This window comes from Cannabis sativa, chromosome 3, assembly GCF_029168945.1.
Source record: "Cannabis sativa cultivar Pink pepper isolate KNU-18-1 chromosome 3, ASM2916894v1, whole genome shotgun sequence".
NCBI lineage: Eukaryota > Viridiplantae > Streptophyta > Magnoliopsida > Rosales > Cannabaceae > Cannabis > Cannabis sativa.
In genome coordinates, this window is record NC_083603.1 from 78,150,984 (window position 1) to 78,223,072 (window position 72,089).

The following is a 72,089-nucleotide window of genomic DNA, read 5'->3' on the forward strand; positions in this document are numbered from 1 at the left end:
ATAACTAATGACGTATCTATATCGTGGAACATATAGATCGTTCTATATACTGAGAGTGCAATTCTAAGTTCTATGCGTGGATTCAACGAAGAATTAATAAGTCAGTGAATTTAAGATATAAATTCTTAATCTGCTTATTGGAAGCTCGGATATATAGACCCATGGTCCCCATACTAGTTGAGACCAGTTAATTGATTTTGATTAATCAATTATAATTCTAAAGTTAGACTATGTCTACTTTATGAATTTTCACTAAGCAAGGGCAAAATTGTAAAGAAAAGAGATTCTATGTTTATTTATTAATTAAGAGACTTTATATGTCTAATTAATAAATATATTAAATGACAATATTATTTAATAATTAATTTTTAGTTATTAAATAATTAGGATTGGTATTTAAATGGTTGAATTTGAAAATTGGCGTTTTTGAGAAAATGAGATGCAGAAATGATAAAACAGCAAAATTGCATAAGTGAGGCCCATTATCCAAGCCCATGGCCAGCCAAACTTTATGGGTTTTATCATTTATTTTTTCATTATTTTAATGCCAAATAATTCTAACTTAAACCTAACCTATAAATAGATAGTGATGGCTCTCATTCACACTTAACTTTGTCAGATGAAAAACTGAGCCTCTATCTATTCTCTATACCCGAAACCTCTTCTTCTCTTTTCTTCTTCAATAATTTCGAAATCCTTGAGTGAATGAGTGAGTGCCCACACACATCAAGTGGTATCTCAATCATAGTGTGTAAGACTGTGGAAAAACAACCAACAAGAAGGAGATTCAGCATCAAAGGAAGGAGAGAAAGAGATCCAGGTTTAGATCTTGGTGATACTCTGCTACAGAAAGGAATCAAGGGCTAGAGATCTGAACGGAAGGAGTCATTATATTCCGCTGCACCCAATGTAAGGTTTCCTAAACTTTATATGTGTTTTTCATTGTTTTAGAATTCATATTAGGATGTTAATGAAACATACTTGTTAGTAAATCTAGATCCTGGTAAAATATATCCAACAAGAACACCTGTGAAAACAGCATACACTTAACAAAAAGGTAATCAAGCTAGTCCTACCCTGACTCCCTAATTCAGCCCTACCAAAGTCCCGAATCTTAACACTGGCTACATCATCCCCTAGATAGCTGTCCGAGGGACGGAGCCAGCTAGAAGATAGATAGGCTGAAGAGTCCAAGGGAACGGGCACTGGAGGTCCAAAACCCATCTGGGACCAACCTAAATAATCGCCTAAGTGGGAGAAATAATACTCTTTGGCATGATTCCCCCACCGAGTGGAAGGCATCCTAAACCTATGGAGACGTTCATCGAACCCTATAGGCCTAAGGCTAGCATACTCGCGGACGGAAGGGACATAATGTATCATTAAAGGAGACTTACCAGAACCCGAAGTGCTGGCATCAGGAGCCCCCGTATTCGGTACCGGGACCACGGGCTTTGGTCTGGGGGTCCTCTGCTCCACCGGAGCCCCAATGCAAAGGGCCCTTCCGGCGGTCACCTGGGCCTTATTATAAGCCCGCTCCTGTTCCCTCTTGAAGAGGTACTTCTGGTACTTATCCTCTGCCGTGGCAATGATGTCATCCCGGAATACCTTCTCTGCGGCTGGAGCCCTCACATTAGGATAGACGACTTTAGAAAGGTTGGAGTCATCCACCGACTGATGCCCCAAGATCAGCTTGGCCTTCCGACAGTGCTCTGTCGTGACCAACTCCCCGACATCAAGGGCCTTCTTGTCATATGTGGCGAAGGTCTTGGCCCGTTGGAGGAAAAGCTGAGTAGGTTCAGTCCGCGCATAAGAAGGGATTCTAACCCACTACGTGAGAAGCTCTGGATGCTCCACAGCCTAGAACCCGGAGGAGAAGAAGAAGCGGTGACGGTATTCCTTGACATGCTTCTGATAATTAAAAGGGACCGGGCCCTCATTCAAAGGATGGGCCCGGAGACCGTAAAAACCGTCCTTAAACTTATCTCCCTTTTTGGGGATGGAAACGAGTTCGTAAAAATACAAAATCTCTGCCAGACTGGGAGAGCCCCGGCTCTGGGCAGAGTAAAAAATAAACAAGCCTGAAAGCAGGTAGTAAGCTTGAGGAATGAGTTGGTATGGCGCAAGGCCGACAAATACAAGAAAATTAATAAAGTAACCTTGAAGGGGAAGCATGGCCCCGGCCATCAAGTGCGTTTGGCTCCAGGCTCCGAAGCCCCCGTAGTTGTGGTTGGGCGTCTCCGCATCCCGGGGCGGCCGGTGATAGGTCCCGGAGGTCGTAGGCTTTATACCTGCCACCACCACGATATGTTCAAGCTGGGGAGGGCAAGTTAAAGTGGAGTGAAGCTCAGCCGCTTCCCACCCGTTGGCGCGGGATCTGTGCCCTTCTTGGGCCACTGGACCCTTCATAACTTCTTCCAGGGTGGCCAGACGCTTCCCCCCTTTCTTTGAAGATTTGGAACCGGATGCAGATATTTTGGTTCTGAAAAAGATTGAAAAAATCCAGCAGTCAGGCCCCAAACCAAACCCTAATTCAGAAAAGGGAATGGGGGTCCCCTAACCGCTGGAAAGAGGCCCCCTTCGGACACTTGTCAAAAAGAAAGCCCCAGAATGTTTTCCTTGACAAGAGTAGGGTGCAAGAATCCCACAGATGGTGACATTACGAATAAGTAAAAGAAAAGGGATAAAAACCGAGAAGACAAAGTCTACTCTAAACCATTGAATGTCATTACGTGAGAAAAAGATGGGTCCTCGACTAAAAATACAAAGAAAAGAAGTAACTCGAAACCCACGAAGGAGGAATATAACGCGTTACACAAAAGCTCAAAACAGAAATTCCCAGAAACTCAAACATCAAACCCAGAAAAAGCAGATGAACAGTAAAGCATGCGATGTACACAAACCAAACCCTATGCAGACATTTTGGTCTTGAAAAAGATTTTAAATTCCAGCAGTCAGGCCCCAAACCAAACCCTACGTCAAAAAAGGGAATGGGGGTCCCCTAACCGCTGGAAAGAGGCCCCCTCCGGACGGTTGTCAACCAGAAAGCCTTAGAAGGTTTTCTTTGACAAAAGTCGGGTGCAAGAATCCCACAGATGGCGACATTACGAATAAGCAAAGAAAAGGAAAAAAGGGTAAAAATCGAGAAAGACAAAGTCTTCTCTGAACCCTTGAAGGCCATTACGTGAGAAAAAGATGGGTCCTCGACTAAAAATACAAAGAAAAGAAGTAACTCGAAACCCACGAAGGAGGAATATAACGTGTTACACAAAAGCTTAAAACAGAAATTCCCAGAAACTCAAACATCAAACTCAGAAAAAGCAGATGAACAGTAAAGCATGCGATGTACACAAACCAAACCCTATGCAGACATTTTGGTCTTGAAAGATTTTAAATTCCAGTAGTCAGGCCCCAAACCAAACCCTACGTCAAAAAAGAGAATGGGGGTCCCCTAACCGCTTGAAAGAGGCCCCCTCCGGACGGTTGTCAACCAGAAAGCCTTAGAAGGTTTTCTTTGACAAAAGTCGGGTGCAAGAATCCCACAGATGGCGACATTACGAATAAGCAAAGAAAAGGAAAAAAGGGTAAAAATCGAGAAAGACAAAGTCTTCTCTGAACCCTTGAAGGCCATTTCGTAAAGAAAGGATAGGTCTTTTAAAAAAATATACGTAGAATAAAAGCAACTCAAACACCAGAAAAGAGGAATCTAACGTATTACACAGAAACTCAAGACGGAAATTCCCAGAAAGTTCAAACATCAAACCCAGAAAAAGCAAATGAACAGTAAAGCATGCAATGAGCACAAACAATAAAGTACGAGATACTAAGAACTTACATAAAGCTTTAGAACTGGGCGTTGTTGTTGATCGACGGTAAAAAGTTGACTAAAATGGCGAAGGAAGGTCAGTAAGAAATCTATGGTGTTTTGAGGGTTTTCTGGTTCGAGGGTTACTTTCTCTCTGGAAAACTTGAAGAAATTTGGTTAAAGTCTGAAAGTAACCAAATGAAGTGAGAAGGGTGGCTTTTATAGGCCAAAGCGCATGTGGAACAGGCGCGATCACCTACCAATCATGCGGTTGGGAAGGCACACGATTCGAATTCCCAAGATCCAAAGACTGAATTGGTTTGTCATTGAGGTGGTGGAAACGCTTGAGTATCCGTCTGACACCCATTAAGGCCCCGTAATCAATTAATGGACAAGAAACGAATCGACGCCTGCAAAAAGTGAATCGCTGCAGTAATGGTGATCATTAAATACACCTTCACACGCCCAAAGCACGTGCCAGGAAACTGAGGAGCCAACCGGAGGCATCTGAGAAAGCCTTGTTCATTTCACAATTAAACAAGGCTTGGGGGTAAATGTTGCCCCTGATTTTTCCCAATGTACGTGGACCAACCAGACAAGAACACGTGGACACAAGGGTTTTAGCACTCAAATTAATAGCTAAGTCTTTGTAAAGAAAGGCATTATCCTGGATATGGCTCCGGGAGAAGTCAGGCTTCCTCTGAGCAGTCATCTCGCATTGAATGCCGCATGGGAGGAGGCGTGTTGGAACTGCCACACGCAATAAAGTCTGACGACACAACCCCCGATCTGCACCTACAAGACTATGACCACTTAAGTCTAATGACGGCTACTCTGTGAAGAATCACATCAGTCAAAAGAGAATAAGGACAACCCACATAAAATCCCTACAACACCTAGGGATTTGACCATGCATTACCCATGGTATATTCATTGGGAATACACAACTTTACTGATAGTTACAAAAATACATGTACTATAATTCTGGGGATCACCCCACAAAAACACTATAAATACCCCCTCAAAGCTCATTAATAGGGGTCGAGAATTCTTGATGGCATAAGTGCAAGAAGAGTAAATACTCACCAAGAACATTCTCTGTATTGAATACACTCATAAATATACAGACTCGTGGACTAAGGCACATTAACGTCCCAACCACGTAAAAATCTCTCTTCTAATTTCTTACAGCTCTATAAACTCTTATTATTTTATTGGTTGCCGAATACCTCGGTCAACATTTTGGTGCTTTCATTGAGAGATGAAGAAAGCTTCTGTAAACACACAATACATTACAACAATGGTGGAGACTCGAAGCACTCGTCAACCTCGCCCTTTTGAAGATGCTCTAGACCCTAATGAGGAAGACGTGGCCTCAAAGGCAGCAGAGGGTTTCGAGGATGAAGAAGGAATTCCTGATGATGATTACGAGGAAAACCTCGATGAATACGCCTATGATGAAGGTAGCTACTCGAAATTGGTGCTCTTAAGACAAAAGGCCGTCGATCATGAAGCTAAGATCGCAGCCCAAAAAGCACAAAACCAAAAGATGCAAGAGGTAATGCTGGCCATGCAAAAAGCAATGGAGGCAGCTGGAATCCACGTGCATCCCAAAGCCATGTCTGCTGGACTTGGAAAGGAACCAGAGGAATCCTCGCCAAGTACCCAAAGGCAAAAATCTAGGGCACCAAGCCCTATAAGGTATCCCGCTGAAGGGAACCAAAAGAAAAACCCTACTTCTACCCCCGGGAAAAAAAAAGGTGCAGGATCCGCGAAAGGTTCGCTCAGATTTCCCGAAAGGGAAAGGTTCGCAGAGGGGCAAACTACAAAAAGGGAGTCTTGGCCCAAAGAATCGAGAGGACCGAAAAAGCGTTTCCGTGCACCAGGAGCCCGTAGGAAGAGGAAGAAGAGGATAGAAATGTCCTCCCGTTGATTTGAGGAATCAAATCAATGGGAATCAAGGTGACCTCCGGGATCACCTTGACCAAAAGAAATACGGGCCCGCGGTCTCCACGGGGACGTTAAACGAAGGAATCATGGCAGAACTTGCCATACTCCGAAAAGATATCGCCCGAGTCTCCCAGGCACAGAAAGGCGACGACTCCGACTCAAACTGTGAGGACCGGGAGCAATGTGCCATGCACATCCTGGAAGCAGAGCTCTCCAAGAACTTTAAGATGCCCGAAATGGCACCTTATACCGGGAACTCTGATCCAAGCGACCATCTATCACGGTTCAACCGGGTCATGATGGTCATGAGAGTCAGCAATGACGCTAAATATCTGTGCTTCCCGCTTACTGTAAGTGGGTCCGCGGAGGAGTGGTTCAAGAAACTGGAGCCAGGATCCGTGGGCTGCTGGAATAAGTTGCAGACCAACTTCCAAAGACAGTTTGTCGCCGCAAGAAAGGTCAATCTGGAGGTCAGTGCCTTGACTAACATCAAGCAGCTGCCTACGGAGACCCTAAAGGATTATATAAAGAGGTTCCGGGAGGAAGCCTCGAAGACCAAGAAAGTTGATGACGGACAACAGCTTGCCCTTCTCTAGGCAGGCATCCGTATAGGGACTCCATTCTGGAACGAACTACAACAGGAAGGAGCTGCAAACCTTCAAGATTTCCAAAAGAGAGTCCAAAAATACATCAATCTTGAAGAGGCCCAAATAGTGGCCTATGGAGGATATTATCCCACCGGGATAGCAGGGTATGTGCCCGGAGCCCAGCCGTTGGGCACTATGCCGACAGCAGCTCCACCGATGAGCGGCATACAATTCTCTGCTACTCCCGGATATAGCCAAGGCCAGGCCTTGGCCCTTGCATCGTCCCATTTTGGAAATCCCTCGGGGATAAATGGACAAGCCCCCTCGCACTCCGCTCCAACTGCCAGCCTGGCCGGTCCTTCCCAGGGCTCGAGAAGTAAAAGGTCCTCCAAAGGCAGCACCCGGACGGAGGAAAAGCGACAAAAAGGGGGTACACTCCCCAATATACCCAGTACACGGAGTTGACGGACTCCTAAGAACGTGTGTACTTTGCTACTAGGCAAAATACACACTACCGGAGACCACCTCCTCTGTACAAGGATAGTTCCTAGAGGGACCCCAACAAGAGATGCGAGTACCATAACGACATTGGGCACAACACCAATGAATGCAAAAATCTCAAAGACGAGATCAAAAACTTAATCCGATTGGGACACCTCTACGAGTGGATCAAGAATCGGTGGCCTCATCTCAACCCGGGTCAGGCAGCTGGAGCTTTGCCACAGGGAACACCAGGGGGTGCGACAGGAGTATTGGCTCCAGTTGTTCTCCCCGGAGATGCCCAGCATATCCCCGGTCTGCCACCCAAACCTAACGGGAGAGTGGCCATGATCTCGGGAGGACCCCATATCGGAGGAACTACCCGCAAAGAACTGAAGCGGTATGCAGGGGCCGTGAAACACAATGAGGTTTGGGAAGTTACCCAACTCCCAACTCAAAGGCCCCGGCTGATGGATCAACCCATCGCATTCACGGAAGAAGACGCTAAGACGGTGTGTTTTCCCCACCATGACCCGTTGGTCATAGAGACCCCCATCGCCAATAAAGTGGTGGACAGAGTCCTGATCGACAACGGGAGTTCCGTGAATTTGCTTTTCAAAGAGGCCTTTACTGCAATAGGCCTGATGGACCGAGACCTCTCACCAAGTGGTTCCCAACTCACAGGGTTTAATGGAACAACACTTATCCCAATGGGGAAGGTGAGACTTCCAGTCACCTTGTGCCCGGACACCCCCAGAGCACGTTCGAGTACTGTACTTTCGTAGTGGTGGACTGGCCGACAACATACAATGCAATCCTCGGCAAACCGGCCTTGGTAGACTTTGGCGCAGTCACATCAATACGACACTTGTGCCTGAAGTTCCCAACCCAGGAAGCTGGGATAGGGACGGTGAGAGGAAATCAAGGGGAGGCAAGGTAATGCTACAACGTTGCCACCCACCTACCCGTGCTGATGGTCTGGGAAACTATTGAGCCAGAAATGGCTGAAGAAGACGAGTTGGATCCCCGCGTGGGGTCCGAAAAATCGTAGAACCAATGGAGGACGTCGAGGAGGTATCAGTGTGTGACCTCGACTCCACCAAGGTACTCCGGCTAGGAAAGATCCTAGACCCGGAGGAAAAGGAAAAATAATAAAGACACTGAAGGGCGCCATTGACGTTTTTGCATGGTGCCAAGAGGACATGACTGGCATAAGTCCCCACGTCATCACCCATGTCCTCAACGTCAACCCGGACATGCCGCCAGTCCAACAAAGCGACGACCCCTCGACTCAGTGAAGGCCGAGGCCTTAGAGAAAGAGGTGGATAAGCTTTTAACAAACGGCATGATCCGCGACGTTTACTACCCGGAATGGCTAGCCAATCCGGTCCTGGTGCCGAAGCCTAACGGAACCTGGCGAGTTTGTATAGACTTCACTGATCTAAACAAGGCTTGTCCAAAGGACTGTTTCCCTCTGCCCAGGATCGACCAGATGGTAGACGCCACCTCCAGATTCAAACTACTGTCCTTCATGGACGCGTACGCCGGTTACAACCAAATAAAGATGCACACAGCAGATCAAGAGTGCACTAGCTTCAGGACCGATAAGGGGGTATACTGCTACCTAGTCATGCCTTTCGGGTTGAAGAACGCTGGTGCAACCTATCAAAGAATGGTCAACCGGATGTTCAAAGGCCTCCTGGGGCGAAACATGGAGGTGTACGTAGACGACATGTTAGTCAAGTCTAAAGCGTGCAATAGCCACGCAGACGACTTAGAAGAATGTTTCGAGGTAGTCCAGAGATACGGAATACCCAAAGAAATGCACCTTTGGGGTCAAATCAGGAAAGTTCCTGGGCTTCATCGTCAGCCAGAGAGGGATTGAGGCAAACCCGTAGAAAATTCAAGCTCTCCTGAGCATGCCATCCCCCAAGAAGCATAAAGACGTGCAGAGCCTAACCGGAATGGTTGAATGGTCTGACGAGTGTGAGGAGGCATTCAAAAAATTGAAAGAGCACATGGCCAAGCCTCCAATCCTATCAAAACCCGTTCTCAGAGAGGACCTGTTCCTGTACTTGGCCGTCTCCGAGCACGCGGTCAGCGCGGCCTTAGTCCGGGAAGAAGAGAAAACTCAACATCCCGTGTACTACGTTAGCAAGCGCATGATAGGGGCGGAGACGCGGTACCCCGTCATCGAAAAACTAGTTTTCTGCCTCCTAATGGCCTCAAGAAAATTGACGCCTTATTTCCAAGCGCACCCAATCAAGGTGTTGACCAATCACCCACTCCGGCAAGTCCTGCAAAAGCCAGAGGCATCCAGAAGGCTCCTCAAATGGGCGATGGAGTTAAGTCAATTCGACTTGCACTACATAGCCCGTATCTCCATAAAGGGACAAGCGTTGGCAAACTTCATCACCGAATGTAATGAAGCCGAGGCAACCGCGAACGCGCCGGTACTGTCGGTCCCCACATGGAAAGTATTTGTGGACGGAGCCTCCAACGAAAATGGATGCGGAGCAGGGGTTGCAATGATATCCCCGAGCGGACTTCGACTCCAGGCAGCCCTACGGTTCAACTTTTCAGCTTCAAACAACGAAGCCGAGTATGAAGCCTTGATAGCAGGGCTGAGATTAGCAAAGGCTGTGGGGGCCAAAAGAGTAGAGGTCTACAGCGACTCCCAACTGGTCGTGAACCAGATATCGGGAGAGTATCAAACGCGCGGCGAAAGAATGGCCGCATATGTAACGATAGTCCGGGAACTGCTCCACGAGTTCACGGACTATAAAGTAGAAAGAATCCCCAGGGAAAAGAACGCTCATGCGGACTGCTGGCTAAGTTTGCTTCGGACAGTGAAATTGAAGGACTGGGGGTAGTACCCGTGGAACGCTTGGCAGAGCCAAGCATCAAAATAAAAGAGGCCATAGCAACGGTTGGGCAAGAACCCAACTGGATGGTCCCCATCATAGAATACATAACAAAAGGTGAGTTGCCGCAAGAAAGGGCACTGTCCAGAAAGATTCAGTATCAGGCTCATCATTATGTAATGATGGATAAAATTCTCTACCGAAGAGGACTCAGCATGCCTTATTTAAGGTGTGTATTGGACCCTGAAGCTAGGCAAATTATGCTAGAGGTCCATGAAGGGTTCTGTGGAGATCATACAGGAGGACCAAGTCTCTCAAAGAAAATATTGAGACAAGGATACTTCTGGCCAACAATGAAAAAAGATTGCATAGACTACGTCCAAAAATGTGATTCGTGCCAAAGGTTCGCGAACATACCGAGAGCTCCTCCCAATGAGATTACCCTGATGACTAACCCCTAGCCCTTTCGCGGTCTGGGGGATAAATCTTATTGGGTCCCTGCCAACAGAAAAGGGAGGAGTAAAGTATGCAATAGTAGCAGTAGACTACTTCACCCAATGGACGGAGGCTGAGCCAATGAAGACTATAACTGCTAAAAAAGCACTAGACTTTGTTATTAAAAACATAGTGTGTCGATATGGCTTGCCTCACAAAATAGTCTCTGACAATGGAAAGCAATTTGATTGCGAAGAATTCACTGACTTCTACAACCAACACAGAGTCGTAAAAAGCTTCTCCGCGGTGGCAAGGCCGCAAACAAACGGACAAGCAGAAGCAGTCAACAAAATTCTAAAGGTCACCATGAAGAAAAAGCTGCTGGCCTGCAAAAACAATTGGCCCGAAGAATTGCCAAGAGTGTTATGGGCCTACCGGACGACCCCCAGAACCACAACCAGCCACTCGCCTTTCTCAATGGCGTACGGTTGTGAAGCAATGGTTTCAGTAGAAACGTTATTCCCGTCCCACAAGAGAACAACTTACGATCCAGCTACAAACCAAGCTTTATTACACGAAGCGCTGGATCAAGTTAAAGAACTCTGGGACGAGTCACAAATACGAATGGCAGCTTATCAAAAGAAGGTGACCAAATATTTTAACTCCAAAGTTAAAAACAGAAAATTCACTATTGGTGATATGGTCTTAAGAAGAGTCTTCCCAGCCACCCAATAACCCGGAGTGGGGGTACTTGGGCCGAATTGGGAAGGGCCATATGAAATCGAGGACAAAATCGGCTTCGGAACTTATAAGCTAAAAAGGATGGATGGAACCATTGTGCCAAGGGCCTGGAACGCCGATCACCTCTGAAAATATTACCAATAGTCCAAATGTGTAGCTTAGGCTTTGTTTAAAGGATTTGTGCCGTCTAAGTGTATGCAACCTCTGTATTTTAAATAAAACTGAGTGCCTTAAAAACAAAGTTTTCATGCCACTTAGGGGGGTACTAAAGCATACCACACGGACAGATGAAAAACAAGCCGAAAGTAAAATATCCTCACCCAAAGGGCAGGTCCAAAAAGAAAAAATTATGCATCAAAAATGATCATATGCATAAATATCCTGACCCAAAGTGCAGGTCCGAAAGAAAGAATATGCATCGATAAAAAAAAATCATGTATATAAAAATCCTGGCCCTAAGGACAGGTCGAAAAAAAATATACATACAAAGGGCCCGGGGACAGGCCTTAATTGTTGTCTCCCCTTAGAAAATAAGGCAGCTATTAAGATAAAGATTGTCTTCAACAAAAGAAAAATAGCTGTAAATAAAAAAATAATAAAAAAAAAGAGATAAGAAAAAGCTTGGTGAAGTGAGCTGGATTCAAACGGCCTAATCAATGCGAGGAGGAAGGCGAGGACCAATACGCGCCTCAAGCATGGCGTCAAGTTTCTTCTTCTTCTCCCGAAATTTGGCAATCATCTCCTCAGGTTTGGGGTAGAAGTCAAGCTTGATGCTCTGGCCATTTACCGACCAGGCCATTAGACGCCATCATCAAAGCGCTTGATACAACGCTTGCAGGAAACAAAGGAGAGGAGCTCATCTGTCTTAGCCTTCTTTAAGGCTTGATCTCTAAAGTCCTTGAGCTCCTTCATCTCCAAGGCTAAGTTAGCCCTGGACTCCAAGTCCGCCTGGTGCAATTCCTCTAAGGACCTCACCTTGGCGGCCATCTCGTCTAGGGCCTCCCTGGCCTCCCGAAGCTCGCGTTTTGCCTTGGCAGTAGCCTCGCCCTCCGCCCTCAGCGCCTCCCGGTGCCTCGCCTCCAGCCTATCCCTCCGAAGGACCTCCTCTCGGAGCATCACCTCCGCCTGGGCTTCCCTTTGTTTAGCCTCCTCCTCGAGCTTCGCCTTAGCAAGAGCCTCCTTTCGCTCAGCCTCCTCCAGGAACGCCCGCCTTTCAGCAGACAGGTCCTGCAGGATCTTCAGGACCTCGTCTATGCCCCCAAATCCGGACAAGACGAAGCCATGATTACCTATGGTCTTGGAAAGGCGGCTGGTCTCCGCAGTAATCTGGAAAGGGAAGTAAGAGTGAGAATGAAAGCCTTAAGTAAAATATTGAGGAAAGAAATAAATCACAAAGTACTTACCACAGCCAGGGCATGGCTGATGTCCTGAACCTGGTAGACAAGTTCAAGGATGCACAAGCAGCATACCGTTTAGGCGGGAATCGAGTCAGATGGGAGACGTACTCACTGGTCATCTCAGAGGCAAAAGGGGCCAAGGTGGGCCCGAGGAAACGGTTGAACCATTCCGTTAGGGGGTCCATGTTCAGATCCCACAGATTCTGGAAGTTCTCCTCGTTAAGAGAGTTTTGCAACTCCTCTCGTAAAACCCTCCTCAAGGCCTCCACCTCTGCGTGCCCCCGAGTGTACTCGTCAAGGGCATAATTATATTTGGCTAACCGAAGCTCCTGCCTCTCCTCATCTTCGGGGACCGGAGTCAGCACAATGCCATGAGGCACTGTATACTCCTCCGCCTCGGGGGGGATCCCGGAGTCATGACTCGGGGCCGGAGTGTCCACCCTCCGCGGGCGTTTAGAAGACTCCTCAGCTACCATCTTGCCTTTACGCTTGCGCACAAGAACAACCTCTTGCTCTTCTTCACCTTCTTCAACTTCCTCAGGAAGTATCCCTTGCTCTTCTTCACCTTCTTCAGCTTCCTCAATAAGTACCTCCTCCTCGTCCACTAAGTCAATAGTGTTCGGAGGGGCGCTGGAAGAAGCTTTCCCGGGGATGACCAACTGGGAAGAAGTAGGGGGAGGGGAAACATCAGGACTGTGGGCTCCAGCAAGGGTGGCCAAGATCGCATCCATGGGATCGGCTGGTGCAACAAGAGAAAAGAGTCAAGTGTTAAAATATTTGCGAAAGCAGTGTACACTTAAAAAGCAATCAAGCTAGCCCTACCCTGACTCTCTAATTCGGCCCTAGCAAAGTCCCGAATCTTAACACTGGCTGCATCATCCCCGAGATAGCTGTCCGAGGGACGAAACCAGCTAGAAGACAGATAGGCTGAAGGATCCAAGGGAACGGGCACCGGAGGTCCAGAACCCATCCGAGACCGCCCTAAATAATCGCCTAAGTTAGAGAAGTAATACTCCTTTGCATGATCCCCCCACCGAGTGGAGGGCATCCTAAACCTATGGAGACGTTCATCGAACCCTATAGGCCTAAGGCTAGCGTATTCACGAACATGGAGGGACGTAATGTATCGTTAAAGGGGACTTACCAGAACTAGAAGTGCTGGCATCGGGAGCCCCGGTATTCGGAACCTGGACCGCAGGCCTTGATCTGGAGGTCCTTCTCTCCACCGGGCTCCCGATACGAAGGGGCCTTCCGGCGGCCGCCTGGGCCTTAGTGTAAGCCTGCTCCTGGGCCTTTTGGAAGAGGTACTTCTGGTACTTATCTTCCGCCGTGGCGATGATGTCCTCCCGGAGTACCTTATCCACGGCCGGAACCCGTACGTTCGAGCAGATGACCTTGGAAAGGTTGAAGTCATCCACCGACTGATGCCCCAGGATCAGCTTGGCCTTCCGACAGTTCTCCGTCGTGACCAACCCCCCGACGTCAAGGGCCTTCTTGTCATATGTGGCAAAGGTCTTGGCCCGTTGAAGGAAGAGCTGAGTAGGTTCAGTCCGCGCATAAGGAGGGATCCTAACCCACTCTGTGAGAAGCTCCGGATGTTCCACAGCCTGGAACCCGGACGAGAAGAAGAAGCGGTGACAATACTCCTTGACGTGTTTTTGCTGGTTGAAGGGGATCGAGCCCTCATTCAAAGGATGGGCCCGGAAACCGTAAAAGTCGTCCTAAAGTTTGTCCCCCTTCTTAGGGACGGAAACAAGTTCATAAAAATACAAAATCTCTGCCGGACTGGGAGAGCCCCAACCCCGGGCAGAGTAAAAAATAAATAAGCCTGAAAGCAGACGGTAAGCTTGAGGAATGAGTTGGTATGGCACAAGGCCGACAAATACAAGAAAATTAATAAAGTAATCCTGAAGGGGAAGCATGGCTCCGGTCATCAAGTGCGTTTGGCTCCAAGCTCCGAAGCCTCCGTAATTGTGATTGGGCGTCTCCGCGTCCCGGGGCGGCCAGTGGTAAGTCCTGGAAGTCACGGGCTTGATGCCTGCCACCACCACAATGTGCTCCAGCTGGTGGGGGCAAGTAAGGGTAGAGTGAAGCTCAGCCGCTTCCCACCCCGTGGCACGAGGCTTATACCCTTCCTGGGCCACGGGACCCTTCATCACCTCCTCTAGGGTGGCCAGGCGTTTTCCTCCTTTCTGTGAAGACTTGGAACCGGATGCAGACATTTTGGTTCTGAAAAAGATTTAAAATTCCAGCAGTCAAGCCTCAAACCAAACCCTAAGTCAAAAAAGGGAATGGGGGTCCCCTAACCGTTGGAAAGAGGCCCCCTCCGGACGGTTGTCAACCAGAAAGCCTTAGAAGGTTTTCTTTGACAAAAGTCGGGTGCAAGAATCCCACAGATGGCGACATTACAAATAAGCAAAGAAAAGGAAAAAAGGGTAAAAATCGAGAAAGACAAAATCTTCTCTGAACCCTTGAAGGCCATTACGTAAAGAAAGGATGGGTTTTTTAAAAAAAATATACGTAGAATAAAAGCAACTCGAACACCAGAAAAGAGGAATCTAACGTATTACACAGAAACTCAAGACGAAAATTCTTAGAAAATTCAAACATCAAACCCAGAAAAAGCAGATGAACAGTAAAGCATGCAATGAGCACAAACAATAAAGTACGAGATACTAAGAACTTACATAAAGCTTTAGAACTGGGCGTTGTTGTTGATCGACGGTAAAAAGTTGACTGACAATGGCGAAGGAAGGTTAGTAAGAAATCTATGGTGTTTGAGGGTTTTCTGGTTCGAGGGTTACTTTCTCTCTAGAAAACTTGAAGAAATTTGGTGAAAGTCTGAAAGTAACAAAATGAAGTGAGAAGGGTGGCTTTTATAGGCCAAAGCGCATGTGAAACAGGCGCGATCACCTACCAATCATGGGGTTGGGAAGGCACACGATTCGAATTCCCAAGATCCAACGACTAAATTGGTTTGTCATCGAGGTGGTGGAAACGCTTGAGTATTCGTCTGACACCCATTAAGGCGCCGTAATCAATTAATGGACAAGAAACGAATCGACGCCTGCAAAAAGTGAATCGCTGCAGTAATGGTGATCATTAAATACACCTTCACGCGCCCGAAGCACGTGCCAGGAAACCGAGGAGCCAACCGGAGGCATCTGGGCAAGCCTTGTTCATTTCACAATTAAACAAGGCTTGGGGGGTAAATGTTGCCCCTGATTTTGCCCAATGTACGTGGACCAACCAGACAAGAACACGTGGACACAAGGGTTTTAGCACTCAAATTAATAGCTAAGTCTTTGCAAAGAAAGGCATTATCCTTGATATGCCTCCCGGAGAAGGCATGCAAGGTTTTCTATGCTCTTGGAGATCAAGGTGGCATCAAAGCATCTCCGGGAGATGTCAGGCTTCCTCTGAGCAGTCATCTCGCATTTAATGCCGCATGGGAGGAGGCGTGTTGGAACTGCCATTCGCAATAAAGTCTGACGACACAACCCCCGATCTGCACCTACAAGACTATGACCACTTAAGTCTTATGACGGCTACTCTGTGAAGAATCACATCAGTCAAAAGAGAATAAGGACAACCCACATAAAATCCCTACAGTACCTAGGGATTTGACCATGCATTACCCATGGTATATTCATTGGGAATACACAACTTTACTGATAGTTACAGAAATACATGTACTATAATTCTGAGGATCACCCCACAAAAACAATATAAATACCCCCTCAAAGCTCATTAATGGGGGTTGAGAATTCTGGGTGGCATAAGTGCAAGAAGAGTAAATACTCACCAAGAACATTCTCTGTATTGAATACACTCATAAATATACAGACTCGTGGACTAAGGCTCATTAACGCCCCAACCACGGAAAAATCTCTCTTCTAATTTCTTACAGCTCTATAAACTCTTATTATTTTATTGGTTGCCGAAAATTTCGGTCAACAACGTGGACCAACCGGACAGTGACACGTGGATGGAAAGGGTTTACCGTTTGAATTAAATAGCTAAGTCTTTATCAAGCAAAGTATTATTTTGGATATGCCTCCCGGAGAAGGCATGAAAGGTCTCATATTCTCCCGGAGAGCAAGATGGCATCAAAGCATCTCCGGGTGGTGTCAGGCTTCCTCTGAGCAGTCATCTCGCATTTAATGCCGCATGGGAGGAGGCGTATTGGAACTGCCACACGCAATAAAGTCTGACGGTACAACCCCCGATCTGTACCTACTAGGCTATGACCAATAAAGTCTAGTGACGGCTACTCTGTGAAGAATCACATCAGTCAAGAGGGATTAAGGACTGCCTTCATAAAATCCCTACAGCACCTAGGGATTAGACCATGCATAACCCATGATATATTCATTGGGAATGTACAACTTTACTGATAGTTACAAAAATGCATGTACCTTAATTCTGGGGATCACCCCACAAAAATACTATAAATACCCCCCAAAGCTCATTAAAGAGGGGTCGAGAATTCTGGGTTGCACAAGTGCTAGAAGAGTAAAAACTCACCAAGAACATTCTCTGTATTAAATACTATCATAAATACATAGACTCGTGGACTAAGGCTCATTAACGCCCCAACCACGTAAAAAATCTCCTTCTTAATTTCTTACAGCTCTCTAAATTATTATTATTTTATTGGTTGCCGAAAACCTCGGTCAACAATTACGATTAACAAAAATAATTTATAATACAAAAAAAAAAATACCTCTTACATTAAGTTATACATAATAATTAAATAAATCTTCACTTTTTCTTATTTTATGCTTTAAAAATATATTACAAATATAATTTTTGTAATAAGCTAAATATTAATAATAACTTACTTTTAAATAATTAAAAATGTCATTTTATAATTATTAAAAATTATATTTTACCTTACAAAATTAATACATTAACAATTTTATACATCATTTCACAAATTTAATATTTTTTATATAAATTAATAAGATAAATAATTGTATGAAACTAATTATCAAGCAACCAAGTAGACCATTTTTTGTCAACTTTTTGTACTAAATCAAATGCTTATATTCTAATAATTACATAATTTTCTCCGAATATTTAAAATAATGTAATTTTAAATAATTAAAATATAATTTTCTAATCATTTAAATTTCTATATTTTGCCTTAAAAATATTATATATTTTCAGTTTTAAACATTACCTAACATAGTTATTATTTATTTTTTAAATACAAATATGTAAATAATTAATAAAAATAAACGTTTATATTTGACCCTAAAGTGGAGGCACAATATAGTCTTCCACATGATATTATTAGATATATTAATTGTAAATGATTATTATATTATTTGCTTTAATTATTGTTATTTTTTTAAATGCTCAATTTTATGAATTAATGTTAAAATAGAAAGATTAAATATTTCATTAAAAGGAACAAAAATAATTAAATAACATTCCATAAAATGAAAGGACACCACCACTCATAATTTAATTACAATGTATATGATGCAATTTAATTTAATTTTATCAACTTACTATTACTATAATTAATAATCTTGTATTATCAAATAATAATATATAATAAAATTAAAATATTAATAATAATATAAAAGCTTATTATTATTATATATTAATTAAATGGGTTAATCTATTTTTATCGTTAATTATAACTTCTATAACAACTTTCTATTGTGCAAACTTTTCATATTCCCTCTCCTAATATGTATTAATTAAAAAATTGAATAAATAAAGTTGCTATGTATACGAAAGAGACACTCCATGATAAATTATATTCTTTGTAATAACTTTTGAAATTCCATAACATATTTAAATAAATTTAAATACTTAATCCATCATATTTAAATAAATCAAGAGACATAATTGTATTGTACACACTAAATAACAATATGTCTTTTGAATTTCTTATGAGAACTAAAAATATTGGTGCAATTAATAATGATGATAAAAATAACAAAAAATATTAAATAAATAAGAGAATGGAGAAAAAAAACCGAATAATAATTCATAATCTTATTATTAAATGAAAAAAGATTACTATTAATATCAACAAAAAAAAACGTAGGCATAAATAACAATAAAATGAATTAAAAATACGTACCACAAATAATAATAGAATAAGTTAAAAAAAATAATGTAATGAATAAATAAAATAGAGAAAATATTAATCTTATGATGGAGTACTATTATTAAATGATAAAAAAATTTAAAAAAATAATATTAATTAAATATCTTATATAAATTATTATATCTTCTTATTATGTCCACTCATTTTTGAATGAATAATTATTAATACTGATAATTAATAATTAAAATAAAGGCATAAGTAAAATAATCTAATTTTAAAAAATCACAAAAAAAAGAAAAATAACATTCCTAAAAAGATAAAATATCTTCTCACCTCTTAATTGTATCTATAAATATAATTATATCACATATTAAAATAAATATATATGAGTCAACTTAATTAGTTAAAAATATACATATCATATAATATTATGGATATTTAAAGTATCATGAAATAGACAATAATCAAATAAAAATAGAAATTAGAAAATAAATAATTTAGAGATGTGATTCTATAAGAAAAAAAATTATAGAGATAGTTTTTTAATATAAATTCATAAATAATTATATATGTAATTTTATTATTAATATATTTATTATATTTTGTTTTGTGATGTTTTATTGAAAAATAAAAAAAATTGGTCTCCACAATTTTTGCCAACTTGCCGTAAAATAGATCCCTCCAATTTTGTTGTCTTGCCCAAATGCTAACAGAGCATGACAATCCAAGATTTTCATGCTATTTAAACAAATCACAACCATTATTATGTTAACATACTTAAAATATGAAAAAAAAATTATTTATATTAATGCTAGCACCCAAGATCTAATGATCAATAATCTCATTGATTATCCATATAGACAAAAATTTCTAACACACAAAAAAAGAATGAAAAACAACCAAAAGATCGATCTAACCTCCTCCTGGGCTGTATTCTGTATCATATTTAATCACAAGTTCATGCATTATTCATGAAGTACATGTGAATAATGTACTTCATGAATAATATTGTTCCAACAACACAAATAAAAAATTAAATAAACATTCAACAATACTTTGATTGTATAATTTCATATATAAATAAACAATCAATATGAGACAAATAAATTAAATAAGTTTATATAACTAATCACACATTTTGAATAGAAAATATAAATACACGTGCTGATATTAATACTAATGAGACTTACGGAGACCCGATAAGGCATAAACCAATATTTTGGTACTCCATCTGGGGTTGTTTCACGTTCTTTCAGTGTCAGTAAGTGTGCATAGCAACTAATAACCTGCACAAATCAACATGCCACTAAGCATAATCTGTTGGTAGTATTTTTTTTTTCTTCTAATAATGCTTAAAACAGATAAATACTAATGAAAACATTTACTGAATCATTTATTTCCATGCCAGGCTTTAAGCAAAGTAGTTGGTGCCAAAAAAGTTCAAGTTTTTGAAATTTCACAAATGGGTTCCTGCCAATGAGACAATATATGGTAATACTAATACACAGTCTTACTCAACTACCAATCTACTAATTTCAGACTAACCCTTAATCAAAATTTTTACCGAAAACGAACATTGCCAGCTTAAATTTAATCTCGATTGTTGGCTCCTTCAACTGGAAAGTGTCAACATACATTTCTTTGCTAGAGTGGAATCGTTTTGGGTCTTTTGATACGCGTTAGAAGCAAGGAGAACTTTGATGGCCGAGGTGCATTGATCTTCATGACCAATGTCTTCTACCATTGTCTAGTTCACAGGGTCAACCTCATATTGATTGTTGGTAGGCGAGTTGTCAAACTCCGAATTTCCCGTGTTCTCATTTCCAAACAGATCGTCATTTGAAGTGATCATCGAGTCAGTGTCTTTGTCGGCCTCCTCATCATATCTCTCCTCGTCCTTATCAATAACTTCCATCAGTTCTTTTAGTAGAGATTGCCTCAACTCCATTAACACGGAGTGCCTCAACTCTTTCATCACTGTTTGATGCAACTCGACTGTCACAGATATTCTCACTTCAGCTAATATAGATCCACAAAACTCTGAAATAAAAGATTCCTTAACCTCGTCAATGATAGATTGCTTCATAGTGATGAAGCCCTTTCCGATGTCCTTAGAGATGTCGACTTTGATAGAGTCAAATACTCTTAGTAGTTCTTGACATGTAGTATCAAATTTTTTTATCCCTCTCTTTCATTTCATCTCTTAAGATGCAGTTGCAGCATCTAGAGGCTGAGGTTCCTCCCTGGTTGGATGATGGAATGGAAGTGTCTTTTGTATGGTCATATGTCTTCCTGAACATAGGCGAGTGTAGAATAATCTGCCCAAAAATGAGAAAAATTTCAAGATCACTTTACAAATAAAAAGTAGCAATTAACAAAATTGTATTGGCCTATTCCTAATAACAAGTAACTTTGAAGAGTTGTAAACCAAAAATGTACCTTGCCATTCATAAATCCCCCACTCTTGGAGATGAACGAGGATATTCCTTTCACTCGGTCCTCATTCCAGTAAGCCATGGGAAGGCCGAGGTGAGGAGAAGTGTACAACTTCCTTTTTATATGTCTCTAATAATATATCTGCAAAAAAAAAACTATTTACAATTAAAACTACAGTGAAAGGGATGCATAATTAATTAAGAGATGGTTTAAAACTTACTTGAAGAGATAATGGACCTTGCCCTTAGCTTTCGAATTATTGAGTCATTTTTTATGTGCTTTTAGATTCTCGTGTAAAAACTTAGAGATGAACGAAGCCCAGTTCAACTTCTTTATCCGCCCAACATCTAAGAATGCATTTATGTACTCCTTTCTTATGTACGTTCTAGATGTGGGAACCAAGAAGGATCCCAATGCTACTAACATAAAACGTGCAACGAACACAACATCAGCTTCTTCAGAGTTGGTTATAAGCTCGACCAAGTCAGTGCACCTAATGTATTATTCGAGGCTGCACAATTCATTTCGAACTTTGTTGTCAATGTCAACATAATCTTCAAAGTTGATTCCTCACCACCATCTTCGATTTTCATAATTGCCTTAAACGATTCAATAGTGAAAGGATAAATTACCCCATCTTGGACTAGTTCAAATTTTTCAAGATTCATATGGTTGTACAAGTACCATATGAGAGAACTACGCACTAATATAATTTCTTAATTAAGGAGGGACCCGAAGCCTATATTTGAAATGACTTTCTTTTGTGCTTCGTTCAAAACGATCACAATTTCTCTTAATCTTTCTGGACTGCATCTACGTTGGACCCTACAACGATCTTCGTCATTGTCATTCTCTACTGTTGGCTCTTTAATTTTTTCTTTTGCAATGATCTTCCCTGCAATTATTGATGCTTTTTTTTTTGTAGTAAACATTGCAGTGCACGTTCAAGTGAGTTGTTTATACATTGTTCCTGCAATAATGTAAAAGATCAATTTATTTATACGTTTTACACATAGATCAAGTATATCTAGCAATACAATACAATAATAATAATTATGTGAGAGCACACATTTACGTATACATGTTAAATTTATCTCATTTGTAACTACATTTTTCCCTTGTCAGAGGCCTTTGTGCGCTTAGCAAGTGACTTGTCATCTTCCTTGACACTGCGCTTTCCCGATGAAATCTACAACAAACATTTAAATCATTAAAACTAAATATCAACAAACATTTCAAGCCCCAAGAAAACCATATTTTTTTGTCACTTGCTGATATTGTAGAAAAAGAGTGCTTATAAGGATGGAAAAATAAGTTATGATGAGTTTGTTGCGATGATGAGGTTTGATATAAAATGGAGAAAATCATCAACGAAGTAATCACAAGAGCGGTTCAACAACAGTCTCAGTCTGAATTGGAAGAACCATGGAGTAATTTTCTTTTGTTATTGTTTTCAAATGCTTCAAACTTGATTTTCTGATTTGAGACATATTCTGTTTTTATGTTTTGAAGAGGGTTACACAAAGTGTTGTTTGTTTTTGAGTGTTTGATATGTTTCATTTCTACCAAAAGAATAGCTCTATTAGAATCATTGTCTTTTGTTACTCTTTCTCCTATTATTTAGATGAAAAAACAAAAACCTATTAATGATTAGTTAGTTTAATCTGGTTGTTAGGTAGTTAGAGTTCAGTTAGTGTTAGTTAGCTTTGTTGGTGTGAAGCTGTAATAACTGAATTTTGTTACATTTGTAGCTCTCTCTATCTTGATCTCTCCATTGAATATAATGATACTAGCTAGTGTGTGTTACATTAAATGAGATTGTTTCCCTAGTCTTCTTCTTTCTCAAATTTATATTGAACTAAAAAGTTACACACAAATGCAATCATAAAAGAACCCCAAAATAACAGTTGAAAACCAGAAGAACAATCAAAACAAGTTCATTCATGTTGTAAATGAAGAACAAAGAACAAATATCAGTTGCCACCCCAAAATAACAGTTGAAAACCAGAAGAACAATCAAAACAAGTTCATTCATGTTGTAAAATGAAGAACAGAGAACAAATCTCAGTTGCCTATTTAAGAAACCACCTAGGAATTTTATCACATTAAACCATGAACTGAGCTGAGGTTTATTGATTGATTATTAATAGCAGTGTTCACTGTATCAAAATTAATAAACCAGAAAAAAAAAACAGTACAAAATATTCCCAATATTGTTAACAGAACAAAAATATACACACAACAAACATAATAAATGCAATGTTAAGATAAAAAAGTTTAATAATCACAAAAACAACTCTTAAAGAACTTTTGTTTTTATATCTTCAATATTATCAATAAGATTTTTTTCTTTATACAATTACTAGGGAATTATTTTGCGCTTTGCGCGGTTCGATCCTAGTTTTATAATTTTGTTATAGTTTTTCCAATGCATCTTAATTTTTTCAACCTCTTCAGTATAAAACAAAATTAAACCAAACTAAAATTTAATTGTTGGTAGAATATAAAGGTAAAAACTACTTTAGTGTTAGAGCTTAGAAATCTGAATTAATTAATTAAGATTACCCTCAATTCACACTCTTGTTAACAAATAATTGCAAGTGTGACTTTCATCACAATATATAATATATAATATATTATCAAGCTAACAAAACTACTAGTAGATGTAATAAGTAGTGCAAAATTTCCTCGAAACCCTTACAAACTATCTCTCAATCAATAAACAAACCCAAATAGTTTATTAGGTTTAAGCTGAAGTTTACAAATAGCTATTGTTCATTAATTCTTTAGAGTTCGTAAATTTTTCTTTTATATCGATTATCTCTTTAGAGTTTATAATGTCAATCACAACAATACAAAATAAAGACAAAGTATCTATGCAATATATATTTTAAAGACTTCAAACGAAATAAAAATAAAGTTGTCAATGTATATTCAAAGACATACCTTATGACTGCTGCAGCTGATAACGAACACCAACACAAGGAGGGAGACACGCTAACTCAGAGCTTATAACTGCCACAACACCAAGGACAGGTTTGGAGAACTAAGAAGGAAGGGTCTTAGGTTCTCACAAAAATATAATTACCCCACTATAGAACCTTGGTCACTAAAAAAACTAAAAATTTGGGAATATGAAAACGACAGGCACAGGATAACAAAATTATGAAAAATAAAATGACAAAACACAGATTATGAAAAAAGAAATCTTCTGATAACTTGGACAAAAATAGCAAAGGAATAAGATTGAAATATTAGTGATACAAAGCTTGCTATAGAAATAAATATGACACAAATGAACTAATGCATTAAAATAAAGATTGAAGTTTAAAATATAAGCAGAAAACAGGATTTTTCTACTATTATTTTCTTCATGGAATAGAAGAACAATAACTGAAAGTGTTTTGAAAAAAAAAATGAAGGGTTATTCACTTGATTCCATCATAAAACATAATATTCCTAGATAATTATATGCTTAAGCCAATGTCCTTGTCTAGGAGAAGAAAACCTCAAATTTCCAAGTGACATTTTTACACTATCTCATATCTAATAACTCATTATATATCTTCTTAGAAATATGACCGAAGCTTTTTCTCTAATTATCCTCTTACAGAAAGCTACTAGCATGTAGCATATTGAAAGCATGTAGCATGTTGGGAATATGATTTCAAACCCCAAAATCAAAATCATTATTAGAAAAACAAACTAATTTTGCCGAAAAATTAAAAAATTGTTTGATTTGACTTACATGCAATTGCCTCTGAATGTTCCTTGGTCGCTTCTTGGGTCGGCGAGGAGGTTGTGACCTAATAGAGAGATGAAATCTTCTTCGATCTCTTTCTTCGCAAGCTTCTCCAGTGGCAATACCCTTTGACATGTAGCAAAGGAGGTTTAGAACCATAAAAAGAACTAATAAGAACACGAGAATGAAAATAAAAGCACTAAAATACCTTGGTAATGATCTTCAAATAATGAAAGAGAACTGAAGTTTGAGATTTTTGGAGCTTCTTTTTGATTTTTTTTAGCTGAAAGTGAGTTTTTTTTAGTGAAAGTGAAGTTCTTTAGAGCTGAAAGTAAGTTTGATCTTAGAAACCTTCACTTTATTAAATGGGCGCGAAAATCAAAAAGTTTGCAACCGTCACTTCCAATTCTCAAGTCAAATACCCTTCCATTTATCAAATTAAATATTAGGCTAATTAGTAATTTTTCCCCCGAACTTTGACATGTACTAAATCATGCCCCTTGAACTTTTTTGGCCGTTAAAAATTCTCTCTGAACTATTAAGATTGTTAGATTTAGGGCCCGTTTGGCACAACTTTTAGAAAAGCTAAAAGCTGCTTTTTGAAAAAGCTGTGATAAAAATGTGTTTGGAAAACAGTCCAAAAACAGCTTTTTGAAGAATTTTTGAAAAAGCTACAGCTAAAAGCTAAAACTGCTCCAACCCAACTTTTAGAAAAAACTGTTTAAATAAAAAGACTATAATAATTTTTTTTGTACTAAAACCATATTTACTTATTTATTACATATTAAAAAAAAATTAAAATAAACTAATTATAATAAAATAAATAATTATTAAATCTCTTATTTTTTTAATAAAATACCCTTTATTAAATGGGCGCGAAAATCAAAAAGTTTGCAACCGGTTACACTTCCAATTCTCAAGTCAAATACCCTTCCATTTATCAAATTAAATATTAGGCTAATTAGTAATTTTTCCTCCGAACTTTGACATGTACTAAATCATGCCCCCTGAACTTTTTTGGCCTTTAAAAATTCTCCCTGAACTATTAAGATTGTTAGATTTAGGGCCCGTTTGGCACAACTTTTAGAAAAGCTAAAAACTGCTTTTTGAAAAAGCTGTGATAAAAATGTGTTTGGAAAACAGTCAAAAAACAGCTTTTTGAAGAATTTTTGAAAAAGCTACAGCTAAAAGCTAAAACTGCTCCAACCCAACTTTTAGAAAAAGCTGTTTAAATAAAAAGACTATAATAATTTTTTTTGTACTAAAACCATATTTACTTATTTATTACATATTAAAAAAAAATCAAAATAAACTAATTATAATAAAATAAATAATTATTAAATCTCTTATTTTTTTAATAAAATAATTTATATTTTATTTTATTATTAACAGACAATATCAACTTAAATTTTTTCTTATATACTTGAGTTTCTAATTTTTTTTACATTTGATAAAACATAACAAAAAAAAAATACTATAAATTATTTTTATCAAATACATATAAATCTATATTTAAAAAAAATAAAAAATATATAAAAAATAAAATATTATATAAAATAAGATTTTACAAATTTGTGATTATAATAAACTAGATTATAACATTATCATTATTATTATTATCATAATCATTATAATAGGTCTTAACAACTCACAGTACTTTGAAATTTATAATTTACCAAACACTCAGCTCAACTTTTTTTTTTTTTACAGTTTTGCTACAACTATTTTTTCTCACAGCACAGCTATGCCAAATTGGCCCTTAAGGACTTTTATCTAATTTTAGTAAAAAAATTCTAACATGGATGAAAGTTCAGGGGACATGATTTAGTACATATCAAAGTTTGAGGGCCATGGTTTAGTAGATATCAAAGTTTGACGAGCATGATTTAGTACATAAACAATTATTGATACAATAAAATTGAATGAAATTAGACAAAAGTCCTTAAATCTAACAATCTCAATAGTTTAGGTGGGATTTTTAACGACCAAAAAAGTTTAGAGGGCATGATTTAGTATATGGCAAAGTTCGAGGAGAAAAATTGCTAATTAGCCTAAATATTATAGAAAAATGATACATGGAGTATTTAATATCAGACTTTAAATCAAAATTAAGACAATCTAACGGCTATAAACGTGTACGACGCTAGTCACTCAAAAAATGCATGCGTGAAAACAACCTTCCCCTTCTATATCATATATATAGATTATTATATGTACTTTTATATAGTTTACATTTACTTGTATCTTTGAGTTTAGAGTTGTAACTCTTTTCTTTTATTTATATTTGGTGTTTTGAGATTGTAACTCTTTATTTAATATATTGTTCTTGTAATATTTTGCTTAGATTTATAATTATCTTATTTTTATTTTTTGGCTATGTACTAAATCGTGCCCCTGAACTTTTTTAGCCGTTAGAAATTCCCCCATGAACTATTGAGATTGTTAAATTTAAGGACTTTTGTCTAATTTTATTCAATTTTACTGTTTTAGTGATTATTTATGTGCAAAATCATGCTCCCCAGACTTTGATATCTACCAAATCATGCCCCTCAAATTTTGATATAGTACTAAATCATGCCCCTTGAACTTTCATCTATGTTAGAATTTTTTACTAAAATTAGATAAAAGTCTTTAAATTTAACCATCTCAATAGTTCGAGGGGAATTTTTAACGGCAAAAAAAATTCAAAGGGCACAATTTAGTACATATCAAAGTTCGGGGAGAAAAATTACTAATTAACTCTTATTTTTTTAAAAAAAGAAAGAAAGAAAGAAAGATTCAGAATAAGATATATAAAAAAAAGAAAAAAAATAAGTAACGAAGGTGATGTATGTCAACTTCCCCAAACCAAACCCTAACCGATACCACTCGTATCTCACGTACTACTCAAGAAACAACGCAATAACAACTTGCAGTCTTGCACCTCGATCCCCCAACCCTCCCTAATTTCGTGAATTCACAATTTACACGGACTTATTCACAATTCTCCAAAATGCTCCCAAAAGCCTTCATCGACGGTTGAAATTTTTCTCCCACAAAATTCTAGCCTTTTGACTTTAAGGAAGAGGCATGTCTCTCGACGGCGGTTCCGTTGACCGTCGAGAAGTGTATGCGTCGGGAGGTGCGAATGGTGTCGTTTCCGTGGCAGCTGCCGCTGCGTCGAACCAGAGGCTGAGGCTGAACCCAAGCAAAGAGCATAAGCCTGAGAGTTACGAGGGCCTGCAACTGGATTTCACTCCGTCGATTTTCAGTTCTCTCGAGAGGTTTTTGCCTCCTAATTTGTTGACTGTTCCTCGTGATGACAAGGTCAAGTTCATGAGGGAGATTTTGCTTAAGTATTTGCCTCATGGAGAGCGTAACAGAGTAAGTTTTTTTTTCTCTCTCTCCCTCTCTTAAGCTGTGGTTGTTTGCTAAGCATTCAGAGGAAGATGGTGGACCATTTAACTGAACGGCTATGCAGTGTTAGTATTGAGTTATTGATGAAGAATTTGAGCTACAAGAGAGAATTAGGGTTCGAGGATTATATTGTCCTATAACGGGCATGTTATTCGAGACTGAAAATACGAAAATAACCTTTAGCGTGATGCGTTTTCTCTTTTCTTTTTTAAATGTTCTTGACATCAACAAAATTAGAGTGCTCTATTTTGGCCGAAGGATTATCATTTCATTTATGTATAAGAGTCAACATTACGAGTCGGAGTGAAAAATAAATAAGCTTCCCAATGTAGCATCTCGGTTATTTAATTGTTAAGTTTGGCATTTTGACAAACATAGTAAGGCATTGGCATATGCGTCAAGATTTCATGAGAGTCAAAATAACTTGAAGTTGTCTTCAACTTGTACTTTTAAACAAGGAAGGAAATCTGGCGTTGTCTTCACATGTATTTTTGAAAGAAAAAATGGGAAACTTGTAGGTGGGCCAATTTACATTTTTTGGTGCTCAAAAATCATTTAGAAAATGGCTTTGTTCTTGGAACAATTATGCTGGGGACTTCTTTTACTCTGTTAATTCTATGTTTTGAACAGGCATTTTGTGTTTGTGACTGATTTAATGGTATGCTTTTGCGCCTATTGCTTGACGTGCAAGCCTTTCTTTTAATTGTTCTCTTGGGGATAATAAATATTAGCTATATCCTTACAATTTGGATGTATGATGTATCTACGCAAATACATGGATGTATTATGTATCAGGTTCAGAAACAAAGGGAGTACAGGCAGAAGATAATATCAAATTATCAGGTATGTGGCACTGTAAATGTTTGCTTAAGTTCGTGTGTGGTAAAGCCGAAGTTGTATACTAAAAGTACAGCTAAAAAAGAGAATAAAAAGACGAATAATGTTTATTTTTCTTGCTTGTTTCTATCGGCCTTCAGATGAATTGACTAATATTGATGCTGTTTAATTTTAATATATTTATCTTTTTCAGCCATTACATAAAGAAATATACACAATGCATCCTGCAAGCACATTTGTTCCATCGTTTCTAAAAGCAATAAGTGATAATACTGAGGAAAGCTTTAGAAGTATTATGTCTGAACCCTCTCAAGGTGTTTTTACATTTCAGATGCTTCAGTCTGGCTTCTGCGAACTGCTGTTATCTGAGGTATTTGCTTGCCTTTTATTTTTGGTGGTGGGAAGATTAGTGAATTATATGTTGAATTGTGCTAAGTCCTTTTAAATGGAGCAATATGCCTTCTAGAATATGTTCACTGTGTCTAATTTCCCTGCTTGATAGTCAATGATTAAAGTAGTGATGGAAATAATCACATCAGGGAAATTGGGAGAGGGGATTTTTCTCTACTTTTTTCTTTAGATTTCATCTATTATGTTTGAACTTCAGGTTGATAATTTTGAAAAGTGGGTTACTGATGTAAAGTTTCGAATCATGAGACCTAACACAATGAATAAGTATGGTGCTGTTCTTGATGATTTTGGCCTTGAAACCATGCTTGACAAGCTTATGGAGAGTTTTATTCGTCCCATATCGAAAGGTGAAAATGATTACTAATAATGTATCTGCCTTTTGCCCCTATCATTTTCATTAGTACCATGGCCATATATTCAAGCCTTAATTTGTTGCTGTATTTCTTCATGCAGTCTTCTTTCCTGAAGTTGGTGGAGCAACCTTAGATTCTCATCATGGTTTTGTTGTTGAATATGGTAAAGATAGGGATGTTGACTTGGGTAAGTATTCGTATTAGTCAATGTATATGATATTATTTTGCCAGTCTATAGAATTGCAAATTTGTTCTGTTGTTTTGTTTGAGAAGAACTTGAGTAATTTAAATTTTTTCATGTTTTTGTAGGTTTTCATGTCGATGACTCAGAAGTGACTTTAAATGTGTGCTTGGGTAAGCAGTTTTCTGGAGGAGAATTGTATTTTCGAGGCACACGATGTGATAAACATGTAAATACTGGAAGTCAACCTGAGGTATGTAGTCAGTCTTTGAGCTGGAAACGACAAATATATGTTTCTTCCTTGTACTATTATGAATGATGGGCAACTCTAAAGGTTGTTAATGTTTCTTATTGAAGCAGGAGATCTTTGATTATTCCCATGTCCCAGGCCAAGCTGTACTTCATCGTGGACGTCACCGCCATGGTGCTAGAGCCACAACCTCAGGCCATCGAATCAACTTACTTCTATGGTGTAGAAGGTACACATTTCTTCTGTCCTTCAACAAGCAACTGATGAGACCTGCTGCCAAACAACCAAATCAGCAACAAAATATTTCAAACAGTAACCAAAACCACAACAAGCAATAGAATAGTAACTGTAGAATTAATAGGAAAATTTGGGAAGCTTTATTGAATTAAGAAAATAAAGGACACTTGAGACAATGTCTCTTACAATGGTAGAGAGCAAAAGTTCTCCTTTTATGCAAAGAGTTTTATTCAATACATTGCATACCCATTCTATCCTTGCTTACCTATATATAGAACCTAGTCTCACTCACAAACCAATCCTCAATACAATGACTCAAATACCCTTGTTATTTATTATATGCAAGCACACCATACTAATTCTAGGGCCTAACATTACCAGCTACTCAAGGTTCACCTTGTCCTCAAGGTGATTGATGGCACCAAGCTCTAAATTCGAATAAGCTCGTCTTCTGTCAAACAACCATTGAAGTGGAGGAGTCCCAATTGAAGGGTACCAAGGATAGAACAAGGCCAATTGAGTGAATTCTTGGGATGGTCACACAAGCTACAAAAGAACAGTCATCGCTCAATGAGTCGATCTCTATCGAAAAACCAGTCCATCAATGTAATTCGCATAGCCACCGGCTCATAGACAATGGTTTTGGTCCACCAAAGAACTTTGAAAATTTAAGAGCATGTTGGGTATTGTTTTTTGTTTTTTGTTTTCAAAAAATTGTTTTTAGAAATGAGAACAAAAATTAGTTTTTGAAGTTTTTAAAAACAAGTCATGTTTGGTTAGTGTTTTTTAAAAACAATATTGACTAAAACTGAATTGGTTTTTAAAACAGAAAACAACATTTTGTTGTTTTCAAAATTCTTGTTTTTTGTAACTTTGTTTTCTGAAAACTGTTTTAAAAAAACAAGGCCAAACAAGCCAAATTGTTTTCAAAAAATAATTTTTTGTTTTTAAAAACAAAAAATAGTTTTTTAGTTATGATGCCAAACATGCACTAAGCTTTTTACCTCAATGAAAGACGCGACATTGGACTGATTTCTTAGTCACATCCTTGTCCAAGAAAAACTCTAGAACATTGACACTCTTTGCCCATTCGCAACAGACAAAATTAAAGTGAAGCCTAGAAGGAGAACATCTGTGGTGGCTGATGAACTCGAGATTGGAAAGTGGGTTGTCAACTTCCTGTGGTTTGGAACAATTGAGTTCCAGCCTAGGACTTGGATCCGAAATGGTTGGTCCTTGATCGTAGACGACAAATGGGCTCATTTTTGTGTTTAGTTGAGCCTAAATTGGAGTAAGTAAAGAAGCTAGAGACCCATGGATTGGGCTCATATTTGAATTATTAGTAAATGGATTGGGGCTCACTAGAATTAGTTATACAATAAAAGATGAATGGGCCATATTTGAAATATTAATTAATAGGTTGGGCTTGGGTCTAAAATAATAGGGTTTTAATGTACCCTTAGAGTTTATCAGTTGATCACAACTCTTGATTGACGACATGGAAGCGATTGTCGTGTGCGACTGCCGACCGCTCCAGCACCGTGATTAACCTCGACGACGGTGATGGAACCCATTCTAGCGACTCTTTCTTGTCTGCGTTACTGCTAGTGACTTTTATCATTATTCTCAGGTGATGACGCTAGCTAAAGAACCTAGTCATTCAAGTTCTCTGTCTATTTGCTGCAAGATTTTTTCATTCTTCTCAGGTGACCCCTCATCACTTTCAACCTTCTCAGGTTGTGCGAGTATTAAGGCAGCAACTACAATCACTCGGACTCTCTTGATAGATTGGAGGGAAAGGACGACCCCCCACGAAACTCTGTCTTCTAAGCCGTTGTCTCCATTAGATTGTGCTGCTCGGGCAACTTCACCAACGAGCAAACTCAATGGACTTTAGATGTGGCTTCTTTGAGTACCGTAAAGGCATCCAAAGTTTAGTGTGCTTCTCCCTACCTTCCAAAACACGTGAATTCCACTCAGTCACTCCTTGAAACAGTGGTTCTACTCCCTGAAGTCGCTGGCTGTAGCTGTTTCTCTGAAGCTGGCGAGTCTAGCGAACGCTCATTTGTGTTCTCTTATTGCCCTTTCCATCTCTTTATCACCTTCAACATCCGTAGCTAGTGTTGGAGATAGAACATAAATCAGGTTCGGTGCGTCGTGACTACGGAGGCGCTCCAAGTTGCAAACCCAAACTGATTGCACGATTTGGTCCATCCACTCAGTGAGATCATCTTCCTCCGGGACTGTTGTGACATGACTTTGGAGATCCTAGGCGAGGCGACATAACCTTACTTTCCTGAGAATTACTTGATCCAAAAGCGGAGCAAGGTCCTCCAATATATTAGATTCATATTGATAATGATAAGACTGAGATTTCCATTGATCCTCAAATTTATCCTCCATCCTTGTTATCGACATCTACCGCAGTCGGTGCTCTGATACCAATTGATGAGACCCTGCTGCCAAACACCCAAACCAGCAACAACATTGATGCAAAAAATTTTACTCCATAAATTGCATACCCATTTCTATCTTACTTACCTATATATATAAGCTATTTGATACACACCAACTATGTAGTGAGTCAAAATAGAAAAATACAAAGTAAATTATTGGGGGAAATAGAGATATTTTATTGAAAATAGGAAATTGCCCAAGATATTTGAGAGACTTGGTTTCTCTCCAAGAGCTGCTGCTCAATTACAAATCAAAACATGACCCCTCCTCACACTCCTCTCTATTTTAATTCCATAAACTTTCCAAACAAAGCTGATACCATAAATAGAAACAAATAATTCAAAATAAATTATAAACTTCCATAAATTACTCATCTCAATTAGTGCGAGGTCCTCTAGCATAGGTGTAGTGAATTGGTGGCTTACCTTAATGCTGAAGACGTAGCTTCGTTGATTACCATTTAGAGAGATTCATTGTTTGTGTCTGGAGCTTGTGTGAACCCTTGCAATCCACAGAGCCATCCCCATCATTAATCGTGTTTCATTAGTGTAGCTGGTTGAATGAGCTCTGTTCGTATACTGTTTTGGCAATGCTATTTCAAGCAGTTTTTGTATAGCAACTAGCAATAGATATGAGATTTAAGGATGATGCAACTGGTTTCTCATTTTTAGTAATCTACCTACAGTTCGGTCTTCAGAGAGATGAAGAAGTACCAAAAGGATTTCTCAAACTGGTGTGGGGAATGCTTGCGTGAGAAGAAAGAGAGGCAACGCACTTCAATTGCTGCTACTAAATTGGTATGTAACTTTTTAGTGTATATATATGCAAGTTTTTAAATCTGAGCATGCTATTTCATAAAGGATTTATACATTTTTGGACATACCATTACTTATTTAGATCTAGTGTTTTAAAGAATTAATTTTTTGATAGTTGATTTTGTACATCGGTTTTAATTCAGCTGTTAGAGCCAATTTTTATCAAAATATTTTTAATATAACTAGATTCAAGAAGCCCATCTGCTGAAGAAAAGTTGAGAATCTCAAAATCCGAGAAAATATTTGGTCATATTCATGAATATTTTGGTAAAAATGAGTGTGAAGGCCTAACATAGGTTCTAAAATGTAATTTTTTGAATATATAGATTATGCATAAACCCAACTGTAATAAGATGCATCTGTAGCTAACCTAGTGAACCATTTCAACTAGCATTAATAATATGTGAAAATCACCAAGGTATTTGGAACCTACCATCATCCTTAGAAGTCATTACTGCTTTTGATCAGCATTTTGTATTGTTCTTAAAATTATGATTTCAGTAAGCTTTACATACTCCTTTTCTAGAGGACTCTAAGGTCCCGTGTGGCTTAGCTTTTATAAGCTCTTTTTTAGCTTTTAGAAATAAAATAGTCCTTCTAGGAGTATTTATTTGCATAAAAAATGAAAAGTCTTTTTGGAGGAAGTTAGAATTTGTATATTCTCTCAAAATAACTTTTTGTAAAGATATTTTTAAAATTAAAATAATATACATATTTCTTAATTTACTCACAATTTTTTTTTTACTGATATTGAAATAGTTTGAAAAATACTTTTTATTAAAAAAAATTTCAAATGGTAAAAATAAGTTAAAAAATTTATATTTATTTTATACTTCTAGCTATAACCAAAATAGGAGCTCAAACAGGATAAATGTCTTCACATATGTATCTATGAGTGTGTCATCGCCTTTTATGGTTCATGGGTTGGTGAAAAACAGTATAGCATTTTTTTTCCTCTCTTTTTTAATTTTGAAGAATCATTTTTTATTCTATTAGATCGTTCATACTGTAGTACTGTGTAAGCTTAAGATAATCATTATCAAACACGGTTATCATAATAACAGCAGAGACAACCATCCAGGAAAGATAGTATACAGTATTTATCTAAGTTGCACTTTGCAGGAATTACTGAGAGAAGGGGAATCTAAGGCATGACCTGATGTTTGAGTAGGTCGTGAGAGACGAAGATTATAGCTGATGACGACACACTCAGCGGGTAGTGTACTAGTGCTTTATCCTAATGTAGGATTTGTATGTACATTAATTAGTTTCAAGGCAATTAATTGGTCCGGAAATTTCCTTGTAAAATCAGGCATCAGATGTAAGTGTAGAAAAGAAATGATAAAAAAGAAAAGTAGAAAAAAAAGGGTCCACGACGGAGGTGTTGAGATTGTATTTTTTCACCTCTCTATTGTGATTGTGATTATGTTTGTGATTCTAATTTTACTTTTCATGATTTAATGACGCTTTTTGTCTTTGTTGTTTGTTAAACAATTTCTTTATTAATATATTAAGTTAATGTACATGTGCCGAATTATGTTTTATAGCATAAAAGTTAATTATTTTGATTTTAAATATTATAAAGAATAATCTTTTAATTATAATTCTTCTGCCTACAAGCTTTTGATTCTTTATAGTTATGATGATTTTAACTGATGCAAGTGGATAAAAGCCTCCTTAAGTGCAATTTTCTCCTTAAGAAGGGAGTCCTCTTTTTGCTGAAGAGTCGGTCAATTCCTTGATTTTGGCCTCTTGACTTTGGAGGAGTGTTCAGAGTCCTTCCCTCTCGTCAATAAGTTCATGCACCGTCTTGGATTCATGTTCCAGGTCTCCATTAAGCTTAGCTGTGGACGTCATGTCTTCTATTTGCCGCTTTAAGTCATTGATAAACTTGTTCCTAGCAATAAGTTGCTTGTTCACCTCACCCAATTGTCTGCCCTTCAGCTCAACATCATTTTGGGCTTCCTACAAAGTTTTCTTTAGGTCATTGGTGGTTGTGCTAGTTTTGAGAGCTGTTGACTTGGCTCAGAAATATGCATAAAACAACTTCAAATTAGACTGCAAAAAGAAACAAGTTAGAAGTGTTTGAGTGGCATAGCCTGAACAAAGAACTCTAAAATATAAACTTACCCTGGTAATCTCCTTCAGGACCCCACCAACCAAGAGCTTCACGGGCATATCCTTAGCCTCGGTGAGTTACTCATTAACTTCAGCCATCAAGAAGTCCTCATAGAATCTGAGCATCTCCTTGGCCTTCTTCGTTTTCAGCCAAACAGTAGGTGGAGTAGTAGTTGGCTTTGGAAAATTAGGCCATTCAACATTAACACCCTCAGAACCAGTTGAGCCCTTGCAAGATTTAGAGTTTTTGGCATGGACGATTGGAGGTACAGTTTTGGAAGACTTCTTGATTGGAGGAGGAGAGTCAAAGACGACTATAGCTACGACCACAAAGCTCTTTTTAGCATCTAGACAAGGCATCTTAGAGCTCGAGGCAATGCTCATAGGAAGGGCCTCTTCCAACCTTGGTTTCTTAACCGGTGATTTTTGGCTGTAGCTGTCACCTGTCTTCCTCTTCAACACTCACTTCAACCTCTCTGACATAGCTGCACAGAACAAAACATTTGTTAAATACTTAGACAAGTAAAAAGAGAAATAAAGCTATGTAAAGCAATGACTACCTTGAACGTCGGGAGGGGCACCCTCATGGACAAGTAAAGATGGAGAATCCTCATCAGAAGAGTCTCCATCATTTTCCTCGACCACAACCTTCCCCTTCCCTATTATTGGGATGATGGGACAAGCAACCACTTTGGAGTCATCTCTAATTTGGATAGGCCTCTCAATCGGCCCCTAATGCTCCATAGGATGCTTCTTCTTCTTTTGTTGCACCTCTTAATCACTGAGAATTTCCTTGGCTACTTGGTCAAAATTTTGTACCTTGTTGGACATATAAAGACCGTACTTAAGGAAGTTAGCTATGGTAGCCAAGAGAGAGATGTTCCGAGCTGATGCTAATAGTTGAAGAATTTCTTGGGCTCTCGACCTTAATCCAAAAGTGAAGGGCAAACGACAGTAAGATGGGGCAAGATAAAAAATTAAGGTGGTCGACATCCATGTCTTTAACGATGTAATAATCTTCCAAAAAGTTGTTGATCTTTGAAACCTCCTTGTTCGTGGTACCGCTCAGCCATCGGTACTCATTCTATGAAAAATAGAAGTACCCTCGGCCTATTCTGTTTTAGACTTGACTTCAAGTCAAAAAGCCAGTTAGTGTCATGGCTAGAAGGCTGGCACCATTCCTGCTGGCAGCCAAATACTTGATGCCCTTGGGAGTAAACTGGGTCGGACAAATCTTATAATAAATGGTGATCTTCTTAACATATGGATACGAAGGCAAGATCGTGACTTGTTCGACATGGGACCCAGACCAGGCACAAAGCCCTTCTCCAGAGTTAGTAGCAAGCTGCCCTGTGGTAGGCAAGAAAGCCTCAACCCCACCGAGGAAACCCTTATCATAGAGATTCTTCAATCTCTTGTACTCGAGCGTGGACAAAGGAGAAACCCATCGAGAACCCTTATTCGATCTAGTAAGGACGGGCCTCCTCATACTCTTACTCAACGTAGACTTGGCCTGCAACCAAGACATCTCCCAGCATCATTGTATCCACCAAAGGGAAGAGCCTGGATCTCTTCCTCTTCTTCTTTTTCTCCTTAAGCCTTAGGACAACCAGTAGGGTAGACCTCATCTTGCTCGTCAATTTCCTAGACTTCAACATCCACGACGGTAACTTAGGTATCCTCCCTAGGAGGTCTAGCTTAGTCTGCCTTGGCCATCACAAATAGTTGAGCAAAATGAGGATTAGCCTCTGAAGCTTTCCTCAATGTCTTTTTGGCTTTTCCCAACACTCTATGCTTAGGCGGTAGTTTGGATTCTGAGGTATGCCTCGCGATAGTAACAACAATCTCCTCTAATGTGGTATGTTTTATCGAAGGTTCTGGTCGACCTTTAGCAGCATGTTGATAACACCAGTTTAGACTTTATACATCCAAGAGGCAGGTAGATAGCGCCTCCAACCTCTACTCAATTCCCAGATAAATTGGTCGTATCCCTCTCCGTTTATCTGGTTAGTTCAGTGATGATGTTGGACCACGGGCTTCGGAGATTCCAAGGAATAACTGTTGATTTCCCAATCGTCAAAACTTCAGGTGGATGAGCCTCCACCAGATGAAGATGAGTGGACGGAGTTTAGGATGGATCTCGTAAAGAATATGGAGAAGATCACTATCAATTTAGTGGTTACTGTTGGGCTTTGTGCCCTAAATAAAACTCTATTTCAATGTAATCTTTTCTATTCAATTATCAATAAAGAAATAATTATTTTCATTACATATTTAGTATGTCATTTGGTTCATGTGATCATTTATATGTTTATTTGATTTATAAATTCATCCAAATCCTTATCACATTGATATTCTTGTTTATTGTGTCGTCAGCACAATGGAAAGTATTCCAGATTATGTGATTAAATGTATTCCTAGATTTATCAGTACATAGGGTTTAACTGATATGATAATCTAGAACATAGTTTACTTGCACCTTGGATAAGTGCTATGTCATTTCCAGGGCATTGGTTAAAATAAAGCTTGGGTTGGATGCATAGAGTATGCATCGGAAGGGATCGATATTGAACTTGGATTAGATATAATAAATTTACCGTAATATCCATTCAATTCAATATCACCTAGTTGATCCTAGATCAAATGATCTTAATCTTGACATGGTTAGGTTTGATCTCAAGAGTGTTATTTGTGTTCTTTGATTTGTTAGTTAAGCCTACCTTTTGGTCTGGGTAATACATATATTTTGAGAACATGATAGTACAATTGAGTGGGAGCGCTAATCATAGATATGGAATCTATAACTTCCATCTGGACATAGAAGTAGAACGATGATTTCCTTCGAGCTTGGCTAAACAGAGATAAATGGTTGAATACTCATTTCAGTGATTATATTAGTTCACTGAAATATTATTTATAAGTGACTAAGTGTTTTAAGGATAAAATACATTGAAGGGTGTAACGGTAAATTAATCCCTATGCAATGTAGATCATCCATAGATGATCATTGATTATTGGGATTATAACAATTGATAATTAATAACGTATCTATATCGTGGAACATATAGAGCGTTCTATGTAACTGAGAGTGCAATTCCAAGTTCTATAGTGGTTCAATGAGGATTAGTAAGTCAGTGGATTTTCTTGGTAAATTCTAGATCTGCTTATTGGAAGCTCGATTGCATAGGCCCATGATCCCCATACTAGTTGAGACAAACTGCTTGTAAGACTCAGTTAGTTGATTTTAGTTAATCAATTATAATTCTAAAATTAGACTAGGTCTAGTATATGAATTTTTCACTAAGATATGACTTGATTGTGAAGAAATAGTATTTTAGGGTTAATTTATTAATTAAGAGACTTTATGGAGTCTAATTAATAAATATTGTAAATGAAAATTTTATTTGATAATTATTTAATTATTAAGTAAATAGTTTTGGCATTTATAGGGTTGAAAGTGAAAAAAATGGTATTTGTGAAAAATAGATAAAATAGTTGAAAAAAATGGCAAAATCCAAACTAGTGTAGGGCCCACTATGTGGCCGCCCACCAGGTGCCAATTATACTCTATTTTTATCTATTTTTTATTCCAAATAATTCAACCCTAACCCTAGTGGAAATTAGTATAAAAGGAAGGCTATGGTCTCATTATCCAACACTTTCCAAGTCTCGGTATTGGGCCTTCCCGATCGGGTATCTTCCTCCATTAGAGTGCACCACCATAATTTGGCATCACCTTGAAGATACATGCTTGTAATGGTCACTCTATCCGCATTTGGAATTCTCGCTGCCTTGAAGTATTGCTCGACGTCCCAAAGGAAATTCGCTAATTCCTTCGAGTTCCGACTACCATTGAAGGCTTTCGGTTCAGGGACTTTGATTTTAGAAGAATGGGCTGAAGATGATTCGGTTCCTTGGGACGGATTTGCATCGAGAGCCATAAATCTCTCCTTCACAGAATATGACAGATCCGATAGTTTGTCCACCACCCCCTTCATCTTCTCATCGAATTCTCTTTGCATATCCATCATGGTCCTGCCACAACCCGCAACTTGATCCGATGCTTCCTTCAACAAATCTCGAGCCAGCATTTCAAGGGATTCCAGTTGATCAGAATGTTGTTCACCAAGAACAAACAAACTGACACCATCATCTTCGTTGGGAGAACCAACCAACTCTTCGAGCCTTTCAACCCGAGAACAAAGTTCAGCATTCGTCACCATGATTTCTGCTATTTCCCAACACGATTCCCGCTCTGATACCAGTTGTCACAAGGCTAATTTCTCACACTCAAATTTTCCCTGCGATGGCCTAGATTCACCCCAATCTAGTCAGCCAACCCAACAACCCGTTAGTATGCACACACACTCACGGTTTCTCTTTTACCCAACGTCACTCAATAACACACTCTTGCTATCAAGTAAATGCATACACAAGCATAAGAACACACAGTATACAGGAAACCCTTTTCCCAACCTTGTTATTCACACAATATCAAGGATTACACAATGTTTACGCTGGACATCACACACTGATGACTCTAGCGCCCATAGCCTACTATATAACACAATAATAGGTTGCGGTTGACATCCCCAATTGCCTAGGCCATGCTAGACTCACCAACACATTACACATCAGCATAGCATATGCAAAATAACTAACACCCGCGTGTCAGCCATCCAAGCCCTCGCCTAGATTCCATGCATCTATCCTCCAACAGATTACTTAAGCCCATGTGCATGTCTTCAGATAGACATACGTAACTTCCGATAACCGTCATTCACGTGTGTCACCATGCACACTGTCTGAGAAACCGTTTGCATGCATGCCCATGCAAAGTCATGTCCATCTAAGCCCATCACGTAGCCAAGCTCAGCAAACATCCCCCAATGTTGCTGTGCGCCTATGCTGCTGCTGCCTGCTGCCCCTTGGCAGGTGCACTTCACTCATATGCTGCTATCCCACAAGCTAAGCATCGAGTGATGTCAAGGTCCGCCGAGCGAACCCAAGTTAGGGTCTCACAAACCACCCCCACCAGAAGGAATCGACGTCCTCGTCGATATACTTCTGATATAGCACTGGACCTCGTCTTCAAACTGCCACAAAGTCACAGCCTTTTCCCATGTAGCGTCTGCCACATCTTCACCTTCCCATTGAACCAAATACTCGGTTCTCTGGTTTTTCTTGCTGGCTCTAAGAGTGTGATGATTAAGGATCTTCGACAACTTCTTCTCAAATTGTTTCCTCACAGTAGGCGGCGCCCTCACCCCCTGCTGTCTTCCTTCCTCCTTGTCCTCATGGTATTTCTTCAAGAAACTAACATGGAAAGTCGGATGTAGCTTGTAACGTTCCGGCAGCTTCAATTTGTATGCTATAGCCCCCACTTTCTGGACAACTTCGAAGGGACCATCGTATTTCTGGACCAAGCCCTTATGATACCTTTTATCGGTTATCTTTTTCCAAATCTGTGGAGTGAGTTTCAGCAACACTCGATCTCCAACAAAAAATTCCAAGTCTCTCCTATGCTTGTCAGCATATTTCTTCATCCTCCGTGAAGCTTTTCCCAGGCTGTCCCTGGCCAATTCCAGCAACTCAGTCCTATCCCTCGTGAACCGATAGGCTGCAGGACAGACCCCTTGAGATTTCTATTTTGCTACTTCGTGTGGCATCAACGGTTGTCTTCCCAAGACAATCTCCATTGGACTCATTCCCGTTGCAGAAGATTGTTGAATGTTGTAGCAAAATTGGGCCACATCAAGCAACTCAACCCAATTCCTCTGACTAGCAGTCACATAATGCCGCAAGTACTCTTCCAACAATTGATTTATTATCTCCGTTTGACCATCAGTTTGGGGATGGTTTTACTGTTGAAAACTTAAGGTCTGAACCAAGCATGTTGAACAATGTCGTCCAAAACCTCCCCGTGAATCTGGAATCCCGATCACTTATAATGTCTTCGGGTAGCCCAAAGTACTTGACCACATTTTTCATGATAAGTTCATTTGCCACATCTGCTGGACACGCATGAGGCGCAGGAATGAATATGCCATATTTCGAGAATCGATCCACCACCACCAAGATAGACCGAAACCCCTTCACTTCTGGAAATCCCACAATGAAATCCATGCTTATTGACCGCCATGGTTGTTGGGTTTTATGCCCTAAATAAACCTCCATTTCAATGCAATCTATTTTATTCAACATCAATAAAGAAACAAAAGTATTTTTCATTCATTTGTGTATGTTTTGGTTTACTCTATCAATTGTTTGTCTATTTGATTTATAAATTCATCTTAAACCCTTTTCACATACTTGATCCTGTTTACTGTGTTGTCATCACATTGGAAAGTAAACATGACTATGTGAATAAAGTTTCCTAGATTTATCAGACACAGGGTTTTACTGATATGATAATCTACAACAAGAGTTTACTTGCATTTGGAGAAATTCTATGTTCTTTCCAGAACATTGGTTAAAGTAAAGCTCAGGTTGGATGCATGGAGTATGCATCGGAAGGGACCGATATTGAACTTTGACTTAGATTTAATTAAAGTTACCGTAAAATCTATTCAAGTCAATATCGCCTAGTTGATCCTAGATCAAATGTTCTTAATCCTGTTATGATTAGGCTCAATCTTGAAAGGCTATTCGTGTTCTTTGATTTGTTAGTTAAGCCTACTTTTAGGTCAGGGTGATACGTACATTTTGGGAACACGGTAGTGCAATTGAGTGGGAGCGCTAGCATAAACATGGAATCTATAGCTTCTATCTGGCGAATAGTAAGCAAAGGATGATCTCCTTCGAGCTTGACCAACAAACATAAATGGTGGAGTACTCATTTCACATAAGCTGAAATATCATTTATACGGGGTCAAGTGTTTTAAGGATAAAATACATAGTAGGGTGTTACGGTAATCTAATCCCTTTACAGTGCAGATCATTCATATAGAGGATCATTGATCACATTAGGATTATAACAATGGATAACTAATGATGCGTCTATATGGTGGAACATATAGAGCATTCTATATGCTGAGAGTGCAATTCGAAGTTCTATGCGTGGATTCAACGAATAATTAATAAGTTAGTGAATTTTAGTGCTAAATTCTTGATCTACTTATTGGAAGCTTGGTTATATAGACCCATGGTCCCCGCACTAGTTGAGATAATATTGTTTGTAAGACTCATGTAATTGGTTTTGATTAATCAATTATAATTCTCAAATTAGACTATGTCCATTTGTGAAATTTTCACTAAGTAAGGGCGAAATTGTAAAGAAAGAGTTGTTAGGGGCATATTTGTTAATTATGATACTTTGTATGGTTCAATTAATAAATATGATAAATGACAATATTATTTAATAATTATTTATAGTTATTAAATAGTTAGAATTGGCATTTAAATGGTTGAATTAGAAAATTGGCGTTTTTGAGAAAATTAGATACAAAAGTGTTAAAATTACAAAATTGCAAAAAGCAAGGCCCAAACCCAACAAGCCATGGCCGGCCACTTTTGTAGGCATTTTAAACTGATATTTTCATTATTTTAATGCCAAATAATTCAAACCTAACCTTAGTGGAATGCTATAAATAGGTAGTGAAGGCTTCAGGAAAATTACACTTCTGAATCAGAAAAACTGAGCCTTTCTCTCTCTACCTTGGCCGCCACTCTCTCTCTCTCATCTTCCCTAATAATTTCGAAACACCTTAGTGATTAGAGTAGTGCCCACACACAGCGAGCAATACCTCAATCATAGTGAGGAAGATCGTGAAGAAAGATCATCAGCAAAGGAGTTTCAGCATCAAAGATTCAGAGAAAGAGATCCAGGTTCAGATCTTGATAATACTCTGCTACAGAAGGGATAGAAGGGTTAGAGATCTGAACGGAAGGAGTCATTTAATTCCGCTGCACCCAATGTAAGGTTTCTTAAACTTTCTACGTGTTTATTTCATCATTTTAGAAAGTTCATATTTAGTGTGTTAATAAACATACTTGTGAGTAGATCTAAGATCCTGGTAAAATAATTCCAATAACTGGCCTCAGAGCCATGGTAATTGATTTGCTTGCAAGAAATTTGGACTTTAAAATGATTGTTTGATGTTTTGGATGGTATCATGTTGTATTGAGTGTTATTTGATGATTGATTGATGTTTGTGAATTTTCGTGAAAAATAATTGAATATCTGTTTCTGAAATTATTTTTATTGGATAGTATGGAAAAAATTAAGCAAGTTACTTTTTTTATAGAACTTGATTTCGATTTAATTTGAGTTAGTTATGATTTTTTGAAGTTTCGAAAAATATCAGAGTCGTGCATCAGGGACGCGCGCGCGCACGAGGCTTGTCCCTCGGACAGCACGCGCGCAGACAAGGTTTCTGTCTGAATTCCTGGGCTCCACGCGCAGAGAGGCTGCTGGCAGCCTCCTGCGCCGAGTTCTCTCGCCCATGCACCCATAGCTGCGCGCGCGGACAGTATGCAATGCATACTGTCCGTACAGCTCGCAAATTTTTCGTTTTTCTTCGTTTTTGCATGCTTTTTCATGGAATTAACTTCCGATTTTTTGTGTAGTTCTGTATTTATACTATTACTATTCCTAATTCAACTCTAATTATCATAATGAATTAATTTAATATTTTTTTTAAAAATTTAATTCATGATATTAGTGTAATTTGAATTTAAAAATAGTTAGTATCTATCTTTTTTGCTTAATAATCTATCTTATTTTTAAATTTGATTATATCTTATCTTATTTTTAAATCTACGGTCAGATTTTAAATTTTTAAATTAATTTTTTTTTAAATAATTTGACCTTATTTAAATTTAAAATAAGATAACTATAATCATGTAATTTTAAATAGATGTAAGATATTTTGCTAACTTTTAAATTTTGTTATTTTATTTATTTAAATTACATTTAAAATCTGAAAAAGATATTCATTTATCTTTTTTAATTTTTTATTTAATTTTTATTTATAAAATAACATTTAAATTTCAAAAGTAGTTAGCAAATTTTGAAATGATATTTAGGTTGGTTGAAACCTAATTTTTCAAAATTGTAGGTTTAATTTTAAATTTAATTTTTTTTTATTTCGAAATTTTTTCAAATTTTTTTTAAAATTTTCAATTTTTTTTATTTATTTAATTAATTATTTCGAAATTATTTAATTTAAAATTAAATAAATCCTACATCCAACTATCCAATTAACCTTGTTGCAGGAGTATGTGTTTTAGCTTGTTTGTAAGTTTTCAAAACCTATTATTACTTGATTGCAAATAGCCATGGTTACTTTTTGCCAGATCTAATGATCTGATGGCTCCCTTGGTCAAGTAAATAATTTGTAACATGTATATTTACAATCTTCTTTCATCTGTGTATGACCTAGCAACATGATAGAACCCATCCAAAGTGTGCCTGTGTGAGCCTATGTGTTTAATTTCATTATAGATGCATATAGGTTGTTGTTGCTAAATAAATTATCATAGTTCTTGATAGATTTTATTTAGGCCCATTTAGTTTTTGGGCCTATTCAATTAATAACAGTTGTTCATTTTAAGGTTAAATTCCTCTCTTTTGGACCTTGTGTGAGAGTTGGGAGCCATAGAAGTGGGTACGACATATTGAACCCAACACCCCCTCACATGAACCACCCCAATTGTGAAGGCCCATTTGCCTGATTTGAATAACTGTACTAGGTTAATTACACTAGTTTAACCTAATAAAATTGATTAACAACATAATTAATTTCATTTATTTTGAAATTAATTTAACAAAACCATAGTTTAAAGAATTTTATATTCTAAACTAAACTATATGTATTTTCTTGTATTTAATTAAATATAGAATTATAACCATCTAGATTCTTTCTGAAGCTTAATTTAAATTTTTCATTAAATATTCCTATTTAAGTTGATATTTAGTTATCTACAACTAACCAACTTAAATCTGAATATCTTTTGGATTTAAAATTTCAAAATTAAGTTGAGGAATTTTAGGCATTGGTTATTAAGATTCTTCAGATATTTTTTTAAGTTAATATCTTTTCGAATATTAACATAAAATGGAATATTTTAGATATTTTTTAGGTTAATATCTGTTCGAATATTAACTTAAAATAGAATATCTTCAAATTAAGTGGTTATAACTTAATTTTAATTTCATTAAATCTGATTTGAAAGATATTTAAGTTGATTTTTTTTAGATTATTCTAAAACAACTTAAACAAGATATTTTCAAATTTGTTCCATTTATTATTCGAATTTAAATAATAATTGAACTTTAATTAAAGTTGATTTTTTATTTAAACCAACTTTGATTTGTAATTTTTCATTATTATAATATGGAACTTGTTCGATATTTATTCGAATTTATTTTTTAAATTAAATAATAATTGAAAATTAATTGAAGTTGTTTTTTTATTTAAACCAACTTTAGTTTGTAATTTTTCATTATTACAATATCGAATAAAATGATTATACAAAATAAATATATTATTTTCAATAATGAGCTTTTAATCAAGAGACATTCGATCTCCATTGTTGGTTTTACAGTGCGTTTGTTTTAGTGAGTAATCCTCCCTAATGGAGGAACGTTCATTAGCAATTTCGCACCGTTTAATCTCGAAAGATAAGTAGTTTGTAAGTGTTTTGTATGGTATAGATCACACTACTACAAAAACACCCTTTAGAGGCGGTTTTTAAGCCCTTTAGGCGTCGGTTTTTGCAAAATTCGCTACCGACGCCTATCAGGGCGACGCTAAAGGGTTTATATGAACCGACGCCATATATACCCCTATGGCGTCGGTTATTAGCTAGGAACCGACGCCATAGGGGTATATATGGCGTCGGTTCCTAGCCAATAACCGACGCCATAGGGGTTGTAGGAACCGACGCCAAAAGTGAGCAGATTTCAGTTTTTTTCATTTTTTTTAATTTAATTATATAATTTTAATTTTATATTTATTAATTTATATATTATTATATTTAATTTAAAATACATATTTATTTAATTTAATTATATATTAATTACATTTTAAATTAAATAGTAATTAAATTTGGGTAAAAATATAATTTGATTTCATAAAAATAATTAAATATTACACAAACATGTAAAATTAGTTAAAAATATTAATAAGTTAATAAATCTAATTACAAGTTAATCTATAAAAATTACATAATGAAGAAAAATTCTTCGACCTTTGAACCTCAATCGTCACCGTGAATCACCGCCATCAATTGTTCGATCCACTTTCGCTGTAGTGGTAACAATTCTGTTTTTGGATCGTATTGCTTCTTACCCCCAAACTGTTAAAAAAATTAAAAATTTATATTAGTTTATGTATATGTATATTATATATTTGTTATTATAAAATTTATATACTATGATCAATAATTAAAACTTACAGCTTTTTGATCTTCTATGTAACGGTTGGGGTTGGCACGTGCGACGATGTCAGTGATATATTTCAAAACATAAAAACCGCATTCTTGGCTTTTAGGTTGTCTTGGACAGTTTGCTTGTGAAATTCCTTGCCACGGGCCAAGATACTGATGTGCGTCCCCTATATACATGAATGCCCTGTTTGGGAAAATTATATTAGCATTTCAATTCGTTAGTTAATTTAAATTCGTTACATAAGAAGTCATTAAATAATTACCTTCCGATCATTTGTTCTATTTCTTCGGGAATTGGGCGGCCTTTTACAGGGTTTAAATGGATAATTTTCCTTGGCGCAACCACCACTAGCGTCCAATGCATCCTAGAAAATTATATTGGAATATAAGTAAGATAGTATAAAAATAATTTGAAGACATAATATAGAAATGAACAATTAGCACTAAATAATTTAATAAAGTTTACCCGATATTCCAAGGAATAAAGAACATTTGGTGGTTGCTGTTCATTAATGATAACCAATTAGCCAATCGTCTTGCCGCATCGTCAAAAGACTGACTCGTTCTTCATCGCCGATCCCATGCACCGTGAGAAGCTGCGGGTCGTAAAACTTGAAAATTTTTCTCGGACCGTTGATGCTCTCCCATATGTGCTCGCCAAAAAAAAGTGTTAGTGCCTTATAATAATTTAACTATAATTTGATATAAGGTTAATTAGATTAAAGAAGAGTATACATCATTCCAAACAAGATTCCCCGGTTGCCGATGTAGTTACACGTAGCAACCCGTCGCAAATCCTCTCCGCATAAAATGATCCGGGTACGCGGTGCAATGAATCCTCGGGGACGAAATTGTGATTATATCACGTTTATCTTTGAGCCTTAGGAATTCATGAATCATCCATTTTAGCGAATTAGGGATCAACGCCATCTTCTCTTCCGTGAACAACTCATCTTCCCGTGCACCACGACTTTGTGGAGAAAGCATCGGAGCTTTCCCCTTTGACGCATCACGTCTTGAGGGCGGTTGAGCGAGTGGACCCTAAACAAAACAGAACATAATATCTATATATATATATCAAATTTTATCTAAATTCTACCGAAATTTCGGCGGATAACGGTTGTAATTGAATGACCCCAAAAATTTTGAACATGGCCGTATAACGACAAATAACACATATATAACGATAGTTTGTTCATTTATCCCACCGCAAAGACATATATTCGCAGTAACCTACTTCACTACGGATGAATATTGAAGATATTCAAACTCCACTAATCATTAATAATTAATTTCAGTTGAGAAGTTACCTGGGTTGTTAAAATTAAGTGTTTAGGCCAAGGAAGGAACATCTGGTACACGTCCCTAACATATCTGAACTCTTCAAGTGGGACCGGGATTTCGGCGTCCTCTTGCGGGATTTCCGAAACCATGATCCGAGCATGTGAATCATCGTAATCCTGGCAGTGAACTTTGATCTTACCCACATGCTCGTACAAATACCCTCGGGCCACAATATTGTCGATGTTGTCAGAGCAGAGATGTACTTGCTGATTAAGGGCCGCATGGTCATCAAAATTGTATAGGATACCTTGGTCGTTGAGGGAAATGAACTCCTCAAAGATAAATTTGTGGTTGTACCTCATCCCGAGGAGCGTATGGTTGTGGAACATACGCCTCACCACCACCTCTCCTTCTTCCTCTTGTTCGGCGGCGTTCCTCCGCCGCTTAAGGGATTGGACTTCGGCTTTTAATTGTTCAATCTCCTTCGCTTGCCGAGCCACAACATCGTACACTTCCCTTTTCTTCTGCCGAACGGTTGAGATGCCCCGGTCGTAGAACCTACAAATCACAAAATGCAAATTAGCAACGATTTCATTTGTGTATCTAAATAAATAACATTTGAAGTAATAGCATACCCAAGCCACGACACGTCCGGGATGCTGCGGTGTCCCGAGCGCCTGCGTGAGGATATCGTTTTGGCCCTGGACCTGAATTTGTCCCTGACTAAGCTTCTCCTCTAATTGAGCCTAATGCACGCATATATTCAAGCAATTAGTATATGAATTATATACACTAATTCATGAGTAGAACTCAATTAAGGATTAATATATACTTACTATCTTCTCGGCAATTTCCTTGTCGTAATCAGTGACAAGTTTTCTACTCTTGGTGCGAGATTTAATCCAAACACGGTGGCGGGGAGGATCTGCAACTTCGAGGTCCTTTTTCTACATAACGTTATAACAATGAAATGAGTACCAATTAAATTGTATAGCACATTATAGCACATTAAATTTTTAGTATTACTTACCACAGCTTCCCGTACGTTCACCATTCCACTCCGACCACTTCGATGTCTGGATTGAATTTTTGAGGAACGTTCACGTTGCACCTTACTCAATTCCTACAATGCCAAAAAAATACATTAGATACATGTACTTGTATTTAAGAGTTTATCTTAGTGTTAATATAATTAGCGTACCGAAATTCGGGAGTTAGTCGACTTTCAACAAATTTGCACCAATCGGCGGCGTCGATCTCCGGTGCTTTTCGGGGACTTGTGCCGGTCGTCCCGCATCATTCTCTTTCAACGCGGGCATTATGATGTCTTTTGTCATCCTATTCTTGAAGTCTTTCATTAACTTCCCAGCTAGGATGAGACAATCATGTTTGAAGGTGTCCGGCACAATGAACCCCGTCTATTTTGAAGGAAAACAAACACGGTTAGAGTCAACATTTGGAGTAATAGAAAAACAAATCAAAATTCTAACAAATAATAGCTTACCTGAATGTCTTTCCAAACTTGATTTTTCAGAGTCTGGTTGACTTCTTTCCAATTTTTATAAGCCAACCCTATTGTCTGCCGACATCAGACTCCCGTAGTGGATACGAGCTTCGCGTAGCTTTTTCCACAGTATTGACCTTTATCATTAACTTCGAGGGCCACTCTTTTGCCCTGATCCATTAGTTTGGATATTTCATTCATTTGCGTCGGCCCTCGTGTAGGTATTGTGGTTGGACACTCATTTTCTGCTCCCGAATCAGATCCTGATTCCGAGTTCGCCATGTCTACACCATTAACAAACAAACTTCAAAGTTAGCTATATATATAACAAGTAGTGTATATGAAATATTAAAAGCATAAACAATATGTTAATGATTTAGGAGCATTCACAACCACAATATAAAGTAAGCTATATATCAAGTCATTCCCGAGTTGGAGTATGTTAATGGAAGTAAGTCTCGTTCGATTTCTTTGGGTTTCTATTTTAGGTTAACAGAACAATGAATCAATGATTTAAGCATAAGAAATGTGTTTTTTGCTTTAATTTACTTTTATTATTTTTATCTGTTATTGCATTTGTATTCTTCTTCCATAATTAAGTAACTTTTTTTTTTATTACTATTATTATGTGTAATGATGAATGACTTTTAGCTTAAGGATTGTGATTTTAGTAAAGTGTTAAACATGTTGTGGACCATGTAGCTAATCATTACAATGGTCATCAATTATACCCAAAAAGAAGATGATTGAAATGATATTGGGATTTATTTTTATTTTTTTTATTAGTTATGGCAAAGATGAATTTTTGGGCATGTTTGATTCCAATTTTGAAAGAAATTTTAAAATTAAGGTCACCATTTTCACTAGATTAGTAAGCTAACATAACAAATGGTTAGATTATTTTTTAGTGACCTAACATCTTATTACTATGTTATAGCTAATTAGTTCTTTGGGTGATGTAAATATTAATATTTTTTTAGTAAGATTTATCCTAATTCTACCGAAATTTCGAAGACAACGACTGTAATTGGACGTTCCCAAAAATTTTAAAAGTGCCTAAAATAACAAACAAAACAGATAACCAATACAAAATTTATCCACCCATCCGACCGCAGTACATGTATTCGCAGAACCTACTTCACTACGGATGAATATTTAAGATATTCAAACTCAACTAACATGCATTGATAATTAATTATATAATAAGAAAAAGTTAGTTAAAGTATATACCTATCAATGCAAGCTCAAATACACTACACACAAAATTATACCGAACCTACAATATAAACAAATACAACGAAATTGCAAAAATAATTATTTCATTACTTATAACTAGTTATTAAAAATAGTAACAAGTTACTTAGTTACTAAATTATACATACATATATATATAATCAATTATATCTCACACTATTATCTCAAAAAAAAAATTATTTCCCACACTAATTTAATTTTAAAATTTTTATTTCTAAACTATACACACACTAATATACACACATTATATACACACATATTCAATAAAATATAAAATTACATATTTATACTATATGTTGAGCTTTAAATTTTTACCTAATAACCGCAATCCGACGAGCAATTCCGTAAAAAATCCGGGCACTATACACATACAACACAACAATATTACCATTAAAATTAAAAAACCCAAAAAATAATTTACAAAAACTAAAAATAAAACAATGTACATTATAAAAATGAATAGAAACTATATTTATACCTTAAAAGAGGTTGAGATTCAATGTTTTCTCAACAAAAAATGGTGGCCGGAGTTATACCCACTATTTTTGTATAGGTTCGGATGACAGTTAAATAGGGAAAAAAATTAAAACTTTTTGGGTGTATAGGATTAAGTATCGAAAATAGAAGATTTTGCAACAAAAATGGGCTCAAATGGTTGAGAAATGGGGGAGAAATGGGTGGTGGAGGCGGTGGTCGGCGAGGGTTTTTCGTCTCTGCTGGGTGCTGGTTCTTTGGCTTTGGCTGGGTTTGGTCGAGTGTGGAAGAAAGCTGAGGGAGAGGGTTTGTTTTATAACCCTATGCCGTCGGTTCCTTTATAGGAACCGACAGCATAGGGTAAACACGTGTACCCTATGCCGTCGGTTCCTATAAAGCAACCGACGGCATAGGGCTAAACCTAAAAAAAACAAAAAAAATTATTTCTCAACCGCCTCTAAATGGTATAATGCAATTTTATACCTACGGTTTTTATCAAAAAACCGCCTCTAAATGTCAATTTCGAAAAAAACGTGTATTTTCACACCCTTTAGCTTCCCTTTTTATAAGTGGGAGTGAAAAAACAGCCTCTAAAGGCCAAGATTGTAGTAGTGTCACCCTAATGGTGGCGACCATACTTGACTTGCAAATTATGAAAAAATAGTGGAAGCTCATAAGATAGAATTGCCTTGACTCTCGCCTAAACGAGACAACGCTGAATTCCAATCTTGATCGAATAAAAGGTTGCTAGAATGGTTATCATTTTAGATGAGCTGACAACTCTATTCAATGGATGATGCTTTGACTCTCGCCTAAACGGGACACTGTATCAGTTTGTTGAAAAACCTTGGAAAATAAACTATGTTAGATTTAGTATTTCTATAACATATGTCATTACTTGTTATTTTCTGAACTGTGTGTGAATTTATGAGCCAAAACCTTACTTCTGTTTTATTGATGTGTTGTAGTGTCATTATGAATAAGCCTCACCCCGATCCTCTCCCAGTTAATATCTTAGCAAAAGAACTCTATAGTGTGAAAATGCATCCTGGTAGTTGCATCAATTCGCACCTGTTGATGATGAATCTGAAGTTCCAAAAGGCAAATCTACTAGGAATTGATTTATCAAGAGAACAATGGGTCCAACTCATCCTTAATAGTCTTCCTCCGGAGTATAATGAATTTGCAATCTCTTACATGATCAACAATTCTAACTCCTCCGACATGGACAAGCTCGAAGCAGAATCACGAGCCCATGAACGGAATTTGATTGCAATAGGTCCCCCTGGGTTTGCAATTCATAATCAGAGGAAAAGGACTAGGTATGAAGGATCTAGCAAAGCTTCTTCTTCAAGTACAATTATCAGACATAATCTTCTATGTTCGAATTGTAATGAAAAGGGACATCATGAAGAACGATGTCCCAGGCTTCTAAACAATTCAAACGAAGGTAATGCTTTTGTCTTTGAATCATGTGTTTAAAAGAACGACAAATCCATCTGGATTGTTGATTCTGGGTCTACTAACCATGTATGTTCTTCACTGCAGTTGCTTGAAACTTGGAAAAATCTGCTTCCAGGAGAGTTCAAGCTTAAAGTTGGCAATGGCGAATTAGTATCGGTCAAAGCTAGAGGAAAAGCCCGCATCAAGTTTCAACAAAGATTTTTAATTTTAGAAAATGTTTTATTTATTCCAAACTTTAGTAGAAACTTGATTAGTGTCTCATGTTTGCAAACACAATCTTATATATTGAATTTTTCGAGTACAAATTGTACAATTTCTCGTAATGGATTTCAAATATGTGTTGCTGCAATAGAACAAGGGCTTTATGTTTTAAGACCGAATACTCAAATCTCACTAAATAGTGAACTTTTCAGTGTAGCTAGACCTAGAAACCTCAAAAGAAAAGAGATTGATAATGATGATCAAACTTATCTATGGCATTTACGTTTAGGTCATATAGGCTTTGATAGACTCAATAGGCTCACCAAAGACGGTCCATTGAAAAATGTCGTCTTAGGTGAACTGCCAGTATGCGAGTCCTGCCTAGAAGGAAAAATGACTAAACGTTCTTTCTCTGCAAAGGGAGAGCGTGCCAAAATCCCTCTAGGGGTAGTGCATTCCGATGTCTACGGACCTTTGAATGTCAAAGCCCGAGGTGGTTATGAGTATTTTGTCACTTTCATTGACGATTTCTCTAGATACAGTTTTCTTTACCTAATGCAAAAGAAATCTGAAACGTTTGAAAAGTTTCAAGAATTTCATGCTTTGGCCCAAAACCAATTAGGTAAATCATTAAAGATCTTGCGAACTGATAGGTGTGGAGAATATATGGATATGCAGTTCAAAGATCATTTAATTGAACTTGGAATTGAATCCCAATACACTGCCCCAAGCACTCCACAACAAAATGGAGTTGCAGAAAGAAGAAATCGCACTCTTTTGGAAATGGTTAGGTCTATGCTAAGTTATTCAACTCTGTCTACGTCCTTCTGGGGATATGCTATACAGATGGCAAATGACATTTTAAATGTTGTTCCATCTAAAGCAGTCCCTAAGACACCCGTCGAACTTTGGAATGGTCGTTGTAACACCCTAACTAGCATAGGCGTATTACGTGATTTTTAAACATACTGTGCAGCTCGTTGCTAATCAACGAGGTTTATGGAAAACGTGATTAATTAAAATTTTTGCTTTTTAATTAAACTTGTAAAATATTTATATAAAATACTCGGGATCCCGATGACAAAACCTTTTACAAAAGTTTACTGTCTATACAAAATACTTGTCGCCTAGCGACTAATTACAAAAATAGCCTTGCTGTCCCGAGAATCGTACGCTCTAGGCCTAACCGCCCCGACATGTACAATCTTCACCGGCTCGCTCTCACGGTCCTTTAGCATTAGCCTTGCCCTTACCTACACATAAACATAGCACTGTGAGTCGACAGACTCAGTAAGAAAAGCATAATAATAAACATACATAAATCCCGAGTCATGATCAGACGCCCATACCCATGACCATAACCCTAACTGCCGTGTCCAACACGATACTGAGTCCTGAACGTTCATAGGGACGGTACTATTGACAAGTAACAGCCTATACTCGGTACACTGGTCATACTCCAGCTGCTAGTCATACTCTAGCCTGTACCGATGTGTTACAGTATCAGCCTATACTCAGTACAGTGGTCATACTCCAGCTGCTAGTCATACTCTAGCCTGTACCGATGTGATACGTCAAATAGTACGGAACCACCAACCCGAGTATCAGCCTATACTCGGCACACTGGTCATACTCCAGCTGCTAGTCATACTCTAGCCTGTGCCGATGTGATACAATGTCAGCCTATACTCGGTACACTGGTCATACTCCAGCTGCTAGTCATACTCTAGCCTATACCGATGTGACACAGTCGGATGGTTCGAAGCCAACATACATATCTAATGTAATCTAACAGGCTTCCTACATGCACGCTAAACATGTAATCTATATATGCATACTGTTATACTAATCTCACCTCAATTTCGAATTCAGGTGTGCCGGTCAACCTGACTGGAACGAACTGCGCGGCGGATTACAGGCTCCTAAACCATAACAATCACAACACTATAAGTGATACGCTAAATCACTTCCCGGGGACTTAAACTAGGAACTAAAAGTTCCCCTATCGATAAAAAGCATGGCAATACCCCAAATAACATGAAAACGAGGAAATCTAGGGTTCCAGAAAATTCCCCAACCGGCAGACCGGTTGCACAACCGGAATTCCGGTTCTGGAAATTCCTGAACCCCATCCGGAATTCCGGATGTACAACCGGAATTTCGGTTCCTCGCAGGCAGTACTCAAAAATTCATAACTCTTTCAAATCAAATCCACAAAACCGAGCTTCAACCACAGAAACTCATTTCACCATTAAAGGTCAAAGATTGAGTTCTAAAACTCAAAACTTGACTAAGCAACATATCATGCATCAAACCTTGATTAAAAACTCATATTCAAGCATGTAAAAACTGCTGAAACCAAACCCTAACTCATGCAACAACTACAGCCACCAAATTTCCAATTTTCTCTTTGAAAACTAAACTTTTGCATAGAAAATCCATAACTTTAAACAATACCACTAATCATGCATTACTAGCAACTCAATTCAACTCAAATAAACATGCTTAAACTTCTGCAAACAACAATAAAATCACAGCAACAACAATCACCTAAACTAAGCATGCATTACACCATTTTTCATCAAAAAATCAAGAAAACAAAGGAAGAGAAGCTAGACAAAGTTACCTCTACTAGAATCACTCTAAGCTTGATGGAAACCACTTGAATCACAAGAGAAAAAACCACTTTTCTTGCTGCTCAAAGGGCCAAAAATAGAGAGAAGAAGAGAGAGCTTTTCCTTTGAATTTTCTAACTTTCTAAATTTTGAAACTTTGTAAAATGAAAAATAAAGAATTCCACTTATTCATTTCAGCCAACATATAACAAAATAAACACACAATTCCACCATTTAAAATCCACTAAAAGACAAACGAACAATGGGCAAAATGACCAATTTGCCCCTCCATGCTAAAATAACATAAATAACACTAAAGGGGTATTTTCGAAATTTCTAAATTCCCAGCCATTCCCGACTTTCCCAATGTCTAATAAACCGTCCTACAATACTAACATACTAAGTTGTGATTTTACTGAGCCAAACACCGAGTTCCATGTTACCAGGCACCGGAAATGCAAACTTATGAAAATCACTAAATGACATAAAATGCATTTCAGAATTCAATAATAACAGTATAAATAATTATTTAAATAGCTATAAATAAATTTCATAATTAAACATGATTAACTGCTAATTTCCAAATTAAACTAAGCGGTCTTTACAATCGTATACCTAGTTTACGCCATTACAGAATTTGGGGGTGCCCTGCTCATGTCTTAAGAAAGAAAGAAGGCAAACTTGAATCACGTACCGAAGTATGCATGTTTGTCAGAAATTCTAAAGAGACTAGGGGTGGACTGTTTTATAGTCACAAGGATAACAAAGTGTTTGTTTCTACAAATGCTACTTTCCTTGAAGAGAACTATATTAAAGACTACAAACCGAAAAGTAAAGTTGTTCTAGAGGAATTGCTATCAGATATAAGTCCTTCCAATGTTCCGTCCTCTTCCACACGTGAAGAGGACAATCCCACTAAATCTACTACTAAAGTTTCTGTTCAGAAGATCACCGCACCTCGGCGTAGTGGGAGGGTTTCAACAAAACCTGCTCGTTATGGCTTGGATGGTGAAATCAATATGGTCGTAGGTGACGGTACTGTAGACGATCCATTAACCTATAAACAGGCAATGGCTAGTCCACAACGGAAACGATGGTCGGCCGGCATGGATTCAGAAATGGATTCCATGAAAAAGAACAAAGTCTGGGAATATGTAGACGCACCTGACGACTATCATCTGATAGGATGCAAGTGGGTTTACAAGAAGAAAAGAGGAGCTGGAGGCGAAGTCGAAACTTTTAAAGCTAGAATTGTAGCCAAGTGTTATACCCAAAGAGAAGGCGTGGACTATGAGGAAACTTTTAGTCCTGTAGCCATGCTCAAATCCATCCGAATTCTTCTCTCCATAGTTGCTGCTTTCGATTATGAAATCTGGCAAATGGATGTCAAGACTGCCTTCCTTAATGGGGTACTTGAAGAAACCATCTATATGGAGCAACCAGAAGGTTATGTTCTTCTAGGGCAGGAAAAGAAAGTTTGCAAATTAAATAGGCCTATCTATGGACTTAAGCAAGCTTCTCGCTCATGGAACAAAAGGTTCGATGAAATCATCAAGACCTACGACTTTCTTCAGAATGAAGATGAACCTTGTGTTTACCAATTCAAGGAAGACCAAATAGTAGTATTCCTGGTCCTTTATGTTGATGACATTTTGATTATTGGAAACAATGTCAAGAAAATGACTCACATCAAGGAATGGCTCAACACTCAATTCGATATGAAAGATTTGGGTGAAGCAGCCTATGTTCTTGGTATTCAGATTATCAGATACCGGAAGAACGGATCTCTTGCTCTCTCTCAAACAACCTACATAGACAAAGTCTTAGAGAGATTCTCCATGAATAATACCAGTGGGGCAAACATGCCTTCTAGATATGGTATTCGTCTATCTAAGGAACAGTCTCCGACTGATCCTCAAGAGATAGAGGACATGGCGAAAATTCCCTATTCCTCTGCAGTTGGAAGTCTTATGTATGCAATGTTATGCACTAGACCTGACATATGTTAGGCAGTGGGAATCGTGAGCAGGTATCAGTCTAATCCAGGACATGAACATTGGAATGCAGTTAAGTATATTCTGAAATACTTGAAGAGTACAAGGAATCTTGTGTTAGTCTACAAGGGTGGTGCTTTAAATCCCATAGGCTACACCGATTCAGATTTCCAGGCAAGTCTTGAAGACAGGAAATCTACATCTGGGATGGTGTTTACTCTTGGGGGTGGAGTAGTGGTTTAGAGAAGTGCTAAACAAACCGCGATATCGGACTCAACTATGGAAGCTGAATACATAGCAGCAGCCGAAGCTGCTAAAGAACTTGTCTGGCTAAGAAAGTTCTTCACCAGTATAGGTGTTGTTCCTGGAAAGGAAAAACCTCTGGTCCTACTTTGTGATAACAATGGAGCAATAACAAACAGTAAAGAACCTCGAAGCCACAAGAGAAGCAAACACATTGAAAGGAAGTATCACATTATCAGAGAATACGTGGCAAGAGGGGATGTACTAGTTGAGAAAGTTGACACAAAGGACAACCAAGCTAATCCATTTACCAAAGTCCTGGCCGTGACAGCCTTTGAAAAGCACCGTCAGAATTTAGGATTAATTGATATGTACTGATTAGTTTTATATTAGTGCAAGTGGGAGTTTGTTGGGTTTTATGCCCTAAATAAAACTCCATTTCAATGTAATCTATTTTATTCAACATCAATAAAGAAACAGAAGTATTTTTCATTCATTTGTGTATGTTTTGGTTCACTCTATCAATTGTTTGTCTATTTGATTTATAAATTCATCTTAAACCCTTTTCACATACTTGATCCTGTTTACTGTGTTGTCATCACATTGGAAAGTAAACATGACTATGTGAATAAAGTTTCCTAGATTTATCAGACACAGGGTTTTACTGATATGATAATCTACAACAAGAGTTTACTTGCATTTGGAGAAATGCTATGTTCTTTCCAGAACATTGGTTAAAGTAAAGCTCAGGTTGGATGCATGGAGTATGCATCGGAAGGGACCGATATTGAACTTTGACTTAGATTTAATTAAAGTTACCGTAAAATCTATTCAAGTCAATATCGCCTAGTTGATCCTAGATCAAATGTTCTTAATCCTGTTACGATTAGGCTCAATCTTGAAAGACTATTCGTGTTCTTTGATTTGTTAGTTAAGCCTACTTTTAGGTCAGGGTGATACGTACATTTTGGGAACACGGTAGTGCAATTGAGTGGGAGCGCTAGCATAAACATGGAATCTATAACTTCTATCTGGCGAATAGTAAGCAAAGGATGATCTCCTTCAAGGTTGACCAAACGAACATAAATGGTGGAGTACTCATTTCACATAAGCTGAAATATCATTTATACAGGGTCAAGTGTTTTAAGGATAAAATACATAGTAGGGTGTTACGGTAATCTAATCCCTTTATAGTGTAGATCATTCATATAGAGGATCATTGATCACATTAGGATTATAACAATGGATAACTAATGATGCGTCTATATGGTGGAACATATAGAGCATTCTATATGCTGAGAGTGCAATTCTAAGTTCTATGCGTGGATTCAACGAAGAATTAATAAGTTAGTGAATTTTAATGCTAAATTCTTGATCTACTTATTGGAATCTCGGTTATATAGACCCATGGTCCCCACACTAGTTGAGATAATATTGTTTGTAAGACTCATGTAATTGGTTTTGATTAATCAATTATAATTCTCAAATTAGACTATGTCTATTTGTGAAATTTTCACTAAGTAAGGGCGAAATTGTAAAAAAAGAGTTATTAGGGGCATATTTGTTAATTATGATACTTTGTATGGTTCAATTAATAAATATGATAAATGACAATATTATTTAATAATTATTTATAGTTATTAAATAGTTAGAATTGACATTTAAATGGTTGAATTAGAAAATTGGCGTTTTTGAGAAAATCAGATACAAAAGTGTTAAAATTGTAAAATTGCAAAAAGCAAGGCCCAAACCCAACAAGCCATGGCCGACCACTTTTGTAGGCATTTTAAACTGATATTTTCATTATTTTAATGCCAAATAATTCAAACCTAACCCTAGTGGAATGCTATAAATAGGTAGTGAAGGCTTCAGGAAAATTACACTTCTGAATCAGAAAAACTGAGCCTTTCTCTCTCTACCTTGGCCGCCACTCTCTCTCTCTTCTTCCTTGATAATTTCGAAACACCTTAGTGATTAGAGTAGTGCTCACACACAGCAAGCAATACCTCAATCTAAGTGAGGAAGATCGTGAAGAAAGATCATCAGCAAAGGAGTTTCAGCATCAAAGATTCAGAGAAAGAGATCCAGGTTCAGATCTTGATAATACTCTGCTACAGAAAGGATACAAGGGTTAGAGATCTGAACGGAAGGAGTCATTTAATTCCGCTGCACCCAATGGAAGGTTTCCTAAACTTTATACGTGTTTATTTCATCGTTTTAGAAAGTTCATATTTAGGGTGTTAATAAACATACTTGTGAGTAGATCTAAGATCCTGGTAAAATAATTCCAACAATGGTTTCTCAGGGATTGGCAGAGGTTGAAGCAACCCTACTTCTTGCCTTTTTTCTGTCTTATCTTTTTGACATACAAGGCATGTCCTTACATACACTTCTATGTCTTTCCATTTTCGGCCTATAGTAAGACTTCGACAGTAAAGCTAGCATCCTAGCCACACCCGGGTGACCAGCCCACTTAGGATCGTGGGTTTCTTTAAGTAATTCCCTCCTTAAAGTTCCACTGTTCGGTACAAGCAATTTTCCACCCTTGGCATAGAGAAGCCCATCTTCTTCCCAGTACCGCACTCATTCCCCATTTCTTACTTCCTCACGAAGCTTCTTGTAACCAGGATCGAGCAATGACTGCTCCCTCACCCGGTCGAAGAAAGTTGAACTCACCTGAGTCAATGCACCAACAAAAACTTGTACATCTTTCCGGCTAAGTGCATCAGCCACTTGATTCTACTTCCCCGGTTTATGAACCCATACAAAATCAAATTCGACGAAGTACTCCTGCCAACAAGCTTGCTTCGGAGTTAGTTTCTTCTGAGACTTAAAGTAGGTGTTGGCTACATTATCCGTCACTACTGTAAATTTTGTTCCCAAAAGATAGTGCCTCCACACATCTAAACAGTGCACCACCGCAACCATTTCCTTCTCATGGGCCGAATACCTTTGCTCAGCATCCTTTAGCTTCCGACTTTCAAAAGCTATTGGATGACCATCTTGCACCAGTACTCCACCCAAGGCACGATCCGATGCATGAGACCTCTTCCTTCTTCTTTTTTTTGCAACTAAAAACCTAGGTTTCTCTCTAGGTTCATGAGAGCTCTTCCTTCTTCTTCTTCTCATAATTTTGAAATACTACACCCTCTTTTCACAAACAATTTCAAGCCTTAGTGATTGAGTGCATGCCCACACATATCATGTAAGTCCTCAATCATAGTGTGTAAGACTGTGAAGAATCCAAACAATAAGGAGTTTCGGGCTCAGATCATGGTGATACTCTGCTACAGAAAGGATACAAGGGTTAGAGATCTGAGCGGAAGGAGTCATTTAATTCCACTACAACCAATGTAAGGTTTCTCATACCTTTGATGTGTTTATTTTATATCGTTTTAGAAGTTCATGTTTAGGATGTTAAAAACATACTTATTAGTAAATCTAGATCCTGGTAAAATATATTCCATTAGTTACTTCCCTAGTACTCACGAGGGTTCATCTACAAAAAAAGGAATACAAAGGGTTTGAATCGGCCAGAGGTACATATTTTTGGAAGATAAAACACACCTAGTATGCCGACCAGACTGATTCAAAAGAAAAAAGGAAGAAATTTCATTCCAATAACAAAATTTCCAAGTCTAGAAGTTTAGGGAATGGCAAAAATCTGGAAAATTTTCAAAAAGCCGCAAATGGGCAATATTAGATAATTTCTAGCAAAACAAAAAAATAGAAGCTATAAAATTGGAAGCCTAAAAGACCTGTGCGTATATTAACATCAACAATTAGAAAACCCTAATGTTTACTAGCCTTAGATCATCCAAGAACAGTCTCGAGAACCGATGATTTCACAGATTCGTTCAGAATAAGTTATGCATGAAATTACAAGAAATAAAAGGGTGAAAGGAAACTTACACAATGTTCATAGATTCTTGAAAGATGCTTTGAGATGGCTCTGGTGGTGTAAAATTTCAGCAAGAACTCTCGAATATTTTTGTGGAAAAAAGGAAAATATGGCTCTGATGGTTTGAAGATTAAAATGGCTAAAAGAGTGTCAAGAAAGCTTTAATCCCTTTTTATAAGCATTTGGAGGGATAATTAAGTAATTTGAAATTTGAATTTTGGGTTTACCCCCAAAAAAGGACAATCAACGCTCATTAAGAAAGTCCAAACGTCATGCATGCGGTACCTGGCAACTGTCACCGTGTTTCTTGAGGTCTAGCTTCTAAGATGGCATTAAATGCCCCGAACATTAAAGAGACATTCGATAAGGCACATCAGATCAAGAATGGCTTGAATATCAGACACATGTTACCTATCTGATCAACTTAGTGACCGAATAAGTCCACGTGCGACTAGGAAGTACCCACGCAAACTTAGGACAAATGTTATCTCAATTTCTGCACAAGGTGATGTGGCATCCACTTGGGTGACACATGGAAAAGATTCTATAGCCTTGATGGACAGACCCTCCTATGAGGTGCCGTCAAAGATGATTTACCACTAGTAAGTAATCATTCTACAAGAGCTAAGAATTTTTGGACAGAATGTGTTACACCATCTAACCAGCATCTATTATGCCGTCAGCTCACATACATTGACTAGGGAATGTGAATTAAATGCTTAACCTGTATATCTATAAGCTTGCAAATCACAACAATAGCCTTAAAATCACGGGATAGATTCCCAGTAACAAAGAAGAGAGGAGACCTGCCTAGTTTCCCATTTTGTTGTATTTATTTAAGGAACATAAACAAGTTTTCTATTTTGATTCTTATTAGTTTTAGGGAAACTAATTTGATGTGATTCTTCCCTATAAATGGTGGAACCAGTTCACTATTCAGGAAAACACAAATTAGAGAGAAATTATAAACAAGAATCATAGATTCAAGAGAGAATTACAGTGAAATCATTATAAGAGCTTTTGAGAGAGATCAAGAACTTCTTTCTTCTCTTCTCACAAGTCAATACAAGTGATAGGGGAGTAGGCTATTACCACAATCACGGGGCCAAACCTCTATAGCAACTTTTGTGTTCTCTTTGCTTTATCATTATTATATTTATCATTGTTATTATTTAATTAATTCTAATTACTTTAATTGACTCATTATTGTTAGCTAAAGGATGGTCAACAATTTCAAGTTAGAGTGTGAGAAGATGCAGATTCATATTACTAATTATTACAATATCCCATCAATTATTGAAGTGCACAAATTATCCTATAACTCGTTGTTGGAATGGAGTCATGCATATGCTGTGAAAGAGGACGAGATCATACTTTGTGGTCATCACTTGAATTTCTTTATTTCCCTCTTCCTCGTATTTTAATTCTTCCACTTTTCCAAATGGTCGTTGTTAATGCTAGAAAACGAAAAACAAAAATTTCATTTGATAAGCGACAATTGTTAAATAAGAGAGTAAATAAAGACAATAAACACTAGATTTTTATAGTAGTTCACCTCTAATTTTGTTTGTATTGGAGTTATGTCTACTTAATCTTTTATTGAGTATGCAACACTTAGAGCACTTGATCTTAGTTTTGCAAGCAAGAGCTTTACAAAAGTTAACTTAGAGCGTGGAGTTTGAAGTTAGAAAGGTAGCTTAAGTTTCAAAGCTCTGGATCTCTAGAAATTATATAGAATGTGAAAAATGAACTGAATGAGCCTTCTATATAAAGATGAGGATGATTGAATGATAAAGGCATGATAAAGGTTTGTTTGATGCCTAAAAGCCTTTGTTTACTCTTTTTGGTGAAGATGAAGGAAATATCCGAGAAATTTCATTAGGATCACCTCAAATGCACTCCTGATGGACTGGTGTCCACCTGGGGGTAGGGTCTTGGATTGTTTTGGTATGGATTCCATTCTATTGTTGCCCAATGTTTTGCTAGTGCACAACTAGTTTGAAACCTAGCCCACGAAACAGAGTCAGTTGGATTGGTGAACCACCCGGGCACCAACTGAGCTAGAGAATGCTCACCTGGGCACTGGTAGGGTTTGTGCCCTTCAATGTATGCGTTACGCAAGCACATGTATACTGTCATTCTTTAAGGGATTTGAGGAATCAAGATTCAAACTTGACCCCGAAACTCTAAACCCTAGCTGTCGTGTTCTCAGGGAAAAGGATGTTCACATGAGCATTGGGTACCACTTGGGCACCCCCAGGTGGTTTTTCCCTTGATGATGATTCCAAGGCTCAGGACTTGATTGTGGCTTGTCTTTTGGAGAATTTGATGCATTTGTGAAGTCAATGTTGACATTATAATGGCATAAAAAGTGTGTTCCAGGAATCTCTATTATAAAACACTGAAAATGGACATTATAATGGCATAAAAAGTGTGTTCCAGGAATCTCTATTATAAAAAATTTTGCTAAAGAAATATATACGACAACCATTTAAACATAAAATTAAAATACATATCGGATACAACCAGCCCAAAACAACTCCTGGCAACTCGGCACGCAGGCCGGTGAGGTCAATATGTACATTGATGGAGACGTTTGCCACCTCATGGTTGATCTAGGTTTTCTTTGCCTTTACCTACACCACATAGCACCCGTGAGTCACAAGGACTCAACAAGAAAGGTAATAATAACAATCATATAGTTTATTATTTGAATATTATCATTCATACACAATAAGAATCAAACCATCACATATTGTTCATAAGATGAAATCCAAATCACTACTGGCATCTGCCACGAATAAACATCAGTATACAAATATTTGGTAATACAAAACCATTATACCAATAATGGAATTCATATTCATTTAATCATATAAATAATATATATGTTACCTCATAAAGCAACCATCTTCATAACATCACGTTGCCTAATCAAGCAAGTCGATGCTTTAATCTAATAATCTTGTATTGCATCGCCTAATCACGCAAGCTTGTGCCATAGCCTGGCACCCATATGTCGCATAACTGCATCACCTAATCAGGTGAGCCTGTGCCAAAAACCTGCACCCATATATCATATAAATGCATCACCTGATCAGGTGAACCCGTGCCACAATCTAGCACCAATATATCACATCATCTAATTAGACGAGCTCGACCTAAGCTCGGTACTTATCATATGTCACTGACGCCCATACTTATGCCCAGTACGTCGCCAGGAAAATTGCATCACCTAATCAAGTGAGCCCGTACCTACACTCGATACTCATCATATATCACTAACGCCCGTACTTACGCCGAGTACGTCGCCAGGAAAATTGCATCACCTAATCAGGTGAGCCCGTACCTACACTCGGTACTCATCATATATCACTGACGCCTGTACTTACGCCTAGTACGTCTCTAGGAAAATCGCATCACCTAATCAGGTGAGCCTATATATCACATGTATAATTTTATCACATTATCATTACTCAACCAATTAGTCTTTTCATTATATAAGAATATTAAATATATCTCAATATTACTCAATTCATAACAAGATTAATTGTATTACATACAACGTACTATGCAGTACAATATACTTTTCTTACCTTTAATCCAGGTTCATAAATTTCAGCCAACCCAAGTGGAGAACTATCCCCGATGATCTCGGCCCTATGTCACAACAACGGTAAACTAATAAGTGTTTATCCCAAAACACTACTTAATATTCGCATAAGACAATCTAGGGTTTTCTACAAAACACCGCGGTATAAATACACTAAAATAAAACTTATATTTTGGCTCTAAAATATACACCATATTGTAGAGCTCGTTGCGAGCTTCGAAACGGTATATAGAATGTCTAAAACGGATACCCGAGTCAAAAGTTATGACAAAAATACGATTTCTGATCTCTTAGGAATTTCTAAAAACTATAAAACACAAAAATCTCAATTTTCGCATTCACCGAAACACTACAAAAACTTATCCAAATCAATGCAAACTTCACAGGGCACATTATACCATAAATTTTACCATCCTTATATAACAGAATTTAAAATCGAGCCCTTAAATGAAGAACGCCATTAACGTTCAGACTAAGCTTTAAAATTTTCAAAACTCGATTTCTAACTCAAAATCACCTCAAATTCAACAAGTAAACATCGATACTAGTCCCATACGTATCAAATAACAATTCTACTAAGTCAGAATCTCCATAACTATTCTAATTCACAAAACTCCTGTATAAAACCAATCGTTTTTTTTTGCTTAAAACGTAATTAAACCATACCTTAAGCTTTTCCTTTTCAAGGATTTGCTATCCCGCTACTACCAGAGCTTAGATCGCTAGGTATCGGGTTGAAATCGAAAAAAATAGATATAGAAAAAGAGAGTTACCTCGAAGGGAGAGAATGAGGATTTCGTTCGTTCGTTGCTGCTATTGTAATGTTTGAAAACATATAATATATATATAAAAAAACTGTTTAGTTTTCGTTTATATATATAATAATATAATAATAAAATATTACTAATAATATAATAATAATATATATTATTAATAATAATATAATAATATTAATAAAATTTTTATTATTAATAGTTATCTTATTATTTTTTAGCCATTCAGAAATTTGTATTTTTAAGGTATTTGACCAACTTCGAGTACCCTAAAATACCCAAAATACTCTGGTATTTCTAAAATCAACTTATCCCAATAATTCTATCAATATTTTTAACTAAAACCGTTGTGACATTTTTGGCCTCCGATCGGGTCTCCAGGGTTGCCGAACCTGAAAATATTTTTATTTCACAAATAACTCATATTATATCCACATATACTATATAAATCTCCGTAATTTATAAATTACGCTTATTTATTCACTTATAGTAAAATTTAAATTTTTTGCTAAAATAGATTAGTAGGATCATAATCCCACTTATGTTGGTATTATATTTATCCAGGATCTTAGATCTATTGCAAGTATGTTGATTTAACAACCTAATATTGAACTTCTAAAACGATGAATTAAACACATAAAAGTTAAGAATAACTTACAGTGATTGCAGCGAAATTTATGTCTCCTTCCACTCAGATCTCTAACCCTTGATTCCTGTCTGTAGCAGAGTATAATCAAGATCTGAGCCCGAAAGTTCTTCAGTTGGATGTGATCCTTCACAGTCTTCCAAACTATGATGAGATACTGAATGATGTGAGTGGGCACTTCTCTCTCACTAGGGAATTTCGAAATCTCTCTTTATTTTTCTCTCTTATTTTCGTGTGATACACTTTGCAGAGCAAAGTTTCTCAAGCAACACATATGCATGCAAAGAGAAGAGAGGGGCTGCTATATATAGGAAAAGAGAAGACCACAACTTTCCAAATAAACAGTTTCCTCTTTTACTGTGTAATAGAATAACTGCTTTATTTAGTGTGATTCACCACTTTCCTATTTAGGCTAGGCTTTGATTAGCAATTAAATGACAAATTAAATTGAAAAATAATAATTGGGAAAAGGTAATCATGTGGCCGGCCATGGTGTGAAAAGGGCCTCACATTGATTTTGCAGTTTCCTCAATTTTATTTCTATTTCTCCAAAAATGCCATTTTTCCAATTCTAATCATTTAAATGCCAAAACCAATTATTTAATAACTAAAATAGATTATTAAATAATATTGCCATTTAAAATTAATTATTAATTCAGACATGCAAAGTCTCATAATTAATAATTAAACCTAGAAACCCTCTTATTTACGATTTCATCCCTAAACTGTGAGAATTCACAAATTAGACATAGTCTAACTTTTAGAATTATAATTGATTAATCATAAATCAATTATAGAGTCCTACAAACAGTATAGTCTCAACTAGAATGGGGACCATGGATCTATATTCTGAGCTTCCAATAAGTTGAACCGATTTACCAAGTAAATCCCTAACTTATTAATTCCTCGTTGAATCCACTCTTAGAACTTGGAATTGCACTCTCAGACTTATATAGAGCATATCATATGTTTCACGATATCAATATGCTATCTCATTTAACCATTGTTATAATCTTAATGTGATTTAGAGATCCTCTATATAGATGATTTACATCGAGACGGGACTAATTTACCGTTTACACCCCTCAATGTATTTTGCCCATTTGAACACTTAGTTACCTGTAAATGATGTTTTAGTGATCTAATAAATAGTCACTGAAACAAGAGCTCATCCATTTACTTCTATTCAACTAAGCTCAAAAGGAATCATCACTTTACTTCTATACACCAGTAGAAGCTATAGATTTCCATATTTATGTTTAGCACTCCCTATTCAGTTATGCTATCATGTTCCCAAAATATATGTATTATCCTGACTCAAAACAGGCTTTAACTAATAAATCAAAGAACAAGAATAGCACTCCTGAAATTGAGCCTAAGCATATCAGGATTTAGATTCTCTTAATCTAAGATCAACTTCTGACATTGACTTGGAAAGATACAACGGTAAGTTTACAATATCTTTAACCAAGTTCAATATCGGTCCAGTCCAATGCATACTCCATGCATTCAAAACCAGTATACTTTACCAATGTTCTGGAAAGAACATAACACTTACTCCAAGTGTAAGTATACTTCATCGCTGATTATCACATCAGTGTAAATCCAAAACACTGATGAACAGGGACCAAATCTTTTGAATCATATAATCACAATCACATTCCACTGTATTGACGATACTGTAATTGTGAATAACTATATGTTCTGGATTTAACTGATTTTGTGCATATATCAAATATATGTATTAAACCATAAACATGTAACATACATGTAAACATGCTTCACTTCTAAATTGATAACTAATCAGATTGTAATGAGTTTTATTTAGGGCATAAAACCCAACAACTTATTACATGATTAACCCATAGTATAAATATAAACCATAATTATTTACCATTAGGCTTATCAGGATATTACAAAAGACCACTGCCACAAGTTTAAGGTCATGAATTGGATAGTGTTGCTTACACTCCTACACCTAATGAGAAGCATAAACAATAATCTTGAAAACTTGCATCAGAGCGCACCTCAGTCCCGGTCTAGATGCATCCCAATAGACCACAAACTTTTCTTGATCTAATGGCAAAGCTAGCACTAGAGCCGTAATCAATCACTGCTTCAATTCTTAAAAACTAGTTTCACACTTGCCTATCCTTGTATACTATTGATTTTCTTAATTAACTTAATTAAGGGCATGGAGATTTTAGAAAACCTTTCCATGAGTTGTCAGTAGTACCCAACTTAACCTAGAAAATTCTAATTTTGTTAACTGTCTTCGGTCTTGACCAATCCCTAATAGATTTAATCTTTCGGGTCGACCATAATTTCATCTTTACTAGCAATACAATCTAGGAAAGACACTAGGAATAAACAAAATTCATACTTTTTGAATTTGATATAAAGTTTATGTTGTGGTAATCACTACAAAACCATCCGTAGATGTCGTTCATGCTACGCTTTCGATTGAGAGTATACAAGGATATCATTAATAAATACTATAACAAATATATCGAAGAAATCGTTGAACACTCCAGTCATCAGGTCCATGAAGGCTGCTAGAGCATTGGTTAGTCCAAAAGACATAGCCAAACCTAGTACGAAAGGCAGTCTTTAGAATGTCATCCTCTCAAATTCTTAACTGATGATAGCCCGAGCGAATGTCAATTTTGCAGAATACTATTTTCCCCAAAACTAGTTGAATAAATCATTGATCTTAGGCAGAAGTATTGTTCTTGATTGTCAATGTGTTTAATTCACTATAGTTGATGCACATACAAAATGACCCACCTTTCTTTTTAACAAACAACACTGAAGCTTCCTAAGGTGATACACTAGGTTGATTAAACCCCAGATCAAGCATCCCCTGTAATTGTAACATTAATTTCCTTCAGTTCTACTGGAGCCATTCTATAGGGTACCTTTGAAATCAATTCTGCTTCAGGTGCCAAATCAATAACAATATCCATATCTTGCTGAGGTGATAATCCAAGAAGTTCTTCCAGAACACATCCAAAAATTTTAGTACCATTTGAACATCCTTAGACCAAACTATGTCGGGCTAGGTGGCGTCTAATACCACTGCTAAGAATCCTATACATCCAACTCGTAATAGGCCTCTAGCCTTTAACATAGAGATCACTGGAGTTCGAGAACCCCAAATTGATACCATAGCACGAATAATCCTTTGACTTGAGATTGAAAAGTTACAATCCTTCGCTGACAATTACTACTAGTGGCATCTTTAGACCAAAAGTCCATTTTGAGGATAATATCAAACTCTACTATACCCAATCTTACAAGATCAACATTCAATTCCCTATTCTCCTCACTAATTGTCGTAGACTTAATGCTCCTTTTGGAGCTAACTAATTCTCTATGAAGTAACAAGGTTCTTGACCTTGTTTCATAATTATTTCAAGGCCTACCCAATTTATCAATTATCTTGACCACTACATATGAATATGTAGCTCTAGAATCAAATCATACAAAGTAAATATAGTAGTTGACTAAAAGCTGACCTGACACCACTGAAGGACTAGCTTCAGCATTGACTTGGGTAGTCGCAAACACCAAAAATGGAGTGGGTTTCACCTCTTATTCCGATTCCCCCTTCATCAATTGTGGGTAGTCTTTCTTGAAATGCCCTACCAGATCGCATTGAAAACATGCCTTACAGTTGCACTGTCCTGGATCATGCTTCTTACAACAAGAGCACTCTAAATAAGTATTGTGACTTCCAAGGCCACCTTGACCTGGTTTCCTACAAAACTTCTTTTTCTGACTTGAGCCCAATGATGTCAAAGGAGCCTTCTATTGGTTTTTATGGTACTCAATTAGGTACGCAACAGATGAGTTTCGTATTATCTAATTATCATTGTACCATAGCCCAAAGGATCTCCAGCTGTGTGTACATTAAATTAAAACAATAAAAATAATGAGTTTTGAGTATACCTCTTCAAGCCTATCCGGGTATCCTCAAAACTTCTCGTTTGTTGTATATGTTAATTCAGTTGATGAGGAAATTGCAATTTGACTCACACACTCACATCAGTATCTTCCAAATCAATCTATCACACATAAGGAATAGTGTGGGCTTTTAAGATAAATTCTATAACCTTTGTTCTTATTCAGTTCTCAACACATGAGTAAGAACAATTGAGAGAAAAAAAAATTTCTTTTTCTCTGTATATTACAAAAATTTAGTTTAGAAAGAGTTTTGATTTCTCAAATTAGGCTTCTATTTATAATAGTTAAATCCCTTTAATTAAATTATATTTAATTGTTTAAATAAATATCTATAACTGAATTCAGTTACTGATATTTATGAGGGAATCTCTCAACTACTTGAGAAAATATCTCAACAACCTTTTAAATATCTGTAACTACTTTTCAAATTAGATATTTACCTAATTGAATTAATTAACCCAAAAGACAAATTCTATAGGGATATCATAATGCTATAGGCGCCTACCCTTTTCTTTAGGGCAATGTTGGTGTCTTTTGTCCTCACAACTTTTGTCTTGACAAATTTTGTCTTAACAATTTTTATCTTTTTCCCTATTTAATTAATTAAAAAAATTATTTATTTCTTACAAAAATAAATAATTACTATTTTTCCAATTCAAAATAGATTTTTTTGAACATCTTTATACAACTCTTTATCCCTACCCTTAACAATGTTTCAAGGTGGCGATTCGGGGACCATAGACCTATGATTCTAAGCTCCAATAAATCAGATTATTTATTGAGTCTCATCAACCAAATAATCGATTGTTTATTAATTTCATGATTATTCCACTATAAGTATGGAATTGCACTCTTAGTAATTATAAAATTATATTTACTGAGTTTAATTGTAGTGTCCATTGATATAATCAATTTCAGTGACTAGACCTCCATATGTTGGTTCGTAATTAAATTTGGTCAAAATACCATTTCACCCTTCTAATTACTTCTCTATCCTTTAGTTTTCATTAACTCACTAGTGGAAGTATAATTTAGATCCCATCTAAATTTTGTGCACAACATTCGAGTTCCAGAATTAGCAACTAAAGGGAACCAACATTCGATCTGTTAAGAAAGTCAGGATTCCATAATTATACATAATGTTCCCAGCCATCCATATTATTAGATTCCCAAAATAGAAGTTTTAAGAATCATCTTCTCTGAG

The 72,089-nt window shown here is 37.3% G+C and overlaps 2 protein-coding genes across 5 annotated transcripts; one reads left to right on the top strand and one right to left on the bottom strand.

The window, feature by feature from the left end:
- The first annotated feature begins 27,315 nt into the window (after positions 1-27,315).
- LOC115709700 (2-oxoglutarate and iron-dependent oxygenase domain-containing protein CP2) lies at positions 27,316-34,967 on the top strand. Of its 4 annotated transcripts, none has more exons than XM_030637868.2 (9): positions 27,317-27,870; positions 28,699-28,746; positions 28,934-29,110; positions 29,348-29,498; positions 29,605-29,691; positions 29,814-29,938; positions 30,043-30,164; positions 33,315-33,426; positions 34,567-34,967. In XM_030637868.2, the coding sequence occupies exons 1-9, from the start codon at positions 27,577-27,579 to the stop codon at positions 34,597-34,599; spliced, it is 1,149 nt and encodes a 382-aa protein (XP_030493728.2). In that variant the 5' UTR covers positions 27,317-27,576; the 3' UTR covers positions 34,600-34,967. The 4 variants fall into 4 exon arrangements, with proteins under 4 accessions (XP_030493731.2, XP_030493728.2, XP_060968272.1 ...); XM_030637870.2 differs by having other exon boundaries at positions 27,319-27,870; positions 30,046-30,164; XM_030637871.2 differs by lacking the exon at positions 28,699-28,746 and having other exon boundaries at positions 27,316-27,870.
- Positions 34,968-46,568: 11,601 nt separating this feature from the next.
- LOC133035505 (uncharacterized) lies at positions 46,569-47,333 on the bottom strand. Its single transcript, XM_061111338.1, has 3 exons — positions 47,217-47,333; positions 46,963-47,137; positions 46,569-46,863 (listed from the first exon to the last, which is right to left on the bottom strand). Exons 1-3 carry the CDS (start codon positions 47,315-47,317, stop codon positions 46,765-46,767), a joined length of 375 nt encoding a protein of 124 aa, XP_060967321.1. The 5' UTR covers positions 47,318-47,333; the 3' UTR covers positions 46,569-46,764.
- Positions 47,334-72,089: the final 24,756 nt, after the last annotated feature.

Bases quoted from the DNA above. Each gene is read 5' to 3' on its own strand.
- LOC115709700 (XM_030637868.2), top strand. From the start codon at position 27,577: ATGTCTCTCGACGGCGGTTCCGTTGACCGTCGAGAAGTGTATGCGTCG. The intron at 27,871-28,698 runs GTAAGTTTTTTT...ATTATGTATCAG, and splicing joins CTCATGGAGAGCGTAACAGA to GTTCAGAAACAAAGGGAGTA. The intron at 33,427-34,566 runs GTATGTAACTTT...TGCACTTTGCAG, and splicing joins CAATTGCTGCTACTAAATTG to GAATTACTGAGAGAAGGGGA.
- LOC133035505 (XM_061111338.1), bottom strand. From the start codon at position 47,317: ATGCATTGGACGCTAGTGGTGGTTGCGCCAAGGAAAATTATCCATTTA. The intron at 47,138-47,216 runs GTAATTATTTAA...TTTCCCAAACAG, and splicing joins ATAGAACAAATGATCGGAAG to GGCATTCATGTATATAGGGG. The intron at 46,864-46,962 runs GTAAGTTTTAAT...TTTTTTTAACAG, and splicing joins ACATAGAAGATCAAAAAGCT to TTTGGGGGTAAGAAGCAATA.